This window comes from Amblyomma mixtum, chromosome 1 (genome assembly GCF_055824585.1).
Source record: "Amblyomma mixtum isolate Tamu chromosome 1, ASM5582458v1, whole genome shotgun sequence".
Classification (NCBI taxonomy): domain Eukaryota; kingdom Metazoa; phylum Arthropoda; class Arachnida; order Ixodida; family Ixodidae; genus Amblyomma; species Amblyomma mixtum.
The window spans coordinates 37,696,182-37,766,030 of NC_143012.1; the positions used below are offsets into that span (position 1 = coordinate 37,696,182).

General features: G+C 47.4%; 4 protein-coding genes across 8 annotated transcripts in view; 2 read left to right on the plus strand and 2 right to left on the minus strand.

The window, feature by feature from the left end:
- Positions 1-9,151: 9,151 nt before the first annotated feature.
- Positions 9,152-21,619, minus strand: LOC149366052 (uncharacterized). Its single transcript, XM_089547955.1, has 5 exons — positions 20,754-21,619; positions 20,401-20,653; positions 19,416-19,587; positions 14,561-14,672; positions 9,152-10,414 (listed from the first exon to the last, which is right to left on the minus strand). The coding sequence occupies exons 1-5, from the start codon at positions 20,794-20,796 to the stop codon at positions 9,597-9,599; spliced, it is 1,398 nt and encodes a 465-aa protein (XP_089404081.1). The 5' UTR covers positions 20,797-21,619; the 3' UTR covers positions 9,152-9,596.
- A 374-nt stretch (positions 21,620-21,993) lies between these two features.
- LOC149366053 (uncharacterized) lies at positions 21,994-32,988 on the plus strand. 5 transcript variants are annotated; one of them, XM_089547988.1, is made up of 4 exons: positions 21,994-22,260; positions 29,379-29,609; positions 29,661-29,951; positions 31,308-32,988. In XM_089547988.1, exons 2-4 carry the CDS (start codon positions 29,393-29,395, stop codon positions 32,021-32,023), a joined length of 1,224 nt encoding a protein of 407 aa, XP_089404114.1. In that variant the 5' UTR covers positions 21,994-22,260; positions 29,379-29,392; the 3' UTR covers positions 32,024-32,988. The 5 variants fall into 5 exon arrangements, with proteins under 5 accessions (XP_089404114.1, XP_089404106.1, XP_089404092.1 ...); XM_089547980.1 differs by having other exon boundaries at positions 21,996-22,260; positions 29,399-29,609; XM_089547995.1 differs by lacking the exon at positions 21,994-22,260 and adding an exon at positions 28,163-28,282 and having other exon boundaries at positions 29,399-29,609.
- A 4,472-nt stretch (positions 32,989-37,460) lies between these two features.
- LOC149366054 (serine/threonine-protein kinase PLK2-like) lies at positions 37,461-52,889 on the minus strand. Its single transcript, XM_089548004.1, has 10 exons — positions 52,553-52,889; positions 50,310-50,417; positions 49,005-49,121; positions 47,281-47,594; positions 45,243-45,640; positions 44,359-44,433; positions 44,073-44,223; positions 43,862-43,991; positions 41,670-41,783; positions 37,461-41,035 (listed from the first exon to the last, which is right to left on the minus strand). The coding sequence occupies exons 1-10, from the start codon at positions 52,682-52,684 to the stop codon at positions 40,811-40,813; spliced, it is 1,764 nt and encodes a 587-aa protein (XP_089404130.1). The 5' UTR covers positions 52,685-52,889; the 3' UTR covers positions 37,461-40,810.
- A 1,202-nt stretch (positions 52,890-54,091) lies between these two features.
- LOC149366055 (oxysterol-binding protein-related protein 11-like) overlaps positions 54,092-69,849 on the plus strand; it is a 22,213-nt gene continuing 6,455 nt past the window's right edge. The window contains exons 1-15 of the mRNA XM_089548018.1: positions 54,092-54,307; positions 54,709-54,740; positions 54,963-55,068; positions 55,142-55,189; positions 55,309-55,390; positions 55,457-55,536; positions 56,173-56,397; positions 57,356-57,397; positions 57,495-57,575; positions 59,426-59,499; positions 61,348-61,436; positions 65,278-65,417; positions 67,429-67,514; positions 68,562-68,643; positions 69,418-69,550. Of these exons, the coding sequence (XP_089404144.1) occupies positions 54,293-54,307; positions 54,709-54,740; positions 54,963-55,068; positions 55,142-55,189; positions 55,309-55,390; positions 55,457-55,536; positions 56,173-56,397; positions 57,356-57,397; positions 57,495-57,575; positions 59,426-59,499; positions 61,348-61,436; positions 65,278-65,417; positions 67,429-67,514; positions 68,562-68,643; positions 69,418-69,550 (1,315 nt within the window). The 5' untranslated portion in view covers positions 54,092-54,292. The remainder of the gene's footprint in view (positions 54,308-54,708; positions 54,741-54,962; positions 55,069-55,141; positions 55,190-55,308; positions 55,391-55,456; positions 55,537-56,172; positions 56,398-57,355; positions 57,398-57,494; positions 57,576-59,425; positions 59,500-61,347; positions 61,437-65,277; positions 65,418-67,428; positions 67,515-68,561; positions 68,644-69,417; positions 69,551-69,849) is intronic.

A 69,849-nucleotide genomic window follows, 5' to 3' on the forward strand; every position in this document is an offset into this window, starting at 1 on the left:
CAAGAAAAAAGATTGAAGCTTCAGTATCCATGCAGGCGCCTTGATCACAATGAAATGAAGGACAGGGCGGTGCATCATATCGGGACGATTGTTTGAAAATTGGGCATCATGAATTAAGACACAGATTTTAGTCAGAACTCTTTGATGGTATGTGTTTTGCACCAAAAGCACGATGGGTGGGAGAGAAAAGTATTTGTTTGCAATAGACCTCTCCCTGATGTAAACAGTGTGACATCAAAAAGGTGTGCCCCGATGGGCAAAATCGTCGACTTTCGGTTCTGAACCGGTTTTTCTGGTGCTGAGCGCTTTCTTCTCACAGTGTGAGCCTTCTTGGTATGGCGCATGTCTTGCCCATCGGACCTGAAACATGTGCACTGATGACATAGGCCGGGAGAGGTCTATTGCCTCTGATTTGCTCACAGGAGATTCACCGTTGCCTCAGAATGGTTGATACTGACATATCCCAACAATAATGTAATAGAGCTCATGCTTCAGGGGATAAAAATTGGGGGACAAAATCAGGGGCTTGAGATTTTCGTCACATTTTCAAACAGAAAAAAACACTGTTTCATAGAGAGTTTGTGACGGAACAGCGCAAAACACCGAGACAAGAGACAAGCGCTGCTTATCTCTTGTCCCGGTGTGTTGCGCTGTTCCGTCGCAAATGAATAACCAACATGCCCAAGCTAGTGTCCTGGTTCGTATAGACAAAGTGGCAGTTGTGATCACAAGCTCCATATGAAATCACTCGCTGCCATTTTGGCTTCCGGAGCAGGCTACTGCAAGAGTTGGAGCAAATTAGTGACAAAGCAACAATTATATTGAAGTCTTCGTGTGCTTAACATGATCTCATACCTACCTGTAGCTTCACAACCACCATTCAGCTACTGAAACCGAAACTATTTGGGGAACAAATTTAATTATAAATTACTGACTGAGTGCAGAAGAATTCAGCATATGGCAACCCATGTTTACTACTGTCTTAAGCATCTTTCCAAAGCAAAAACACATTACATGTCGAAGCTGCAAATGGACAATAATAAACGCCATAGTGGAAGGCTGCGGATTATAATTTCGACCACCCTATATTACACGCCTTTGCATTTTTCCTCCAGTAAAATGCTTCTGCCACAGCCCGGATTTGATCCCCCGACCTTCATCATGCAGTCAAATGTCATACAGCCACTCAAATGGGTCTACAAACAAAGAAGGTGCACATCTACCAGTCCAGACCTGATACTTCATGTACAAGCCTAGTCTGTCTGACGACAAATTGTTGAAGTGTCATGATAAAACCTCATGTGAGCTTATAGATTCATTTTATGGTTTGGTTTAGGGGGTTTTAACGTCCCAAAGCGACTGAGGCTATGAGAGACGCCGTAGTAGAGGGCTCCGGAAATTTCGACCACCTGGGGTTCTTTAACATGCACTGACATCGCACAGTACATGGGCCTCTAGAATTTCTCCTCCAAAGAAATTCTAGCCGCCGCGGCTGGGATCGAACCCGCATCTTTTGGGTCAGCAGCCGAGCACCATAACTGACGAGCCACCGCAGTGGCTGAGATTTATTTTATATCAAGAGAGAAAAAGAGCATATCTAGAACATGTTAACGGCCTTGAGTGTGAGCGATGCATGTTTCACAGCCATGATCATTTGATCTGTTCATCTACCACAGTCTGTGGATGAGTAGAATGCAATACATAATACCTTCCGCTTTGTTGAAAGCTAGCACCCATCAGGTGTTCTCTCTCAGCATGTCTTTGGTTCATGCCGTTCTTTTCCATGTACTTCAAAACTGCACATGAAATTAATCTTTGACTGAACAACTGGGACCCTGGCCTTCAATTGAATTCATTGCAAAGTGTTGGGGTCAGCCCAATGTCGTCATATACAGTCATCACGATATTTTAAAAATATAAATACTTCAAAACCGCTTTATACGCTTTCACATCTGTTCAAGGACTTACTGAGTAGTTGCTAACATAGTGCTGACTTCGCAGGTTTGGTGCGAAAATAAAGTTGACTACAATACTCGATTACATGCTGATCTAAGCATTATGCCATCAAGCATTACCACCATTTGAAAGCAGCAGCGCCATCGTACGTCATTTAAGTCACAACAAGGTACATGCTTACAGCAGCAAACTGCTTTTAGCTGAGCCGGCGCTTAGTTGCCTCACTCCATGATTCACTCCATGGTTCAAACAGAAGAGAATCTTTACTAAATTGCCCTACTGTCAATATCCAAAGCCAGTATGAATGTCTGCATGAAAATTGTGAATGACTGCCAAAACAACAGGCAACCAGGTACAGTCGTGAAAAATATGAGAAGGAACACACTTCACGCAGAAAATTGCAAATTTCTTGGTTATTTCTCTATTAAATTGGACAACGACATTGGGATATTGTAGGCGAAGAGGAAAACTAGTTAAAGACAAAAAAAAATTGCGCTTGTCACAAATAATAATGGAGTAATCAATAAATTAATGCTCCAACTGTGTTCCCCATTCATATTTTTCACGACTGTACATGTTTCATTGACCTTACTGGACACTATACCACAAATGCACTTTAAGATTAAGGTGGGCATTATGCCTTGGGAATGTTTGGCAGCTGTGACCAAGAGGAATGTTTCAACAAAATGAATTTTATTATGACACATATATATGAGAACTGAACCCAAGCTGCAAACAGTTTCAACGAACATTGGATAAATAAAACATTTATCCAATAATTCATTTAACCAGAAGCACAGTTCACTGTCCACAGTGTCGCAGAGTAAAAGCTTAAGTGTATAGTCAATGCAAGACTACTGAGAGGAGTCATGACAAAACCAACAAGCTCTGCGCACAGCCATTTTTCGTGATGCTATCGGACACCACCCATACCAGTCAAGTCACAACACAACATGACACACTTTCAAAGTATAAAAAAATGCCGCCTTCATGTATAAGCAGCTACAAAATATATTACACTAGAGCATGACAGGCATTGAGAAAGTGTTCTTTATCACAGATTGTTTTCTCACTGTGCTTTTTTCTGGGCACATTTCATGTGTTTTATCACATGCTAATCAAACCTCCATTTTAGTTGCCACAATAAGGTTCAGGTACGTGCAACCATATAAAAAAGTAAACAAAATCTGGCTGTCTCTTTCGTATTTACTAAAGGCATGCATTTAGAATGCCAAAACACCTCTGGGAGATGCAACTATAACCAAAACTGTGCACTAGAAGGCACAAGTAGTAATTGACACCTTGCTCTGTCAGATGCAGAACACACTCTACACTGCAGGCGTGGGTGGCCTTGCATTTAGCAGATATTAAGCAAATACAAGAAACCATGACCCCATAGCCTTGATCATATAATACTTCAGCGCCAGCTGCAGCTCCGGTGGTGCCGAGCAACTAAGAAGAGTTTCTTGACTCAGCTTAGCAGCAAATCACATAACAATCATTAATACACCCAGGTGAAAATCTTTCCCAGCTCAACTGGTTTATGGAACAATTTCCAGCTGGTTCCAGTTGGAACCAACTGGAACCCAGTTGGTTACAACTGGAACCATCTGGAAATTGTTCCATAAACCGTTTGAAATGTAGACATAGCAGCAGTTGCTTATCTAATCAAACATCATAAAACGCATTCATCCAGGAACAGTGCCAGGATATTCGTAGTGAGGTGGCACAGAAGGGGAGGGTGAAGCAGAATATCTGTAACACATTTTGAGGACGACAAAAAAAGGCTTAAAAAAAATTGTTACAAATACCAACTAGCCCAAACAAAAGTATTAACTGCACATAGTATTTGGCTTACGCGACACCTCGTAGCACTGCTCCTTATAAAGATTGGAATGAAGAAGATGATACAGCACCGCCACCAACGACGACGAAGCGCTAGCGCCGCCCGTAGGAGGCTCGTGCTGGAGAACTGCCGCTTGTGTGCCGGTCCCTCGCCTCACTCGTTCTTAGACTTCTTGCGCCAGAGTCTTCGTCGCCGGCGCTTGAAGGTGCCAATAAACCGCTCTACATTTGGTGGAGGTTGCTGCGGTCACCTTTTCCCATCACCGTGGACCTTCGCAGTCGCACCATCCCGATGTCTAAGGCCGGTCAGCAGCCCCCCAGTCAACAGCCAGCCCCCCCGCCGGAGCCAGTCATCTGTTCCGGTGCCGTCCGGCAGCGAGACCCCGCTGTTTTCAGCGGCCACAGCGATCAAGATGTGGAAGATTGGCTGGAGTCGTATGAACGGGTGAGCCGCCATAACAACTGGGACGACCGCGTCAAGCTCACAAATGTGATATTCTACCTGAGCGACGTCGCTAACCTGTGGTTCCGAAACCACGAGGCCGACATTCCCACCTGGGCCGTTCTAAAGACCACCCTTGCGGAGGTTTTCGGTCGTCCCGCCGTGCGGAAGCTGCGCGCTGAGCAAAGCCTGCGTGTCCGAGCTCAGCACACCAATGAGACTTTCACGAGCTACATTGAGGATGTAGTAGACCTTTGCAAGCGTGTTGACCCGGCTATGACCGAGGCTGAGAAGATCAAGCACATCCTGAAAGGCATCGACGACGACGCCTTTCAGATGTTGTTGGCGAAGAGCCCCACCACCGTTGCCTCGGTGTACACCCTGTGCCAAGGTTTCGATGAGTTGCGCAAACAACGCCTTTGCGCTCGTCGCTCTCCCCCACCTGCCGACTCCATCTCCGGCCTGGGCATCAACAATGAATTACTCGCTACCATCAAAGACTTCGTGCGGGACGAGGTAGCCAGGCAACTCTCGCTCCTATCGCATCAACACCCGTCACCGCCCGTCATCAGTCCTGAGATCCGGCACGCCATCACGCGGGAGGTCGCCGATGCACTTCCTAGTCTTCGGCAACCGGCACCCTTGGCTCCCCAGGCCGGTCTTTTCCCAATCCAGCCCACTCCTGTTGCCGCCCCGTTGAGCTACGATCCTGCAGTAACAGTGCCGCCTGCGCCCGCACCCGTGCCTCTCACATATGCCGACGTTGTCAGAAGACCACCGCCGCCGCAGGCCTATGCATACGTTCCTCCTGCGGTGTCTGCGCCTGCTGCTCCCCGGCACCGTTTCGCGCCCGTTGCCTACAATCCTTGGCGCACACCTCACAACAAACCTATCTGCTACGCCTGCGGTCGTCCCGGCCACGTCGCGCGCCTCTGTCGACGTACTCTGCCTGCACCCCTACACCCCATGCCGGATTACCCCGCTACGGATCGCACCTTTCGCCCATCTTTCGAACCACCCCATCGGGGCACCTCACCTGACCGCGCTCATGGTCGTCAGCCCAACGTTTCCCACCGATCGCCGTCCCCTCGCCGCCGCTCCTTGTCGCCCATGAGGCGTCGCACCGTCACCGCCGATTTGGAAAACTAGCAGCCGCAGTTCCTGGGGCACGAACTGCGCTATCATCGCCCTGTTCAAGTCCTCGCCTTTCACCGCCAAATCTTCTTGACGTGTTTGTGGACGGCGTACCGACACTTGCGCTTGTGGACACTGGGGCCACCGTTTCTGTGATTAACGACAACTTCTGCCGTTCGCTTCGAAAAGTTACGACCCCATCTTCTGGACTCTCCCTCCGTACAGCTAGCGCCGAGCCCGTTCATCCTTCTGCCGCTTGCACAGCCCGCGTCGTCATCGCCGATGTTTTATACGTTGTCGAATTTTTAGTCCTCCGTGCAAGCTCCCATGACGTAATCCTTGGCTGGGACTTTCTATCCCGCCATAGCGCCGTCATTGACTGTGCCCGTGCGCATGTCGTCTTTTCTCCGCTCTGTGATACACTTTTCGACGCACCTCCGATTCGCTGTGATGATAAGCTTGTTGTTGCCGAGGGCACCGATATTCCCCCTGAGAGTGCTGTGTTCGTCCCTGTGTGCGCCGCCTCTGTTTCTGACGCCACCGTTCTCTTCAAGCCTTCCACCCTCCTTGCCTCTCGCCGACATCTCTCTCTTCCCTTCGCCGTCATCGACATTCACCACGGTGCTGCCGCAATCCTAGTCTCCAACACCTCATTCTCTGCGTTTCCCCTGCTTCGTGGCGAGTGCCTTGGTCATTTTGAAACCGCTGACTTCATCTCTTCCTTGGACACCGATGCGCCCTCCTCCAGTCTCGACCTCGCTGCCCTCACCCCACGTGGCGCTCCTCCCGATCACCCACTGCCTTCGGACATTTTCGACCGCTCTATTGATCCCGCCCTCGACACAGCTCAACACGCGCAGCTTCTTGTCCTGCTCAATCAGTTTCGCTCATCGTTTGACCACCACTCCTCTTCTTTGGGCCGTGCGACCACTGTCGAGCACCACATTGAAACTGGTACACATACTCCTCTCCGCCAGCGCCCCTACCGTGTGTCCCTTCCCGAGCGCCGCCTCATCGCTGAGCAAGTGGACGACATGCTACAACGCGGCATTATTCAGCCATCTGCCAGTCCTTGGTCATCCCCAGTTGTCCTGGTGAAAAAGAAGGATGGCTCGAAACGATTTTGCGTGGACTATCGCCGGCTCAACAAAATTACGCGCAAAGACGTCTACCCGCTACCCCGAATTGACGACGCCCTTGACTGCTTGCAAGGCGCCAAGTTCTTCTCCTCTCTGGACCTTCGTTCCGGCTATTGGCAAGTCCTGATGTCTGCGTCCGACCGTCCTAAAACGGAATTCGTTACCCCTGACGGCCTCTATGAATTCGCCGTAATGCCTTTCGGTCTGTGTAACGCTCCCGCCACGTTCGAACAAATGATGGACAACATCTTGCGCGGCCTCAAGTGGAACATTTGTCTTTGCTATTTAGATGACGTTGTTGTGTTTTCGCCCGATTTTCCGACGCATCTCCAGCGCTTGCGCCAGATATTGAGCTGCCTCACCCGTGCTGGCCTTCAACTTAACCTCAAGAAGTGTCACTTTGGCGCCCGGCAACTGACAATACTCGGCCACCTCGTATCCAAAGATGGCGTCCTACCTGATCCTGACAAACTCCGTGCTGTGGCTGACTTCCCAAAACCGACCTCTACGAAACAGCTGCGCCGATTTGTGGGCCTCTGCTCCTATTTTCGGCGCTTTGTCCCTAATTTCGCCTCTATCGTCGCGCCCCTTACGAAACTCCTCAATGGTCCCGCGGACCTGTCTACGTGGGACTCTGCCTGCGATGAAGCTTTTGCTACGCTCCGTCGCCTTCTTACTTCGCCCCCTATTCTTCGGCACTATGACCCCATTGCTCCTACTGAGGTGCACACCGACGCAAGCGGAATCGGCCTCGGTGCTGTCCTGGCCCAGCGCAAGCCCGAATTTTCTGAATACGTTGTTGCGTACGCCAGCCGTGCTCTCACCAAAGCAGAGTCGAACTACACCGTGACTGAAAAGGAGTGTCTGGCCGTAGTGTGGGCTCTCACGAAATTCCGCCCATACTTATATGGCCGCCCGTTCACCGTCGTTACTGATCACCACGCCTTGTGCTGGTTGGCCTCCCTCAAAGATCCCTCAGGACGCCTTGGCCGCTGGGCGCTCCGTCTTCAGGAATTCGATATTACCGTAGTCTACCGGTCGGGCCGCAAGCACTCCGACGCCGACGCCTTGTCACGCTCGCCACTGCCCTCTCCTGCGCCCTCTTCCCCATCACCTGATTCCCTACTCGCAGCGCTCACTACTATGGACATGCCCAATCAACAACGCCAGGATCCATGGATTTCGTCCCTGCTCGCTGTCCTTCGTGCCCACTCTACGTCCTCCTTCCCTCGAGCTCTTCGTCGCCAAGCTTCCCATTTTGCCATCCGCGACGATCTCCTGTACCGCCGCAACTATCGACCGGACGGCCGAAAGTGGCTCCTCGTGATTCCTCGACACCTTCGGTCCGAGATCTGTGCGCACTACCATGCCGACCCTCAGAGCGCTCACGCTGGATCACTAAAAACCTACGAGCGACTACGGCAGAGGTACTACTGGCGAGGCATGTACAACTTCGTTCGTCGCTACGTTCTCTCCTGCACAGCCTGTCAGCAGCGGAAGTCGCCACCTCGACCCTCGACTGCCCCGTTACAGCCATTACCGTGCCCGGCTCGCCCTTTCGATCGTGTGGGCATCGACCTATATGGGCCGCTCCCCTTCACGACCGCTGGGAATCGATGGATTATAGTTGCCTTGGACCACCTCACTCGGTATGCTGAGACCGCTGCCCTACCTGCGGCTACTGCTCGCGACGCCGCCCTCTTCCTTCTTCATCACTTCGTCCTGCGTCACGGCGCTCCGCCAGAACTTCTCAGTGACCGCGGCCGTGTTTTCTTGTCTGAAGTTGTTCACGAGCTTCTCGATGCGTGCCACTCAGTCCACTGTACCACTACTGCTTACCACCCTCAAACTAACGGCCTCACTGAACGATTCAACCGAACTCTTGGGGACATGATCGCCATGTACATTAGCTCCGACCGCACTAATTGGGATCAAGTCCTTCCGTTCGTGACCTATGCATATAACACCGCATCTCAGGCAACCACCGGCTTTTCCCCTTTCTTTCTTTTATTCGGGCGCGAGCCTTCCTGCCTCCTGGACACCATCCTTCCCTACAACCCCGACAGCTCAGAATATACTTCCCTTTCTGACATTACCCGCCATGCTGAGCAGTGCCGCCAGTTGGCTCGCTCTTTCACCGCCGAACGTCAAGGACTCCGCAAACATGAGTCCGATCAAGACACGCCCGCTGCACACTTCTCCACTGGATCATTGGTCTGGCTCTCTGTTCCGGCTGCGTCCAAATTTTCGGCCAAGCACATTGGTCCCTACCGTATCTTAGAGCGTACGTCACCTGTCAACTATATCATCGAACCGGTGACACCTTCTTTGGACCATCGCCGCCGTGGTCGCGACGTCGTTCATGTCAGTCGCTTGAAGCCTTATTACAGCCCTCTCGTCGTCTCCTCGCCCTGAGTCGCCAGGATGGCTCCCTCTTTCCGCCGGGGCAGTTGGAATGAAGAAGATGATACAGCACCGCCACCAACGACGACGAAGCGCTAGCGCCGCCCGTAGGAGGCTCGTGCTGGAGAACTGCCGCTTGTGTGCCGGTCCCTCGCCTCGCTCGTTCTTAGACTTCTTGCGCCAGTCTTCGTCGCCGGCGCTTGAAGGTGCCAATAAACCGCTCTACAAGATCAACAACTGATTTGCACATTCGCTTGCCCATCACAGTTAAGTGCAGCAACTATATGTCTAATGCATTTGTTGGTGAATAAAATCAGGGATTGAATGCAGCCCTACCTCCTTTGGCACGATCATGGAATTCACTCTTCACTGAGCTGAAAGAATTGAAATTGGAACCGAAAGGGCATACACAAAAGCAGCAGCCTGTACCATTAGTTTGGTGCCTGTATAGAGGCTATAGCTGATGCTGGACATATACACTACAAAGATGCCAAGAGTTTGTTCTTCAAATGCTAAGAATGCAAAAAGCTGTTCGCAATGGTTAACAGGACACACACATTCAGGTAGTACATGCACACAATCCGATTCATAACACACTGTCTTTCGTGCCACTGCAATGTGCCTGATACATGTCGTTCACTTCAGTTTCACACCAATGAATGGGTTATGCAATGAGTCTAAGCTGCCGACTGAATCATGTGAGGCAATACATAATGTTTAAAAAAAAATGTTGCCCTTTCGACTACATCATCAAAGTATGCTAGCGAAAATGTAACATTCACTGTCATATTTTCCGTGTCATCCACATAAGCAAACAAGTCAGTTGAGGTAAGGCCAGTGATCCCCATTTGAACTTGCGTCTGACAGAAGTATCGGCTATTTCGCTTCAAGTGAGCCGTGCCGTTGTAATGCCTTATCTCTGAATTCACAAACTTTTCCAAGCTTTTGGGACACTTGACCTCCAAAAGCCTCGGGGGACAGCAAGCACACGTGACAACAGCGTCGGGGCTCGCGCCAATAAAGGGCTTCCCCGGGAGAATGTAGAGGCCACATTCATGGAGTTGAAGGTCACGATGATGCATGTTCTGGCTTCGATAGGCTTCTTTTGCAACCGGCTCAAGGTCGATGCCCCTCTTCATTTCTTTGGAGGTCACCCTTTCTTCCCTCATGAGCAACTTAAGCAGGGCCCGCATGTCATGAGGTCCCACTACCGTGCGAACTGTCTGAACGCGTGTGAAAACACTGTAGGCCACGGACGCCGTAATCATACCAATACGGTGCTCCCGCCACAGCTCGCTGCAGCTCTGTCCTCTTGTAGCACGTTCAACGTCCTTGACATCGTCATGGCAGTGCTGCTCACAAAGGTTTTTGAACACGTCCTCCACAGATAACCCTTTTTCGCAATGTCCCTTTGAGTCCAGGATCACATGGACAGCAGCTTTCAACGTTTTTGCTGAACCTACCGGCGAACATTTTTGCTTGGGATCTTGTAAACCTGCACAGCAAGAAAAATAGGAGATGCAACCCGACGAACTCTGGAACATGCACCAAAAAAGGTAAGCCCTTTCGCGCAGACCTCAATCGGCATCATCACATTCAACTATGCACTGGGATATGTGCTTGCAGCTAGGGTGCAATGCCTGTAAAGCTACGGTGTTTCATTTGTCTCTAACCTGCAAAACCATTAAAGGTGCACTGAAGAGGATTCTGAACATGTCTTTTTGCCGCGGGAACTCGATCCACACGTTCCTAGCATTCTTAGAAACAGTGACTTAGGGTATTGCCCTGTGTGGCCGATTTCCCCAATTAAAACGAATTAACGTCCAGCTCCCGCCTTTTTTTTTAAATTCTGCCTCGTACGGTGGGCGGAGTCGACCAACGTGTGGAGCGCCTTTCACCCGGTCCGTGGAGGCTTTGCTTTCGCTTTATTTTGTTTTTTAGGTTTCCATGAATAAATAGTTTCATTCGCAGATAATATAGCCGCAAAATAAGCCCGAAGAAATAAAAATACACGCGGACTATTTGCTACTACGGACTACTACGTATTACTCCGCCGATGGCAGCGCGGCAAGCCGCCACACGGGACTGGGTGAAAGGCGCCCCACGCGTTGGTCGACTCCGCCCATCGTACGAGGCAGAATTAAAGAAAAAAGGCGGGAGCCGGACGTTAATTCGATTTAATTGGGGAAATCGGCCACACAGGGCAGTAAATCGCAGTTTCTAAGAAAGCTCGGAACGTGTAGATCGAGTTCCCGCGGCAAAAAGACAAGTTCAGATTCCTCTTCAGTGCACCTTTAAGTAACTACACATTTATGCAAGCGCACTGCTGCATATGTTTAGGCTTTGAGTGGTTCGTGTTTAAAAATAATAGGCATCTGGTCACTTAATGCATCTGCTTTGAGAAATGCACACTGTATTTACTTGAATGTAATCAGAAATTTTTTAGCTGAAAATAGAAGTGAGAACTGACACTTCGCATTATAGTCGAATATTTGCACTAGAATTGAATATTAAGCAGAGACAAAAGCAGACTGTGCTGACAAAAAACAAAGTGTGAATGCTGCATTGATCAGCCAACCGAAGCTCCGAGCTGCCAATACCGATGAACACATATCAGAGCAGTGGCCCAGCAGTTTGAAACTGCTCACCAGAAACTGCGCACTTGTTTATCAACTGCGGATTCGATGCATCGTTTCAGTCTCCGAAAGTTCAGCAGACTCTGTATATGTTCACAGCACTGTCGATGCAGTATATTAATGGCAGCAATCTGCTTCGGGTGCAAAGAAAGCTTGGTGTTGCTATTACAGACGAAAAAGTTTGGTTTGGTTTATTGGGGTTTAACGTCCCAAAGCAACTCAGGCTATGAGGGACGCCGCAGTGAAGGGCTCCGGAAATTTCGACCACCTGGGGTTCTTTAACGTGCACTGACATCGCACAGTACACGGGCCTCTAGAATTTCTCCTCCAAAGAAATTCAGCCGCCGCGGCCGGGATCGAACCCGCGTCTTTCGGGTCAACAGCCGAGCACCATAACCACTGAGCCACCGCGGTGGCCATTTGCATTAGAATTGAGTATTAAGCAGAGACAAAAGCAGACTGTGCTGACAAAAAAAAAAAAAAGTGTGAATGTGCATTGATCAGGCAACCGAAGCTCCAAGCTGCCAATACCGATGAACACATATCAGAGCAGCGGCCCAGCTGTTTGAAACTGCTCACCAGAAACTACGCACTTGCTTATCAACTGCGGATTCGATGCATCGTTTCATTCTCCGAAAGTTCAGCAGACTCTGTATATGTTCACAGAACTGTTGATGCAGTATATTAATGGCAGCAATCTGCTTCGGGTGCAAAGAAAGCTTGGTGTTGCTATTACAGACGAAAAAATGTTCGCACTACTATTCTTCGGTATAGCTATCTAATGCACTTCTCGGCAACGTCGAACTCAAGCAAATTTCGGACAGCTCCATGCAAGACGGGGACTCGGTTAAGTGTTGCCAAGCATGGCCATCAACATTCAGGAAGCATGACTCATTGCTCGGTTGAGCAACTCAGAGAAGTTTCGGTTTTATGATGAAGCATCTAAAGCGCACGGTCGACGCGATGCCGGCGAGGTGGGCCTCCACATTTATCTTCGCATCAGTCTTATGTGATTATCTTTTGTGCTCTTGAAACAGTAACAGCACGTGAAAGCCATTCGTAGAGGTACTTATGTTCACAAACTTCTACTCATCTTTCGGTATACTGTGGCATCATTCCTCATGTTACATTCCTATTTTTTCGTTTTTTTTCCTTTATGCGCCCACAAAGTTGACCCTCGCATTCCTATCGTGAGTGTGTTTTTTGGCCCCATTTCATGGCCACAAAGTCAACCCTCGTGTTGCAATTGTCGTGATGTTATATTCAAGTAAATACTGTAAAATGCAGTTCAGACCATGCAGAAATTTGGAAATAATAACAGAATTGCAAAAAAGCTTACTGCACTCATCTTGCAGACAGGCAACAAGTAACATGGACTACTTTAATGAAATATACAATATAATTTCATGTTTCTGTACACGATCTACCCACTATGTCTTGTTAGTGTATATGATAATCATATCCTTTTTCTCTGAAAGGCAACACACACCCACCATGTCTCCCAGAAACACATACAGTGAGTGCATTTCAATTAGTACCAGCTGAGTGATACCCCATGCTCAATTACCTGAATGATAAATTAAGATGCAATTAAGTCCATTGATAAAACTCAACTGAAAGGACAGTAGAAGGTGAGTGACATATGTGCTAAGAGATTTCCTCAACCTAGGACCACGTAAATTTGGCAACGTTCCACTCATGGTACTGCACCCACCACCATCAGTCCCAGTGACCTTTTGTCCAGACTGCATCAATGCTTTTTGAGCAGCATGAACTCCAGCACGGCACCACTATAGCTAGGCCTGTAAAAGGGGCACGAGGACAACTTCATCCAATTATTATCCCCAGTAAAAATAATTTATTCTCTGGCTTTTTATGGCTACGGTGATGTTTGTATGGCAAGAAAAGATGCATTTATCCAAGAAAACTGGTTTTAAGAACCTTCCCGCCAGTCTGCACTGTAAACACAAATATGCCTGTAAGGGAGTAAAAAGGGAGTAAACTCCAGTGCACTCCTTTTTATAAAAGAGTGCACTAAAGAACAGCTAATTACTCCCCTTTTAGTCCTTTTTGCTAGGGTGTGTTTAAAGTCGTGGCACTCCTACTAAAAAGGACATGTTGCCACTGTTTTGAAGTCAGTGGCGGTGAAGCATAGCATCTGGGATCGGCAACAAAAAACAGCATCGACAAATACATTTTATTAGCAAAGTGGGCCTGTGATGGCGGCACCTGCAATTTTTCATTTTGGTCTACCTTACAGAAAGCTCTGTTCTCGGTGAGAGTGGTCTGTTTGCGATTAGAACAGGGTGTGCTATTGGCACAGGCCAACATTATCCACGCTGTTCCTTTAAATTGGTCTTCTTTTGCTAAAGTTGCTATGGTCCTACCCTGGCATGTGCATTATCGGCTGGACAGCTCCAAAATATCTTCAAAATCCCTGGCTACCTCTCACAGACTGAGGCACATAGTGGTACCAGATCATAGCATGAATCATAGATGCTTCCCATGGGGACATCAGATATCAGAAAGTAGGTGGCTTGTCTCGTTGTCTCGTCCTCAAGCTTATTATCTTTGATCAAGTGTACCAAAATGGGGCAGGAGGACTGGGCAGCTGAACAGCACTGATAACCCAAATGGAATCTGCCCCATCTCACTTCTGCCCATCTGCACACTGAAGTGACAATCTTAATGCAAACGTGTTCTTTTGATGTTGTCACTCCATTCATTATAACAGATGGAGAAACTGTAGATACTCTTTGCGAGGCTAACGCTGCCTGTTGTTAGCAATGCACTTCCTCCCCTGCCGTGACTGCAGTCATCAATTGCCCTTCAATGGCTCCCAGGCCATTAGTAAGAACTGACGAAAAGAGTTCTTAGAGAGATATACAGCATCAAATCTACAATTGGGCACTCCTCAGAGATCACTCATGATTTCACAACATGCGCATAATAACTGTTGCAGGTGTAATGACCTTTGCCTTACACACCTGCCAAGCTCCACTTACGTTCAACTGCACAAGTAGAGGGAGCAGGCACAGCAGGCTTCTGCAAATGGTCTGGGGAGGTTCTTGCAGAGAGGTGATCCCCAATTTGCGGTGGTTCCTCCTTTATTGTCAGCTGCACAAAAATAGGCTTCATGAGCTAACAGCGAAAAGTTAGTAATGTTAGTTATGAGCCAACTTTAGGTTTTCAATATATCCTAGGGCAAGGGTCTGTCTTTCAGAATAGTTTTTTTTGCACAGTTAGCTTTTGAAACTGATTTGCAGATATTTGAAATATTCGAATACTGAACCAAACATCCTTTTAGGATTCGCTGAACGAGTCACACAGTGCATGTTGAAAATGATTAGCAACAAATCCAACCCATTCTCAAGTATTCAAATAACTGGCCCCAAGTTTGAGTAGGGCACACCATAGTTTTCTTCGTCAACTATTTCAATAACAGGGCCCACTGCAGCAACACACAGCACGCTGCCACAATCTGTCTGTGCGGGAACGAGGGTTTAGCACCGCGGTTAACATTGATCAATTCGTGTGACGGCGTTCATACTGCTCATGTGTTCAAAATTGGGAAATGCAACAGAATTCATTCAGGTATAGCAAATCCTGCCTTTATGCACCAATATCAGAGGCCATGGCTAAAACTCCCGTCTCTCTGATCAAATGATATTCCGTGCTCTGCTTGTTCACGGTTATCATCAGTATAGCAAAAGATAATAATTGCACAATGAATATGATATGACGGGCATAGAGTTAATATAACGACTCCTTATTGCATGTCCACAAGAGGAAATAAAAGTTCCGCCTTTCACCAGATACAGCTTGAATTCCATGACTGAGAATAACACCACCGCTAGCACCTGTTTAGCATCGATATTCCTTTTGTACAAATACTGACACAAGTATAGTCGATAATCACACAAATATTTAATTCTTTCACTATTCGATTCGGCAGCAACGCTACTCTATTCAGATCCAATTCAGTCTCAAAAAAGTACTATTTTTTGCACACCCCTGATTAGCTGAGAGTTCATTGCAGGCATTCCTCTTAGTCTAGCATTACAGCCAATGCTTTGCCCACTAGGAAAAACAAAAATTTGAATGTGCAAGTCATCAGAATTTGGGAAAAGCAGTCTACAGTGGGTTCCGCCCTAGCCCAAATGCCTACAGTACAGTGATGCTTGTTCGCTTTTCTCATTGTGTAGAACATAAAGCAGGATCTGCATGCACCAAAAACACTAGGTGACGGGTAGTACGCATGCAGGGTTAAGGTACTGAGACAGAAAGGCAGGCTAGTAGGCCACTAGGGCTCACAGACATTATCAGTGCATCAAAAAATGCAAGCCTTTCTGGCGGGATCACCCCAGTAGGAAGCCAACCGAAACTTCAAATGGCAGAAATCCTGCACTGCTGTGATGAGCTACACTGACCGCAAAAGCTGCACTTGCAGCCCGGTGACTCCAAAGGGCCCAATCATATACTAGTTTCATAGTTTCCTGAAAATGGCTATAGCCACTGGCTCCTCATCCAGAAGAAAAAAAAAAAAAAGCCCCTGCCAGAATTGTCAGAATGATGAAGAGATGCGACCAAGCAATAGGGCTAACAACCCAGGGAGACTAATTTATTTCTATAGGCGATACAACTTATAAGTCTGCAGTTAAGCTCCACCCACATTCGATTGCTGCACAGAATTCCTTCACGACAAAAAAGTAGCCATTGTTAAAACATTTCTTGCTACCTAAACAAGAAGCTAATCATCATCATCATCACAATCATCATCGTCATCAGCCTGACTACACCCACTGCAGGGCAAAGGCCTCTCCCATGTCTCTCCAATTAACCCTGTCCTTTGTCAGTTGCCGCCACTGTATCCCCGCAAACTTCTTAATCTCATCCGCCCACCTAACTTTCTGCGGTCCCCTGCTACATTTGCTTTCTCTTGGAATCCACTCTGTTACCCTTAAGGACCAGCGGTTATCATGCCTTTGCATTACATGCCCTGCCCAAGCCCATTTCTTCCTCTTGATTTCAACTAAGATGTCATTAACCCGCGTTTGTTCCCTCACCCACTCCGCCCTCTTCCGATCTCTTAATGTTACACCTATCATTTTCCTTTCCATAGCTCGCTGCGTTGTTCTCAACTTAAGCTGAACCCTCTTTGTTAGCCTCCACGTTTCTACCCCATAGGTGAGTACCGGTAGGATACAGCTGTTGTATACTTTTCTCTTCAGGGATATTGGTAAGCTACCATTCATGATCTGAGAGAACCTGCCATATGAGCTCCACCCCATTCTTATTCTTCTAGTTATTTCCCTCTCATGATCCGGATCTGCGGTCACTACCTGCCCTAAGTAGACATATTCTCTTACTACTTTGCCATATGCGCTCCACCCCATTCTTATTCTTCTAGTTATTTCCCTCTCATGATCCGGATCTGCGGTCACTACCTGCCCTAAGTAGACATATTCTCTTACTCCTTCCAGCACCTCGCTACCAATTGCGAACTGCTGTTCCCTTGCTAGGCTGTCGAACATTACTTTGATTTTTTGCATATTAATTCTTAGCCCCAGCGTTCTGCTCTGCCTGTCTAACTGATTGATCATGCTTTGCAGTTCTTGTCCTGAGTGGCTTAGCAAGGCAATGTCATCAGCGAATCGCAAATTACTCAGGTATTCTCCATTAACTCTTATCCCCAACTTTTCCCATTCCAGTCCCCGGAATACCTCCTGTAAGCAGGCAGTGAAGAGCATTGGCGAGATCATGTCTCCCTGCCTGACACCTTTCCGTATTGGAATTTTATTGCTGACTTTGTGGAGAACTATAGTAGCTGTGCAATCGTTATAAATATCTTCCAATATTTCCACATAACACTCTTCTACACCCTGATTCCGCAATGCCTGCATGACAGCTGAGAATTCTGATACCCGGCTCGTAAAGTCAAGCATCAAAAAGCTGGTTTTGTTTACTGCTGTGATTGGCTAGCGGAGTAATGTGGGACACCGTGGACTGTAGCCCAGTGCTATCAACTGCTGTTTTTTTTTCAGCTGTATCCTACAACAGAACATCACAGCGATGACCCCTGCCTCAAGCCTTGTGCCTCATGCGCCACCTTCCTGGTCGTTCCAGTGCACGGCCACAACAAGGTGCTGCCACAAGTCCCAGTTCTCCTATAGTAGCCAATTACACCATACAGAAACTCTCTCTATTGGGCGCATACAACAAATGCAGCCAACCAACCATGAAGTTGAGCACTACTTCTCAGAGCATGCAGGCCTAAATGCACAAGAGACATGCATGTGACGGATGGCATTAAGTGCAAGTTCCAGAATCCACTTCTGTATATTGGATGAGACAGTGACTACACAGAGTTCCAAGGTCACAACCTTCCATAAAGAGTCATCAATTATGACAAAGCGGTCTGGTGCCCGGCAACTGACACATGGTCAATGCAAACTCACGCAGAGTAATTGAATGTTTTGCAATGGCTCCACTGTAAATGCTGACATAGTTTGGATAGTTGCTTCAGCTGCAGTGAAGATGTGTAGGCTCAAAAGGGCTGATTTAGTTTGAAGCGGTTTTGCTAATGTTTTTCTCAGCGAAGATGTGCCAATATTCGGAATTCTTGAATAGTGAATTGCTGAACGAGGAGTCACATAGTGCATGCTGAAAATGGTTTGTGACAAATCAAATCCATTCTCAAGTTTTCAAATAACTGGAAAGAAGTCTGAAAGCTGCTAGATCATTTACTCCCTCTGGCACAATGGAACACTCCCCCTTTGGAACCCGAGGAGTCAAACCTGTGGTTCAATAATTCTCCTCTAATAAAGTCAGTCACGAATCCAATAACGTCTGTAGATGGAGCCTTTCCCTAATTGGCAATCAACAAGGCAGTGGTGAGGCAGGTAGCGGCAACTTGGCAATGAAGGTGAAGGCTCTTGGCAACTTTTGGCACACCCTACACTACTTAATGGTTCAAGGACCTGAATAAGCCATACGTGGATGGGAAGAGGTTTATCCAACCCTAGGTCACAGTGGATGCAAGTCGCACACCCAACACACATAAAGCTCCGAGCTTGGTTCCTGCTTTACAAGGTTGACATCATTGCTATGGTATGGTATATGGGGTTTAACATCTCAAAGCTACATGTGGACTATAAAAGTCCCTGTAGTGAAAGCGACTGGGAGTAATTCCAGCAACCCAAAATTCTTTCATGTGCACTGACACCGAAACGTGGCCGTCATGGCTGAGACTAGATCCTGAAACTCAGTAGCCGAATACCATAGCCATGTATAGAGACATTGACGGAGGTACTTACAATACAGTTAGCTTCTTATCACCTCGGGTTAAATATGGCACACTTTTCATACTTTTCAACACACACATTTCATACAGTACAGCACTGAGGAGGTACTAGATATACGTTTCATTTGGCAATAAATAAAAAATAAGCAGAACCCATACTGGTGGCCCAGTGGTCCAGTGGCACTGCTGGCTCTGTTGCTTTCCATTCTTTCTGTCTGTGCAGTAGTCTTTCTACCATATAGAAATATAAGTGAAGCGATGCAGTGTTGTGTGCCATCCAGTTTTTTTCCTTGGCTAGAGACCATACACCCAAGCCTTCACTTTTGCAACATAATCCACATGGCAATTATCCTGGGGCTTGCCATATTTCCCTGATGATGGGGCATTTTCGTTATTTATGGATCACACAAATTATACACCTGCTACAGTGCCACAGCTAAATGTTGTACAGATAAACCTAACACCTTCTGTGCGACTAAGGTGCAAATGTCAAAGAAATTTATCACGCCTACCTCCCAATAGCAGTGAGGCGCCGGAAAAAAAAAAAAAATTCTCACCTTCTCTATGCAGGGGAGATCTAAAGCTTCTTTTTGTTCATGCGGCTTATTTGGCTTTTCTCTGTCCACTGTTATTCTTCGTTGTGGGGTGTCTGTTGCCTGTGGTCCAATTACTGATTTTTCCGCATGCATGTGCAGTAAAACAGCCACAACATGCTCGCACTTGTAGTTGCTGCAAAATAATGAAAGATCACAGTGATGCACACAGCGGCAAAGTTCTAATTCAAATTCCAAGTAACCACAAGATGTAACATGCTGACTGCAGTAATTAAAAGTTTATGCTCTAAGCCAATGATATGAAAACGACAAACAGGCACACATATTTTCGTTATACTGAATATGTTACATTGCATTTTTTTTATCTTCATATTGATTCACTTTTTCAACAAAAAATACCCTACCTTATCAAGGTTATTGATACCTTTTAAACTTTACTAACAGCTGAAGATTGAAAGTCATCAGCAGTAAAGAGCAGCTGTACGCTGCAAAGAGTTGTCCCGAGCAATACACTATTCTTGACACTGACAGAAGAAGAAAAAAATCGTCAGCCGAAGGTTAGGTGCCATGGGCAGTCAGGAAGTACCTTGTTCAATCCTGATAAGACAAATGTATTCGGAAATCGACTGGATGGTGCAGGGTAATCGTTTCAATCAATGTTAAATTTAAATTTGTTGATTTCCATTAAAAAAATTCAATTCGTTTTATGCAATCTTCAAACAAATAACAAAAACAAACTACGATTGGGGGAGGTGTGGGGGGGACAGATGGATGGATGAATGAAAGATAGGAGCGTCCCGTTTGAAACGGGGCGGTGGCAACTGCCACCATGCTCGGCTTTTTTCCCCCTTTAATTTTGTGTAACCGTGTTGTCAATTGTCATTAAAATTCGCCATTCGGCAACCAACACAAGCGCCACTTGACGGAATCACCCAGCATTAATTGCGCCACCAAAAGACAATTCGAAAACCCAAAAGCAACGTCTCACCCTGCTTTGCAGGTACAACTGGCCTCCACAACTTCATTTTTCTCGACCTTCGCCGTAACCTTGTGCGGTGGGTCGGTGCTACCGCTGTTTCGGAGCACTAGGGCAGATACGCTGTACCGCTGTCCGCAAACTCTTTGCACGGCACACTCGATCACGTTTCCGGCGTCGTACGCAGCCTCGCCGTCTTTCAGGCAGCGCGATCTTTCGCATGATCGGTTCACATACTTGCAGATGCTTGAAACGGGCAGGCAGACTGAAAATTCAAGCAAAGAAGCACAATTCAGCATCTCATTAGCAGCGTAAACAGGGTTTAGCTCGTCTCGCATGCGCTGTATACTTTCGCTTTTGCTTACCCGCGATGCCACCGCCGGCTTCCGGGCTGCAGCCTGCGTCCATCACCACTTGCTGCTTGCGCCGTTATCGCACGTTTTCACAGAAAATAACACAACCAACAGGCTGCTACTTTATGATGTAAAGTTCACTGACCGTTGTCATGTACCGCCCGTGCGGACCATGGCGCGCGCTGTGAACTTGATCTCTAGTGAGTCACCGGAAACAAAAGGTTTGTTTCGCCATTGGTTTGCACGCTTTCGCAGCTGACGTTGCGCTCTAGCCTGTAGAGGTCGCCAGCGAAGCCCTCGCTAGGGCGGTCGTCAAGAGAAAACAGATAGGAGCATGATAGGAGTGTGTCAGAGAAGGGCCGGATCGGGCCAATTTAACGCAAAGCTCGGAAAGCGTTGCGCAACACTGGCTTAGGTCGTGTATAGAGTGGAGCCCAGGCGTAATTCCTGTTTGGTTCGGTGCTTGGCGGGTAAAGCGTTCACACTATTCTGATGACCCTTTAAATTGCCTGAATCCCGTAAACAGACCCTATGTGGCAGTTTCATTTTCATCCTTTTTTAACCAACTTTCTCAAGCTTTCACGACGATCGTTCTTGCATCCTGTCATGATTCTTGCGCTGCACAAGGCCCGAGATCCGTGCGCGACCTATTTTTGTTTGATACTCGGCGGTAGTGAAAAAGGATATTCTTCCTTCTTTTTCTTTACATATTTCTGTTCGCGTGGCTCTGCGCTACTCAACTTCAGGCACTTATGTTGCGTACAGTACAAGCTAATTAGCGTTCTGATTGGCAAAAGATACAGTGGAGAAACACCATTCAACTTCAATGATGAGGCCACTGCTAAAGTAGGCGTTACTTAGGTAAACCGATGTTTGCAGCAATCGGGGCGTCGGCCAAGAACGAAAAACCACCACCCAAAGGTTGTGGCGCCATCTATATACCCCGCCGAGCGGCTTTATCTCCTTTTATGCACAATCGATCGTTAACAGCGATGCCTTAATTCGCATTAAAGTCTGTGATTTTTTGTAGGCCTATATAATAAATTATCTGAATTTCTGTTTGCAAACAACGATAAGCTGAAACTGTTTAGCGGGAATACAATAATAATCGCGCTCGCCGCGCCAACGTGCTACATTCTACGCAAGCACAAGTTTTGCATGAAGCGCTGCGAGCGCGAACGCCTCTCAAAGAGCGCACCAGGTTGCGCCAGCGACGCCTTTTCGCCCGGCTGTTTCCCGTCAACTTCCCTCCGGCATAGATTTTCGGCGAGAGTCGGCGCGTAGTCGGCGGCGCCGGCGGAGCGGCTCGGAAGGGCGTGACGTCACACGCGGCGGCGTTTCTGACCGATCCCAGCATGCCAAGCACACTGAATGTCCGCCATACTGTGCCAGTGGCTGATAGACGGTCACGGAGTTGGCCTGCTGGGTCGCTGCGAAGTTTTTGTTGTACGGCCTGATGCAGTGCTCGCCCTACGAAATTAAGGATAAGTTGTTGAAAGCATTAGACGAGGACAACAATGTAAGCCTCGCACGTTTCATCCCTTTTTCGCGTCGGGAAGCCGCGGGTATGTGTAGCGTCGTCCTGGCAGAGCCCTGGAAAGCCTGGCCAAAACGCAAGCGTAACCTGCGGGCAGCCTAAACACGGCAGCCCTTTACACGAGCGTTAGGCTTAGACTCGATTCCGTGCCGTCACCGCCGCGGTAGCGGTCGGCGCGCCGGCTGCGGTGCACCGTGCGTCGTCCCGTTTGGCGTTGTCCCCGCCGTGGCCGAGCGGCGCATCGCAGCTCGGCATCGCCGACGCGCCGGCACTCCGCCGATGCCGTTCTCGTCGGACCCTTGGAAACGTCACAAGTCATGCGCCGTAGGTGCAGTCCGTGGCGGGTTTTACAACTAAACGCTCTCCTCCTGGGTGCACGGTGGGTCTAAGCCTAACGTCGTTCATTCCGACCGCCGATCGGCTCGTGGACGCTTTGTTGGCAGTGAAGCTGCCGGGGCTCTGCGCGTTGCGGCCGTTTTGACGGCGCGCCGGCAGGCCATTCTTTGCGCACGTTGGAGTCGTGGTCGGTTTGCACCTGACGGTCCGGCGGCGCGTTTCAATATGCATGCGTCTGTCACGTTCGTTCGGCTTCTTTTGGGCCATGCTTGTGGCGAATTTCCTCATAGCACATGGTCGGACAGTGTCAGGCCTGGGACGCGCCCGCCCGATGACCGCCTCACTGCACTGGCGATGTTGCTTCCTGTACTGTGATTAGCATGGTCCCCGTAACAGATTGCCGCGTTGCGTCGACTGCCGGCATTCGTTAGCCGTGAGCGTCGCCGCTTGCTAGATTCCTGGTACTACGAGCGCAGTGTTCTACGAAAGTGCGTCGCTGAGATTGCTGCTAATGCGTACGCGTGGTAGTCTTGCGAATGAATCCGTGCGTGTGCGGAATTTTCCACCTTGCCGTGCGTACTTCTGTAACGTGTTATTCCTTTAACGTGGAGGCCAGTCGTTAACTGTGACGCTTTCTCATGCGTACAGTGTGTGGCCGTGAAAGTTGGCCATACTCTTCTCATATTTCAAGCTTTCTCCATGTCGTGTCAGAGCGCGAGTTCTAGAAAGGACCGTGAGGTTCTCTTATTTCGAGTCATGCTTTGCGCACGCACGCTTCTCGCGTAGTGTTTGTTACGTCACGTGGAGAGGTATTGTAGTTTTACATGACAAATTGCATGTGAGGTAATGAAACGAAAACGTGTACAAGGCACGAGGCCACATTATTGGCCTCTCTTTGTTGCTGACCAGCCTCACTGCAGTCAGGTGTTAAGGTTGTCAGCAACACGGCTGCAGATCTTTCCATAACTGTGTGCGCTCGTGGAACGTTCCTACATGCCGCAGTTGTCTCCTCGTTTGTGGTAAAGGTCATCGCTTGCATTTTTAAAAAGGGTTTCTCATCTGGAATTCCTGTCAAGTTTTTTTCTTGATCAAGCTCCACTCGTAGAGGTCAAAATGTGTCGGACCAAGGTAGTCCGTTGTCGATAGCCTTTCACGAGAGCCTACTCTTTTGGGTCACTTTTGTATGCCTTGGTAACTTTAATGCATGCAGAATCTGGTTATATGTTCTAGAGGAGCTGTACTGGAAAGTGTTTGGTTTGGTTTGGTTTTATGGGGTTTAACGTCCCAAAGCGACTAAGGCTATGAGAGACGCCGTAGTGGAGGGCTCCGGAAATTTCGACCACCTGGGGTTCTTTAACGTGCACTGACATCGCACAGTACACGGTACTGGAAAGTGTGGTCATACGGAGAGGTGAAGCAGGTTTTCTGGCTCTCCACAGCCATACACGCTTAATGCTATAGTAAGAATCTGTGGATTTTGGAGCTTATAAAATTCGGTGCCTAATAACTGTCCGGAGGTAGGTTTCATGTTAACCATTCGGTATTCCGAAGGGTTCCTTTGTGAGGACACCTTTGTGCCTTGGCCGCTCTGCCTACCCTTCACTTGCACGTGAGATGCATTATTCCAGCATGGCGTTTGCTTGGGAGGATGTTGGCGTAAAGTGTGGCAGGTTCAAGTCCACGAAAAGCTTATTGGGCATGCTTTCCCCAGCCAGCTTACTCTGTTCTTAGATTTGGTGTGCGTTCCGGTGCCTTCAAGTGGTTCAGCAGGGCATGTCTTTCAACGAAATAGTTTTTAGAACTAGCCTTCCAATAAAACGTTGTGGCTAGCTTGGGAAGCACTCATTTACCAGAGTTGAAAACATTATTTGAGTCAAGGTCTGGCTGCGTTGCATTCTTGAAAGAATTGTTAAAAACTCATAACATGGCCGCAGGTGCTGCTTGGTTGCATACTGGGTTGATTGATGCATATGTTGTCGGCATCCTTGTAAACATCTCTTACATAGCACCTCTTTGTATTGTCTGTATTACACATGCTGCCAATGTAGCACAGTTTAGTGTAACAAATTCATGGATCAACACTGATGTGCTTTTGTTTGTGCAGTGCGATTAGGCAGCACTAGGAGAGCGAACATTCCTTAGTGACCTTTCATGTAGTGTTGTAGGCACTGAATGGGGCAGAGCAAATTGGTGATCAAAGGGATTCTCAGGTTACATCTAGGTGAGAAAGGCACCGAAATTGTGAGGACTAGGTGATCCATTCAGGTACACTTAATTTCCTTCACCATTTAAAGGCATTGAATGCAGTGATCATGAATCTGTGCTGTTGATTTATGTTGTGATCACAGTGAAATCTAACTGCCATTTTTCTCTTCTTACGGTTGGGATCAAATTATACGAGAACTGTACAGAATTAATGTGGCACAGTTGGGAGGCATTGGAAAGTGCAAAATTAAAAGAGTAGCATCTGCCCCTCAGTAGGAAAACCCTGGAGATCTGTTCTGCATGGCAGCATTTTCATCAGTTTCAGCACAATGCACGGCATTTCCGCAGCCATGCTCACAAAAATGCAGGTTTTTTTTTGGTGTTATTCACTAGTGCTAAAACAAGCAAGCTCTCAAGATTGGCCGCCGCGGTGGCTCAGTGGTTACGGCGCTCGGCTGCTGGCCGAAAAGACACGGGTTCGATCCCGGCCGCGGCGGCTGGAATTTCTTTGGAGGAGAAATTCTAGAGGTCCGTGTGCTGTGCGATGTCAGTGCACGTTAAAGAACCCCAGGTGGTCGAAATTTCCGGAGCCCTTCACTACAGCGTCTCTCATAGCCTTAGTCGCTTTGGGACGTTAAACCCCACAAAACCAAAACCAAACTATTGAAGCACCGAGGGCAGTGCTCCTTTGCTTTGAGACACACCGCTGACAGGCTCCTCAGCCTTTCCTTTTAGTTGCAAGGACAGTGCTTCTCCAAAGCTGTTGGCTTTGCATTCCACAGAAACTTGACTTTGAATTTCATTGCAAGCATTACAATCACCTCTGGAAAGTACAGAAACAGACACACTTGGGTTAGGGTTTGACACTCGGGCAGTTGAGTGGTTAAAAGCTCTAGGCCCGTTAGCCTTGTTGACCTGTTTGGCATACAAGTAAGACACGTTTCATGTGTCAACTGTTGGCAAGTGGGTGTATAAATGGGCAGTGTCCGAGTGGCTGCTGAATGGTTGTAGGATGGGTTGTTTGGCGAACAAAATAGCCAGGTAGGAGGTTGAGGCGGTTTTACACGAATGAGGCAGTGCCTGTGATATGCTGAATGTCACCGCCTTCATCGTGATAACATGTGCTCTCTTAATGGTGAACAGCTGTTGTCTGTAATTTTGCGAGTTAGTTGCAATTGCGAAGCGTTGGACACGGACCCTTTTGAAGCATGCATGAATTGGTACGGGGGTGTTGGGTGCCAGAGAACTTGATGCCTGGTAGCAGTTAACTTGTTTTGCAGGCTTCTGGTCTGTGCTTGTACTCTTCTGAGCTGCCAGTGACTTACAGTTTGGTTTGGTTTATGGGGGTTTTAACATCCCAAAGTGACTCAAGACTATGAGAGGTGCCATAGTGGAGGGCTCCAGAAATTTCGACCACCTGGGGTTCTTTAACGTGCACTAACATCGCACAGTACACGGGCCTCTAGAATTTCGCCTCCATCGAAATTCGCCCGGTTTAGTAGGCTGTTCGCTGGCTGCATCAAAGGCACTCGGCTTTGCGATTAGATCTGCAAGAGAGGCTGTTACTCGCGTGCAGTGTTAAAAATGTTGTGCAAATGGAAGTGGTTTTATGAAATGATGACCGCACCCAAGTACAATTCAAACAAGCAGCAGGAACCAGAGCAAGTGATAGGTTGGCTGCAACTGCTAGCGGTTGAAAGGGGGCGGCAGACACATTCTGAGGCGTTTTGTTTTCGCTCACTTTTCTGCAAGAGCCGCCGCGGTGGCTCAGTGGTTATGTTCCTCGGCTGCTGACCCGAAAGACGCTGGTTCGATCCCGGCCGCGGCGGTTGAATTTCTTTGGAGGAGAAATTCTAGAGGCCCGTGTACTGTGCGATGTCAGGGCACGTTAAAGAACCCCAGGTGGTCGAAATTTCCGGAGCCCTCCACTACGGCGTCTCTCATAGCCTTAGTCGCTTTGGGACGTTAAACCCCATAAACCAAACCAAACCTTTTCTGTAAGACAGATTGGAATGCCACAAGTTTCATGTTTTGGCCTTGCCTGTGTAGCTGCTACTGCAGCCAGTATTAGCCCAAATGCCCCAGCAAGAAATACTTTTACCAAGAGACCCATCAGAGTGCATCCCAAATAGAGTACCATTTTTCTCACTGCTCCAAATGCCACTCCTGGTTCTTCCGTGGAGCATGTATGCTTGGTTCTTTTTCTTTTTTTTTTCCCCATCATTGCTGCTTTACGTTGGCTTTTACTTTTTCTGCGGCATTCCAGTCCATACATTTTCTTTTGTGTTGCTTCACACTCTTGCCCTTGCAACTTCTCTATGTGCTGTCAGTTGTTGCTTGTGGCAGTCTTTTGAGCATCTTGATACTGCCGCCAGGTTCCACACTCAGCTGCTTGCCCGTATATTTCATTCTCTTGATGAGCATCATTCTCCTCTCGTCGAATTTCAACTAATGCCTTGGGTCTGTGGTGTAGGTTTCCTGAATCTCTGAGTAAAGGTCAGCGTTGCCATTTCATTTACATAGCACGAGAGATGCTCCCAAGCGACCATGCCGTCTTACCACTCAACTTCATATTGCTACAGCTGGGCTTGGGCATGTTCGCGACGTGCTCTTTGCACATTTCTCCCCCTGGGTTCTCTTCGTTTCTATTTTTTCTCTCCTTGATAGTTCCTGGTTGCTTTTTTAAAAGTTTCAGCATCAAAGACAACGCGTGCTGACTTGGAACTGCATGCATTAAAGGTGCACTGAAGAGGATTCTGAACTTGTCTTTTTGCCGCGGGAACTCGATCTACACGTTTCTAGCATTCTTAGAAACTGCAACTTATTGCCCTGTATGGCCGATTTCCCTAATTAAATCGAATTAACGTCCGGCTCCCGCCCTTTTTTTTTAATTCTGCCTCGTACGATGGGCGGAGTCGACCAACGCGTGAAGTTCCTTTCAGCCAGCTCCGTGGAGGCTTTACTTTGGCTTTATTTTGTTTTTTAGGTTTCCATGAATAAATAGTTTCATTCGCAGATAATATAGCCGCAAAATAAGCCCGCAGAAATAAAAATGAGCGCGGACTATTTGCTACTACGGACTACTACGTATTACTCCCCCGATGGCAGAGCGGCAAGCCGCCACGGGACTGGGTGAAAGGCACTCCACGCGTTGGTCGACTCCGCCCACCGTACGAGGCAGAATTAAAAAAAAAGGGCGGGAGCCGGCCGTTAATTTGATTTAATTTGGGAAATCGGCCATACAGGGCAATAAGTCGTAGTTTCTAAGAATGCTGGGAACGTGTAGATTGAGTTCCCGCGGCAAAAAGACAAGTTCAGATTCCTCTTCAGTGCACCTTTAAGGCTCTCGCCTCTAATAGACTCAAGCTGGAAAGGCATGGTGGCGACAGTCATCTGAAAGAAGTTGTTGAAAAAGAAGTGAGGGGTTGTAATCACCTAATGCTGCTAGTATGTGCTGGTGAAGGTCTGTTTTATTGCATTCTTATCTTAGTTCCTAGCAGTTCTTATCGTTGTTTTTGCATGCTGTGCTCTGCATCTTGTATGGTGTGAGATGTTTGGGTCTCTTTGGTTTCTGCTTCACAAAGGTTACAAAACCTGCTCCAAGTCTACTTTTTCCTTCCTGTAACGCTCGCTGCAAAATGCTTGCAGCCATCTCCACCGTTGTTCAAGGTACCACAAAACAGCACGGGATCTGTTGATAGGGTTACTTTTACTTGTCTTGTGCTCGTGTTATAACAGATCTCTAACCATGCCCGTATGTTGTGGACGGGATAGGGAGGTAGTGCGTATAAAAGCTCTACACATTTGCTCGCTATAAAGAACTATTAAATATTTGTCCTTTGTAATTGTGCTGCAAGCATCAGTCATCATGTATGCTCGTAGTCCCTTGCATGCTGTGTCTGGGCAGCTGTGCTGGCTCCAATCCAGACCATGGAACAGTTAATGAACAGTTAGGCTGTGTTAGTGACTGACCTAGTCTGCTTGAGGTTCCGAGCCGCGCACAAGGAGTGGCAGACATGCGCTTGAAGCTGCTACTTCCGCCATTCAGCAGCGCAGATTGGGCATGCGTGCTGTATGCTAGCAGTTTGCTTTGTCACGGGAGATGACAGAGGAGGAGAGATAGCATGCATAGTCACACATGCTAGTAGTCACAGCACTGCGTGATCCGTTTCGAAAACAGCGCAGGAACAGGGACAAGAGAAAAGACGACAGGACAGCGCCTGTCCCATCGTCTTCTTTTCTCTTGTCCCTGTTCCTGCGCTGTTTTCCTCAAGAATGTACCAACTCGCCGTTTCACAGTTTTGAAGTGAGACAGTGCAGCCTGGCCTCTGATATCGGTAAAAAAAAAAACTGGCATGACATACTGCACTTTGGTTATGAAAACGCTCCATTTTTGCTAGATGTTGCCACTTTGTAGTTGGAGCGCTGCAAGTCATCTAGTATACAGGGCCACTTCAGTTGATCTTTAGTGTCCCTAAAGCAAGCACACAGTTGGTTCTCGACTTGTTCACTGATGGTTACTTTCTCTTTTTTTCTTTGTCCTTGTGCTGTCTGACCAGAGGATGGTTCGTTGATGCAGGTGGTCGACATGGCTGCTGTCATCGAGGTCATCAGCTTGCTGGAGCGCACACCCATCACCAAGGACACACTGGAGCGCACCCGCCTGGGCAAGTACATCAACGAGTTGCGCAAACGCACCACCAACGAGCCCCTGGCCCGGCGGGCCAAGGAGTTGGTGAAGAGCTGGCGACGCCTGCTGCCCTGCGACCAGACCCCCAACGGGGGTGGGCCTCCCGTCGTCGGCCCGGGCCCCGGTCCAGGCATTGGGCCGGGGCCCGGGCCGGGCCTCCCGCGCCTCTCCCCCAGCTGCTCCAGTGTGTCCAACAGTCCCGTGCCACCGTCGCTCCTGGCCGCAGCCGCGGCCGTGACCACGGCGGGTGCCGGCCCCGGCCTGGGTCCCCGACGCAATGGCGGCTTCAAGCCCGTCAGCCCTGCGTGCTGCCCCTCGGCGCCCTGTTCGCCGGGCTCACCTTTGGCCCACCCGCACCCTCGCAGCCCCCCGCCTTTAGAACCTGTCGCCAAGAACAACGTGGCCAACAAGCGACTCAGGAAATCCGTCGCCGATGCACCAGGTGAGAGCAGCGTTTGCTGTGCTCTGGTTTGCCAGTGGTTCCAGAGGTTTCGGTGTTCTCGATGTATTGTCTGCGGGGAGTGCGTTTGGGTGAAGCCTGAACACCCAGCGAGTGTGGCAGTGAGGTTCTTGGTAGCACCGCATGGATTGTGCAAGCAGCATTTGTCAGCGAAGCTCCGCATTTCCCGATGTCAGTATTTGCCTCAGTTGTACTTGAATTGTCCGAGCTCACCAAACCTAGCAATCCAGCGCTCGCATAGCAAGACATGTTGACACTCCGCCATGGGTGCATTGAAGGCCCCCCTGGCATGGCTGCCAACACCTTTCACGTGTCAGCGTGCTTTGCACTTGTGCCGTGGACTTGGATACAGCAGAAGAGCTGCAACATTGTTCGCCTGGTTGTCAGTTCCTCTGCAAGCTGCACAATTCAGGCCGCCCTGGCATCCCATTTTGTGTGGTGTCAGTACCGGTGTGGACTGTTGACCTCAAGTCTCGGCATTGCCAGCGCGTGAAGATGATGCACTGCACCAGGTCACCCTTCAGACCATCCTGCGGCCTGACCTTCAGTTTGGGCCCATGGAATTTTTCATCCCGCCTGTTGAATCCAACTGACTTCTGTAAAAACAGGAGTATAGGACAGACCTGAATGTGGGTCAACCTCTGGCTTAAGACTTCTTAAAAAAAAAAAATAATTAAATGCCAAATATACCGAAAGACACCCGTACCTTGAATCAGGTACAACTCAACCAGCTTTGCAGTGATCATACTGTTTATTTTCATTTGTATTTAAATGCTGCTCATATGTACAGTGCATGCCACAAGGGCTTTCGAGTGTGCAAGTATTACTCGGAGTCATTGGAACTCAAGTAGGATGTCGAGTGCTTCACTCTGCCCGTGTCCTGCAGAGCGTTGTCCTCTGTTCCGTCTAGTACGCTACTCATGCTGCATTTTCTAACCGACTTTGCACCATCTCTTTGGGCAATTTCTGGCAGATGGAAGTGCACCGCCGTAGAGCAAAGCGCTTTCACTTCAAAAATTGACTCACCTTTGATGGTGACCCTTTGAATCAAGAGGCACGCGCTATTGCAACAGCTTTCATGCGGATGCCCTCTGAAGACACGGGCAGCGATCTTGCATGCAGCTCGTGAACAGTTCGTCTCGGAGCTGTGGCTTAGGTGTTGGGATACTGAAAGTGCCGGTTAAAATCGCTTGACAATGATTGTGCTATCTGGAGGTGCTATCGTAATGGCTGCCATCACGATGAGCCATCTTGTGGGGAGAGTGTGCATGAGAGTGTATGCCGTTGTTTTTCGGTCTGTTGTCGGTTTGTAACTCTTCGGCATTTGCGCTGTTCCAGCAGACAGCGCGAAGAAGGCGGCCTGGTCACCCCCCAATGGCGTGCACCCCTGGGACCCGATCCCGAGCGGCAACTCGGCCTTTGAGAGCGTGCGCAACAGGGTGGTCACCATCAGCCAAGCGACGACCTCCCCGCGGCTGCCCAAGGTCAAGACGACCCAGCAGCTCATAGCCGAGCTGAAAGCCAAGAGCGGCCTCAGCTTGGACGGTACCGCGGCAGCGGCGGCGGCGGCGGCAGCAGCAGCAGCAGCGGCTGCCGCGGCTGCAGCAACACCTCCACCCAGCTCTTCCTCACGGCCAAAGCGCGCCGGAAACTACAGCCTTCTGGGCACAGACGACGAGACCAGTCGCACCAAGTCGGAGCTGATGGACCGCTTTCTCCAGTCCTCGTCGTCAGTACCCAACGGACCCGCCGTGCCTGCTTCCTCCTCCGCCGCTCCTACCACCACAGGTGGCGCACCGGGCGAAGTGGCAGCCATCTTGAGTGCTCTGCCCGAGATTGGGCCGGAGGTGGACTTGGAAGAGGAGGAAACGCCCACAGTGCCGCTAGAAGTGACCCCCGAGGTGGAAGAACGCTTTGCCACCCAGCAGTGGGAGTTTGTCAACGGAGTGTACGACCACGAGGGCCAGTGGAAAGGTTGGCATGAAGTGACCACGGGGCGCTCGTACGCGGGGGACATCCTTCACATGTTGCCTTATGTAAATATAGACTGGTGACCCGAGGGGGGGTCGAATCGAGGGGAGGGTAGGGGGAGGCGCTTCTTTGGCCTGTGATCTACATGGTGGGGTGCGTGCATCATGCACGCCTCTCCCCCCTTTTTTTTAGTCATGAACTGTGCGTGTATGGACAAGTGCTCCACCGTTTATCGTTGGGGTTGTGGGTGGGTGGGAGGGGTGGGGAATAAATCTGCTTTTCCCTAGTTTCTTTTTTTTTTTTTCGTGGTGCCCTCTTCGGGGGATAGACTAAGTTACTGTTGTTGAATGTAAAGAAAAAAAAGTTATTCAATGTCACAATTCCATAATATATTGGGTGTAAACTGCCAGCAGAGGTCATGCTGGCGCATGCCTTTACTATAATTTTTTTTTTCTCTCTCCCTGCAGTGTTTTGAGTCGTGCTAGCAGGTGACCCATCATCACGCTTTGAAAAATTTTAGTGCCCGCTTTTGGTTCCCTTGCAGAGTGTGTTTTTTTGGTGTGGGAAAAAAGTGCACACAGGTTGTCAGTGGTTGTCAAGTGCCATTAGCAAGCAGTGCCATGGGGGGTTCTGTGGCCCCTGCGGCCTCTTCTGGTCTCAGGCGGGGAAAGGCGAGAGAACGTGTGCGTCAAAAAGGGCTGCCATTGTGTGGACATTGGGTGGGGGCGTCACCGGTTGCCTGTTGGGAAGCCGCCCCAGGGCCCGACGACCGCCAATCAAGAGCCACGTGCCAGCAGCATTCATCCAACAACGCCAGGGGAACAAGTGCCTCACATTGTCTGGTGGCTCTTGACCTTGCCGGCATGTGTGCTTGGTAGCAAGGTGCAAAGGGAGTCTGTGCAAACACATCAGAACTGCTCTTGCGTGGCAGCGTTTTGTAGTTATTCCTGTCAAGAAAAAAAAAAAAGTGTGAGAAGCTTGGGAGCTGAACCAGGCTGAGAGTTTTTCCTAGGAAATAAACTGCCATGTGCTCATGGTCACGTTTGTAGTGGCTCGGAAAGTCGTCCCTGCACCGTGGCAGGCACGGCCCTCGTGGAGGTGGTACTGGGGTACCGCCAGGCTGTGCACCGCACGTTGTCTTCCTCGTACTTTGTGCAGGCGTAGGGTTTGCAAGACACTGGCAGCTTAAGGGGGGACCCTGGTCTTGAAAAAAAAATTTTTTTTAATGAAGTCACAGTTATGAAATTTTCAGGCCACATGTATTTTTGTGCGCTGATTCTAGATATGTCATTTAATTTCATGTAAAACAATTCCTTGAGCACTTGTGCAATTTTTGTGCAAGTATTTTGCGGAAAGTTTTGCAGAAAATTCGCTGCAGGAAACTCGCTGAAATGCATGCCATTAGGTTCTCTTGACACCAAGGAATGCAATAAGGGTAAAATTATCATCCTGGCTATCATAGAACCTGAGTTATAGGGTTTTGAAGTTGTCGCTCCAGAAATGAGAAGAAAAGTGTGTATTCCTGTTTCTGAATTGGCAGCTTCAGTACCCTATAACTCAAGTTCTATGATAGCCAGGATGATAATTTTACCCTTATTGCATTCCTTGGTATCAAGAGAACCCAGTGGCATGCATTTCAGCAAGTTTCCTGCAGCAAATTTTCTTCAAAACTTTCCGCAAAATACTTGCATAAAAATTGCACAAGTGCTCAAGGAGTTGTTCTACATGAAATTAAATGGCATACCTAAAATCAGCGCACAAAAATACATGTGGCCTGAAAATTTCATAACTATAACTAGATTAATAATATTTTCTTTTCAAGACCAGGATCCCCCCTTAAATTAGTGAACTGTTAATCTTGTGCAGCACCAGTACATAACGGTATGTAACATGCATAGCCGCTGAGCAACATGGGAGGCCAAGCAAAAGCGAGCTGTAAGACCATAGAATGAACAAAAACAACTGCACACCATGAGATTGCAAATGTTCTGAGAGGTTAGGTATGGGGTACTGTACGCTGCTTAGTCAGTGGCGTTTGTGTGCGGCTTCCGTGCTTAATGGCAGAAGAGAAGTAACATTGGAGCGTACTTCAGGGTTTTGTTGCAGCATCTAAGCTCTGCTGTCCTTTTCAGAAGCAGGCTGTGGTTAGATTGGTCATGGTAACTGTATCGCTCGTGTCTTGGAAATTTTAATGAACAGGGGGTGCTTTAGCAGCTTTCTTGGCAGGCTACCTTTTAGGTGTGAAAGTGAGTCTACCTCACAGTGCACCAAGCAAGCACTTTTTTTAATGTGCACTGAGCTGGCAGGTTGGTTTGAGGCTTGACCCTGAGCATTCCCCAGTGAGCAAGGTATAGGATTTTCAACGACATGATACAAGTGATCTTGCATATGCAATCTTTTCACTATGCAAGCGGGGTTGGTTATTGTGACCTTGTGCGTGTCTCAACACTTGCCATAACTGTTTAACACCGCTGTTCAATATACGTGCAAAAACTTCCCTACACAAATGGTGTTCTTAACGTACAGGCATTTTAGGCAGCCCGAGGGTATCTGGATACGTTTGACCCACGGCTGCTGGAAAACAAGTGTGGGGTTATTTTTAATTGCTTGAGGAGGTAAACCTTGTACAGTCATGTCCCGTTAATAAGGATGTTTCGAAGTGTGGACAATTTTTGTGAGGACCAAACTTGTTCAATGTATTTGCACCTCATTAATATGGAAACTCGTTCTCTGGATAGTGGACAGGGTGAAAATGCACAGAGCCATTGGGACCAATGTAGTCTTGTCCCGTTACGATGGACAGCGATGAGAGCAAAATTCCGACTGCCTCTGCCAGACGATCGATCCGCCCTTTGTTTTGAGTGCAGAACACTAGCAAGAAGCAGTGCCAAAGTGCTGATGCCATGGTAATGGCCTTTTTTGTGTCTGTGTGGTTTCATGCTTTACAGCGACTAAGTGCCTGGTCGACATGCCTTACCATTTTCCACATTTCATGAATGGCTGCAGGAAAAAAAATTCTGTGCACTGTGTGGGAAACCACATTCGGCAGCGTCTAGCCGAGTTGGTGCAGAGTTCTTTGGATGTGAACAGTCGTAGTAGTAGTAGATACTTGATCACACCAAGAGGCGCTGTTTACGCATCACGTGGACCACTTGGCACTTCAAACATGCTGAAACCTTCACAGCAGGATTCTGAAGATAATGGTGACCCAAATAATGCACCTAGAGTTTCCAGGATTGACCGATTTTCACTGCATTGCCTGCCACTATGCACAGAAGCAGTCGTAAGCATAAACCGTAACCATAACTCTATGGATATAGAGCATGGAAACCGAACTGTCCATATTAACGAGGCATGACTATTTCCATTTTCAAGGCCATCAGCGTCCATTGTTGTCTGTAGCCTAATAGTGTAGAACTGGAAAGTATAGGATTCAAATCCATTCTTGCGGGAACCCACTAATCTTTTAGGCTTTTTTTCACAGTGATTCCTAGTTACTCCTGTCATACTTCCAGCTGTGTGTGCATTACTGAATGATGGTTACCAGTTGCTGGACCAATATAATACAAGTTCTAGGGGTATGCGAATATTGAAATGTTAAAATGCAAGAGAAAAAAAAGACAGAATATTAAGTAAGACCTGTTCAGTACGAGAAATTCAGAAAAAGCTGAATAGGCATAATAGTCCATGGCCTTTGCAACCTAAATTAAGCACAACTAAACTGACTCGGCAATGTGCAAAAAAAAAAAACGAGATGCATAGAAATGTGTACTACGCAGCAACCTAGGGTGCCTAAATGCAGCATCCTTGCAGGTACGGTATTTCGCCGCCGGTGAGGCTTGTGGGACCCAGGCTGCCATTCTCGACCAGTCAATAACTGCCACCGGCCATGACGGGCTGTTTGCTCGCAATCCAATGAGCAGGGTGTGATGACATCTCAAGGTCATGGACCTAGGTAGCATGTGGGCCACTTGCTTTTTTCAACACGCCGGGGTTGCCGGAATTATCCGAAAGTTGAGCTAACAGATGGGTGTACAAGAAAATAAAATGCTGCAAATACGACGATGCAGTAAAAGCTTGTGAAGTTGCTTCAGCAAACAGCCCATGGCAATCGCGCAGTTTCAGCACGCTGGAAGAAAAACGCGGACATATGCGAGTATTATTGACGCCGGAATGGCGAGGCTGCTTCTGAACAGATATGACCAACAACGCGCCAGTTGGTGTTCGAAAGCGGCGCGTAGCTCGATTTGCTCAGGTGTCGCACGTATCCGTGCGATAGCCGCTGTAGCTATCCGTCGCCACGGGCTGGCAGCGAAGCTCGGACACAAACTACGCGGCCAGACCCAGCAACAGGCAGCGTTACTAGGTGATCCACTAACGTTGGCTACAGGGGCCTTCATATCGTCGTCACGCCTGCCGTTACAATCACGTCAGAGGTGCACGGGCTATTTTTACACTATAGCTAGTGATGCTGGAGACTCCTTGATTTGGTCCCACTTGGAGCGCCCTGCGAAATTGAAAAAATTGGTTTTGGGGAAAGGAAATGGCGCAGTTACTGTTGCATATCTCGGCGGACACCCAAACCGCGCCTGCTTATCATGGTTGACCAAAACAAGTAGGCGGTGCTCACGCCGGAAGAGTCGCGAAAGGACGAGTGCTAGTAGGTGTGAATGTTACGTATGAAACAAATGATAGAAGAATCAAACAAAAAATGTGCTTTCGCGTTGAGATTAGTGCTAATTATTTGCAGCAAGTGGTCGGCCATCTTGTTTTGAGCGTGTGGTATGCGGGAAACTTGAGAAAGCCCGCTTGCCGAACTTAGCACGAGGTTCCCTCGCAACGTCCGAATGCGACTGATGCAAGCGATAAACGACGGAGAAGGAATCAAAAAAGACTCCTTTGTACCGTTTTCGCAACACTTTCAATTAGATTTTCGAATGATTTGTCGATATTTTTTGGTTTTGCCATGGTCGGATTTAAAGCAGTTGATATACATTTGTTGGGACCAAATATATTAACTGATCAAGAAACATGCGATTCATAATAAAAATTTAGAATATTCGCACACCCCTAAATATAACTATTTCATTCCATTTTTTCACCGCTCATCTTTTGCCATTGGTGAAAGGGACACCATAAATCAATTTGTCAAAAGGTGGGAAATGTAGAAATGGAATGAAATTGTTTTATAATTACGACATTATCCCAGCCCCAATGTTGCTTAAGGTTGCTAAGGCAAGCATTGAATCTGCAGAAAAAGAGTCTACTGTTCCCTGGACCTATTATTAGAACAAATGATATGAGCATGTGTAACCAGAACGACTACACTGTCTTGTTGCTGCTAAAAATGTGCTAAATGTGGAGATTGAACTTCCCCAGATGTTCTATCGCCTCACGGTGCTGCTCGGTATGTCTGGAGATCAAATCCTTATGGGTGACAAAACAATTACTAGACTTATTTCATGCAGTCATATATTTAGCTCAGCCGTAAGCATCAATGCATAGGAAACACACCACACCTGTGCGAAAATAGAGTGGTTTTATTGTATGTAAAACAGAAACACAGAAAGAAGAGTATGGAGTCTACAGACGTGCACAAGCAAAACAATGTCATGCTCATAATACAAAAAGTTTTCAATGGAGCACAAGCATCCAGAAAAAAGTGGAAGACCTCCTGCAGTTGTACACACAAAGAACCGGCGCCCTGCTGGCCGGGGTTGCATGTCCATATTATCCTAGGAGTCCGTCAGGAATAGCTCCTGCAAAAGTAGCAGGGATCTGTGAGGACTACAGAGTATTCACACAAAAACAAATGTGGCAAGGGAGTAGTACGCAGCACACAAAAGAAAAACAAAATGGTTGCCAACTGAAAGTTGAACAAAATGGCAGCACATGGCATACAACCAGGGCGGAACAGAAAGAGTAAAAAAAAAATGGCAGTGCCTCCAAAACAACTTTAGCTGTTTAGCAGCATCATAAAAAAAAAAATGGACACCAACGTAGATGCAAACACCTTGGTTGGAATCGGACAAGCTTGCAACAAAACACGCATGCCAGTTGCACACAAAGTTGAGACTGTGCTGGGTTATAATGCCCTTCCTTGACCACAGCAGACAACTGTCACACAGAAGTCAGAGAGAAGCGTGAACAAGCAAACGGGCGCGTGCTGTGCGACAACTTGGACAGCCACCGTGGACTTCTCTGCGCCGGAACACTTGGACTGGATTGGCAACACTGTGCACTGCAAGTGTTACCACGAGACACTCTAGCGGACAATTTGGACTACTTGTAGCAATCCGTGCCCGATGTCCGTTTAATGCTGGCAGCTCACTGCAACACACACCGGGTAGGAAAATTTGGCTGCCCAGGATTATACATGAAAAAAAGGATGGGCCCACTGAAGCACCCAATTCCATGGCAAACATGCACGGGCTCTTTGGACAATGTCCTTTGGGTCAGCTCTCTTGCCTTCCAGTTCTAAATGGAAGAAGAAACAAATTAGGAACAATGCCCTGGTCCTTTGGATATTTAACGAAAGAGAAAACCACTGGCGTACATGCAAGTCCACAAATACAAACACCAAAAAAGGGCTTCTTTGGCAACACATCAGCTAGGCATGCCCCCAACGCGACTAGGCCGGAATGGCCGCACTGATGACGGCCTTCCGAGACATGTTGCACCTCTCCCTGGGTAGAGCGGGGAGGCAGCAATGAACCAGTCTTTGGCTCTGCCTCCCCACAAGCAATGAAGCCGCGCGCCACTGCACTTTTGGGACCCACTGCGATGCTTGCATGAAATTCGAACCATGCCAGTGCACACTAGCCTTGGGCAATGCACACGTACCGGCACTCTGGAATACACATTCCGTGTTCGCATTCCATCAGTCAAACTGAGACGCAATGTTCTACCATAAGACATCAATGCCAGCACCATTATAGGATGAGCAATGTGCGCAGAACACTTTTAAAAGTTAACCTGGAAGAACTGAGCGGAAAAAATAAGTCAAGTCAGGGCCGCTAGTTGACGATACGTAAGCATGTTAATAAAATCCTTACAAAAGTAAAATATGAGTAGGAAGTGTTGTAGCCAAGAGCAACAAGGGCATGAAACTTGCAAAACCGCACAAGAGTTCTCGGCGCTTTCGGAAACTTGTGGAAGCGTAGGCTCGGTGAGCATAAAACTTTAAATGAGCTTCGTGAGCATTTGTTTACAGTCCTGAGAAACGCAGACCCAACAGAGGCTTGGCTTGGCTGAATTCCTTCCTAGTGGGATCACTACAAAGCTCACTCTTTGTGGATAAATGCGTGCAGAGCTTCAAACAGCTCTGAAGTACAAGGTCAGAAAGACTGGTTTCTGCTCTGCTCTAGAACCCATTAAATAGAATTCATTACTCTTGACAATGGTAATTGAACAGGCTTCAAATTCTCTGACCACTGAAGTACTTGTGGGAGAATAAAAAATGTCATTCACTCCAGGTACCATTCTTGCCACCAGATGGCATTATAGACCAAGCAAGTCCTTGAAACATTCAATGCATGAATGTCAAACTTTCATTAAAAAAAAACATTGCACCGGAATGATTACGTCAGCTAATTCTTCATGCTAATTCACAACATGAAAATTGGCACTCTGCATCCTGTACTGATCTTGACATGGAATACCTATACAAAGAGGAAGTATCAAGACACACAACAGGCCAGTGACCTCAGTTCCCAAAAGTAGAAACTTCACAACAACACATCTAATGCCTTCCTTCTTTGGCATCTACTTTTTTTTTCTCCCTTTTAGCTGCCCTTGAAGGACAACCAACTCACCAACAGCAGAATGAATGCAGGTTCAACAAGTCACAAGGAATGGCCAGAGAACTGGCTGCATCTGTTCTCATCAAGATGGCGAGAAATCAGCAGCGCAACTATAGCACTGAAGCACCATTACTGATAGTAGATCTGCAGAGTGATGTACACATGTACACTTCAATTCGCAAACATTTTCACAGTCGCAGAAAGCGTGACAAACAACTGCTGTAACTGGAAAAAGGCCACTGCAAATGAGATCTCAATATAAGGGCCCCTGTAGAAGTTCATTACGAAAGTTGAGACAGCCTTGGGTCCCTCTTTAAAAAAAGTAAAAAGAGGGGGGGGGGGGCTTGTAGGCATATACACTGCCTTAAGTTTTCCACTGTAGGGCCACACGTCGAGTATCCCAGAAAGGTTCAGCCCGATTCAGCACCGCAGATCAGTAGAATGAGAAATTTGACCCCAGGCACTGAACCCGAGGCAGGTAGACCGTGCGAGTCTGCCAGTGCACATTTGTGCCATGAGCACTGATGATACAAAGAAGTGGTGTTCCACACAGGAAAGGAGGAAGCTGGCAAATCCCGAACCTCCCTCGTCTCGGCTAAGCCTTGCAATTGTGTGCTCAGTAATGCAATCCGAGGAAGCCACTCCAACAGAAGCAGACTCAAAATTTAGCACCAGAAAGAGGACTGGTCACCGGAGTAACAGGGTCATGCAAGAACTCTTCGAACCTTTCCCGCTGTTAATCACATCGCGCAACCATGAAACAACAAGCAGCCGCCTAGTCTTACGATGACAAGGTATGGTAGCAAAAGTACACAACCGTGCCACTCAACAACTACTAGCATGTTCCCTTACACTTGTTGGAATCGATGTCTATTAAAAAGCAGCGTGGCTCAAGAGAAGAGGTCAGCATAACATTGAGGTCGCTTTTTGGTGCTAGGCCTAGCAACTGTGCACATTCTCTCAGATGCCCCAGTCACGCTCATCAACATGCAGCACTGACAAGTTCCCCATCAACACTGGAACGTCAGCGAGAAACCGAATGTCCTTCCTAATGCGGAGCACTGCAGATCAAGCGGTCCTGCGCAGATCACGCTGCTCCAGCTCTGCAAACTCCTGCAGAGCACCCAGTGCAAAGCGTAGCCTCTCTTGGAGGGCCTCGTCGCAGCCGAAGCGGGCGATTGCAGCAAGGGTGTAGGCAGCCGTGCGGCGCTGTTCGTCAACGTACAGCACCAGGGGGCGCTCCGGGCGCTCGGCACTTAGCACCAGTTTCGTGTGGTCTCCGAAGAAGTTGACCTGCGCGTCACACACAGAGCAGAACATGCAGAGTTCTTGTATTACTGTGCCGACGAATAGGTGGGGTTTTGCTTTGGTACACGATGCAGGTACTCCTTCATTTATCCAGGTTTTATAATTTGCACACAACTGTGGAGCAATGCCACTGGCACTCCACAGGACAGGTGTGGTAATAGGCTCCCAAGCTGGCAACCACGGGAGAATAAAGACATTACAAGCGGAACATAATTGTCGTGGTCATCAACTAGGCCTAACGCTGTAGCGCAAGAAGAAAAGGGCCACAGTTCATTAAGCTTGCATTGTCAAGAGCTTGAAAAGTCAGCTTCTCCCCTTATGATTCTTGAGCTGGACAGGAAAATGGCAGCAAACGAGCTGCAAGACCAGACACTTCACTTGAGCAAGTTGCGCTGAGAACTTCAGAGCGCGCACATGCAGGTTGACTAGTACACAGATTGCTTTCTAGCGCAGCTGGAAAATAAAGAGCCGATCTACCTTGCAAACCAATGTGCTAAGTTAGTAAAGTTCACTGTTTTACGGCCCGCACTTGTCATGATTAAGCACCTCTAATGAAGTGGGCCCACAAATTTTCTTTTTCTTCATAGAAATTTCTGTCTAGTGGATGGACTGCACTCACCTGAAGCATCGAGCAGCTCAGCTGCATGATGACGGCCCGATCTGTGCGCATCCAGCGCTGGAGGTGCACCAAGGGCTTCTTCTTGCGTGCGGGACCTTTTGGAACATCGCCACCCTGCAGTGGAGAACCTCTTTATACCCTTACTGGAATGGTCGACACACACATCCAAGCACATACAAGGGCCGAAGCAAACGTCAGCAGTGTGCTATTTCTCTATTTTTTTTGTTTTGTTTTGTACAGCGAAAGCTGTTAAAGGCTCGTTCCCTGGGTTTAGCACTGTCGTCGTAATAATAGTAGTGCAGTTGACGACAGATTTTTCGGACTCTCTAGGGACTGTGAAAATGTCCGAAAAACCAAAATTCACAAAAAAAAAATCACTAATTTATTGCCAATATGCCGGAGGAAGAGATCAGTTGTTTTGTGCACGTTCTGAAGCTTCTCGTGACTAAATCTCGCCACATCATGTACACAGACAATGGCCAGAAGTAGCCTTCACGAGCTCGGCCTCGATGCATGTGCTGCCCTCTACATGTCGCCGAAGAACGCACGAACTGGGAAAATGTCTAGACACGAAAGCAAACCAGTAGCTGCACGAACTGTGCTCTGCCCACAATACAAAGGGATCGGAACGAGCAGGCAAAGATGGCGTACCAATAAGGACCGACAAACGCCCGAAGCAAGCACTCAGCTGGCGTTAGCCTTCGTAATTAAGCCTAGAGACTAGAGCAAAAATTCGCATCATATCCCGCGATGTGCAATCTAAGGTGCCTCGTGTATAATGCAAGGCACCTTGCCTGTCATTAAAACGCCAGTTGTTGACAGTTTTGAGACACAAAAGTCGGTGTTGAGGTGCGTTCTGCCGTGGGTATGCTGACCTCGCTTTGAAATGCACCACCATTTTCTTCCGTGCTTGCCATCGCTGCAAAACCGTATGCCTCTCACGCGCTTCGCTGCTACCTCTTCCCGTATTTGGGATGAAAGACTCTACACAGATCAGTTTCACAAACCGACGACATTTTGTGTGGCAGTCGACGTTCAAGAACTGTACGAATTCGAAACCACGCGGGCACAATGTGCTGGCTCGTGCAGAATTTCAGCCTCGCAATTTGAAAGGCCCCATTTAAGCTAGAATTTAGTTTTGCTTGATCAAGTTTTCGGTCTCCCCTGCAGTTTGCATCAGTGAGGTTCCACTGTACACAATGTATGGTGGCTTGGGTATTAGCGGCGAGTGCGAACGGCCTGAAAAACCGAGCAGCCAGTTGCGGTGTGTCCGAAATTCCAGGTGCTCTTGTACATTGGTTCTATGGGCTACGTTGTGGTGTCGTGAAAAAGTCAGAATAATCAAGCATGTCCTAAAAATCAGGGGTCCGAATTCCGTTCGTCGACTGTAGTAGTCGAGTGTAACAGGAGGGTGGCAACCACATGGAAGGAGGGGGACAGTTACTCTGGGAGAGTATGGTGAGAAGAAATGCGTAACTGGAAGGTGGCTGCCATGGAAACTATCCGGAGGGAGGCTACCAAGGAAAGAGGTGGGTATGGCAAGAGTGAGGGAATGTTAGGAGGGTGGCTAATACAGAACGAGGGGGAGGCAAGAGTAAAGGAATGCACAATCAGAGGGTGGCTACCATGGGAGCCGCCCAGGGAGCCACTCAGAAGGTGGTTACCAAGGAAAGAACCCAAAGGGCAGTTACCACGTAAAGGAGGGAGAGTATAGCGAGAGGGGGAATGTGGCATGCTCCATTTGTGGCAGCTGCTGTGAAACACGCCGTAGTAGTAGTAGTAGTAGTAGTAGTAGTAGTAGTAGTACGTGGTTACTTAATAAACAAAAAGGAAGGAAAAGAATTTTGCCGGCAGCGGCATCTGCTAACGGATACTAGAGCACCTGAGCTGTGGCCAGTGGAAATAAAGAGACAGCGAGTACACAGAAATGAAATAAAAGAAGGAAGTGATAGGAACAAAGGACAGGGTTAGGGACATAGTAAATGGCACTAATACCAATAAAGCCTCGTATTCTTTACCTCAATAAACCGTAAAATAAAATACCACAGCAGCTGTCGCTGAATCTCTTGTTACAGAGTGGTAACCATTATACTACTAGTTCTTTTCTTCAAAACCAAGTGCTGCGAAAACAGCAGAAAAAGTAATTAAACAAACACAAATATATGAAGCAAACACAGCACTGGCGAAATTACCTCGGTGAGGTTCTCCTCCATGTAATGAGCGAAATACTTGAGCAGGCCATACTTCTCCTGCAGGCTGGCTGGCATGTTAGATGGGGCATGGGCTTCCATGGAGCCATGGTTGTCTCGATACTCGAGACGCCTGCACGCCAGAACCATGCGAAGTCATTAGAACCAACATCTCCAACAGGCTAAAGAAGCTGCGAGAGTGCGGGTGACTCACAGGCGATCCGGGGAAAAGCTCAGGTGCGTAGCATCGTTGAACAGCACACCAACCGTCCGGTCCGACAGCTGAAAGCCAAAGCCAAACTTGTTGGAGTAGTCGATCCACTTTGTCACTAGCAAAGCAGACCCTGCCCATGGAGGTGGCACACCTGCATTGTGCAAAAGGCAAATGGTTTACAGACACATGACCGACTTACACTGCCTCAACAAAGGAGCAGTGCCAGTTCCAAGTTTCAATGGGCGGGCTTGGGCAGTTTGCCTGTATACACTCTGTACGCACTCACCGGATGGGGGAATTTCGTCCAGGCAGGCTTGCAACAGCCGCTGGAGGAGTTGAGTCGTGCCCAGTTTGGAGCTACCTGCAAGAGTTGCAACACACAGGACGCTGATGCAACAGTAAGCAGTGTAATGATGCACAGTAACTAGGGCCCCTAGTTTACCCGCCACTCTGCAAGAGATCGCAGATTTGAGCATTTCTCACAGAAGTACAGGTCAGCAGCCACATGCTGGCAGCCACGATGGGAACGTGATTCATTCGATCATATGAATTCTCTTGAAAGCCAGAACCTGATAACAAACTACGTCCTGTTGATGCCTTGACATGCCATCCATTCGAACAAGCAAGAGCGTCAAGCATAGTGACTCTGGCGACAATGCCTTCGATGGGAAGAGTCACGGTAGTGGAGTGAACAGAAAAGAAATATTAACAGTAGTGACAAAAGACATTTGTAGTTTCCAGTAGTGCTCGGCATCCATTCTAGAGGCTCTTATTTGTTTCTTGTTGTGGTACTGGGCTGCCCAGGAACAAAAGCGAGTGGCAAGCAGGTGCCACGCTTTCATACGACTGTGTTGTACTCGCGGAAGCAGTCAGCAAAACATGTACAGGATTGTGCACCAAGGCATCATCAGAGAGATCATTCAGTCACTGTGGAGGCTATGTCAAATAAGCATTGATATTCGAATGAAGCGAGTAACTTGACTCTGATGCCAATAAAACAGACGCAGCTGCATTAAGTAAGCAGGCTACACCAACCCAATGAGCACTGAAACTCCCTCGGATTGGACGTCCTGTGGACGTTTAGGACATCTGTGGGATGTCCACGGGAGGTTCAGTGCCCATTGGGAAGCACTGCATGAGCATCACTGAATACGCCAGAAAAGGGCTCACGTTTGTCGAGACACAGCACCCGGCCCAGTGTTCCGAACAGGCCGCAGTCTCCAAGAGGCACATGCGAGTCCCGTGCCGCCCCCTGCATGCCAGACGTCCGCAGCGTGGACGGGTGGCCCACATTGGTGCCGGCCTGCTGCTGGTCAATCCGCAGCCGGGAAAGCAGCCCCGTCAGCTGCGACCCGGACTGTTCCCGGGGCGGCCGCAGGAATGGGTGCTCCAGCACCTCCGACAGGCTGGGTCGGTCCTGGGGCTCCGGCTGGAGCAGGGCCACAAGGAGGCTGCGTGCCGAGTCCGACAGGCCGGAGGGCAGTGTGTAGGCACCACGCAGGATCCTCTGGTAAGTCTCCGCCAGCGTCGACGTCTCAAAGGGTGGCCGACCCACCAGGAGTGCATACCTGCACACACAGCAACCGTCCTGCTTAGACCAGGAAAGGCTCAAGGTCAGAGACTGGCAGAACAGGAGCATGTGCCAAGTGCCTCAGCAGTAACGTTCAAATGCTGCCAGTGCAACTTCAATAGTTAAGTCTTGCATAGACCAGGAACATATCAGAGCAGAAATTGACAGCAGACCAGTAGACATACGTTAGACTGGGCAATAAAAAAAAAGAAAATAATGAGGCCAGTCCGCACTGTCAGAAACCAGTGGACATTGGTTAGATTGGGGCAAGACAAAAAAATTAAAACAACAGTGTCCTGCCTGCATCACAGACCACAGACCAAGTGAAAGAAACAAGAAAAATGTGTCCAAGGACACGTCACAAGAGCCTCAAACATTGCCATTCAGAAAGCTCGCAGCGCAACGTCAGTACCAAGTTCGTTTATTTAATGTGCCTGGAGGACTCTACGAGAAAATTATTTGGCAAGTCAAAAACAGAAATAACACCAAAAACAATGCCATAAATACCTAATGGCATCCAAACAGCTGAAAAATACCTCAAACTTTCAGAAAAAGTAACACAAAGTGGTTAGCCGGGGGCTAACCACGAATCATTGTATGCTAGCACGGTTAGTCCTGGGTTTGCACGGTTTGTCTCGATTTTCTATGGTTTTTCTTCATTTGAAGTGGCTTATCTTGGCTGATTTAACATGTTATGTAAGTTTGCGTGATATTGCAACATTTTAGACTTTTACTGCAATAGAACTGGTCATTCTCTACATTCATAGATCCCTGGGAGTCTTCGTACCCCTCCTGGCTCAGTGGTGCAGCGGTTAAGCGATGCGTCACTGCCCTGCGATGGCAGGTGCTGCCATAGGTGCCTCTCCCTGGGGAACCTCTCACAAACAAACATGAATCGAACTGTCACCTGCCAAGGTGGGCAGTTTGCTCACAATCAAATGGGCCAGTTTCCACCTGCAACGCGCCCAGACCGGGGGCTGCACAAACTGACAAGACAACGGCTTTTCAGCTGAGCGCACGAAAAGATACACCTTGACGGCAAAAACACAACACATCGGACAGAGCAATTAATGAATCAGCAGCAGTGTTGCTAACCAATCCGTACTGACCCTGCCACCTGCCAGCCGTTCTAATTAGCTCTACTGATGTACCAACCTCCCTAGTCTGACAGTGGCTCAGGGGTTCTGATGTATGTCCCAGTAAAAATTTTTCTCCAGAAAAAAGAATCTTAAGGAAAGTTACTCTGTTTTTTGCAGCCACATAGATGTAATTGGGTGAATGTTGGTTCTCGTCAATACTCCACTGTCTTGAAAATGATGTCATCTATAGAGGTTCACCAACCGAAAGCCCTCAGAGGGACAGGAGAGTAGAGAACCGTCTGAGTCAAAGGAATTTTATCTGGTGGTCCAGAACACCAGCAAAAAAAGCACTAATTCAGGTGTACCTCACCGAACACTGCCACACACAAGAAAAGCTGGAGACGTGGGAACAAGAACACAAGAGCTAACTCAGAAAATCACGTGTTGCATGAATAAAAAGTGCACTTTCAAAATAATGAGCCGCACTTCATATAGAAAATTCTCGAGTAGTGTGTGCGTGGCTAAAAAAAAAAAAAAAAATGAGGTGCCAAGCACTCACATGATGCAGCCCATGGCCCACACGTCGGCTGCAAAGCCGTGCCCTTCCATGCGAAGGACCTCCGGTGCCAAGTAGTTTGGTGTGCCGCAGACAGCCTGCCGCGGCGGCTCGTCCGCAACGCGTGCAGCCAGGCCAAAGTCTGCAATCTTGAGCTCCATGTGCTCGTCGAGGAGCATGTTGCCCAGCTTGAGGTCGCGGTGAACGACACCCTGGGTGTGGGTGTAGCGGACGCCCTCTGCCAGCTGACGCATCAGCAGCGCCACTTCCGTCTCGGGCAGCTGTCCGCCACGCTGCTTTAGCAGGTGCACCAGCGACTGCAAGGCCACGTCACAGCAGGTCAAGTCTCAGTGTCTCAAAGCACCTAATATAAAAATTGGAGGACACTTAAGCTTCGCCTTTGAGAGTGGAACGCGACAGCATGTTGCAGTGCTGCCAGGGAATCCACGGAACATGATCGCCTGTTCAGTGCAACGCCTTGCCCATTGGACAAACCGAAAATCGTTTTTTTGAGGAAAAGAAATAAAGCAGTAACAGTCTCACTGGTCTTGGTGGACACCCGAACCGCGCATGATACAATTTTTCCACACAGCCCCCGGTTATGGTTATAGATCCCCGGTTCGAATCTATGCCACGACCTAGGCTCTAACTTAACTAGTAAGTTAATGAACATTCTTCGGCAAGCTGTTAGCATGATAAGATTGTTTTTACGCAGCCCCCAATTATTTCCAACACACTGTGCCGACTACTACTACTAAGCCGACAGCTTTTCGACGAAACGAGCTGTATACGCTATCGCTTAAAAGTGAGAAAAGCTTCAGTCCACGGACAGGGGCACCTGTTTTCATCTGGGCTCCTCACTCCAAGGAGGAGGGACCAGGGTGGATTATGGTACACAACAAAGTCCACACACCACAGTGATGACCACAGTCACTCAAGACAAATACGACTCCCCTTCATCATTCATCAACAGACTAAAGGGTCCAAACAATTGTTCAAAGTTTGCACTTTGAAACATCCAGAATATGTTTTTACAGGTGCTAACACAGGGTGTGCGATATGCCTTAAAGGGTCCCTGAAAAGGCTGTTTGAGGTTGGCTATAATATGCTTGCATTATGCAGAGAATAGGCCTCCAAGCATTCATGGTGTGCACAAGACCTCAAAAGCAATCCGATCATTTACAATACATTTTTTAAAGTTTGCACTTGTATGCCTCGGGGCAACCAGCGATGCCTGGCTTTCACCCGAACTCGTGCACAATGCGTCATGCTGTGCTCGTTGCATCAGCAGTGGAGGGCTACCATTGGTCCTAACATCCTAGGCATACCGCAACATTACTGAGAGCCCCTGTCAGAGGCCCTTTAAGAAAGAGCCCAAAAGATGTCCCAAAAATAAAACAGTACAGAAGACAAGGGCAAAGCAAATAGACAAAGAAAGTTCTTCTTGCAGCTTAAACATGCAGCGCAGAATTGAACTGTATACCCTGCCTTTAATAAGCAACTGACGCAGAGCACCTTAGAATTTTATGGGCTATGCCAGGCCCGCAAGAAAAAGTTTTTATTCAAGGGTCCAGTGCTTACTTTATGCATGAAGCAGACTGCCTTGTACGACTCATTTCTGCAAGCTAAAAGATGTCGCATAGCCAGCACCAATGCAGTGAACTAGTTCAGAAGTACACACCAGAATAGTTCAGATGTCTCGAGCTGCCAGTGCTGGCAAAACCCACCTTTCGAGAGCAGTACTCCAGGATGATGTAGATGTTCTCTTTGTCACCAAAAAAGTCATGCAGCCGCACCACATGCTTGTTCACCAGTGGTCGGTGGAGGTCGATCTCCCGCAGAATCTGCATAAGTACAGAACTAGCTAGACACAGCACGGCGATGCAAAAAGGCTCTCAGGACTTGTGGTTCTGAGTCTGAGCAAAACTTCACACACTGGGGGCTATGCAGGGGCTATCCCTGCATAGCCCCCAATGTGTGAAGTTTTGCCTAGAGACTCAGAACCACAAGTTTTGCTTCACACATTGGGGGCTATGCAGGGGCTATCCCTGCATAGCCCCCAGTGTGTAATAATCTGTATATCCTGTGCTGCCACAATGGAATGACATAGTGGGGTGGCTACACATATGCATTATATCATGTGTCAACCAATACTACAAATATAAAAACATACAAAATGCACAAAAAAAAGAGCATACACAAAAATTACGAGTGGACAGAACGCGTGTTCACAAGGTGAGCTGTGGCATACGAGGCATACAGCCAGTTCGCCTACCTCACAATGGCGACAACGCAATGTTAGAAGACTGCCCAAACACCTCTGCAAAAGGTGCTGCCAAATTAATTCATCATGCAGAGGCTGCCCACCAACCTGCTACGAAACAAATCAGACTCAGCAGTGTGTTAGATCGGGCTAACTGGTTCTTATCCATTAATACCAATGACATGAGGAACGCGGAGAGCATTTATCTTCTCGTGCCTCTACACTCTGTTCGCATTAGATGGTTGTTAAAAAGGAAACCGTACGGGTTCTGAAACCTCTCGACTTTTACCTTAACATGGTCACTGACCTTTAAATTGAATAGTCGAACCCTTGATTATTCAACTTGTCTTCCGTGTCAGCTTATATAAGATGTTATCTGGATGCGCTCATGGCAAACAGGAGTTTCCCATTCCTGGATATAATATGCTTCTAAAACAGGATTTCGCTTGTTTACAGTCGAGCATCTTTCTTTGAATTCTTCAGCCCTGCAGGTTGAGGCTGTGCCCATATCGGTAGAACTCCATTCATGTTCGTCACATGATGAAAATCTCTCTTTACTTCATTCTAGAACTCCTCTGTAAAGGTCGTTTCTTTGCAAATGTGCACTTAGTAAGTCGAAACTAGTTGTTCAAGCTATCTTTACGACAGCAGTAATAAACTAATCGAAGCACTGGGACTGTTTGTTTCGAGAAAATAAATACAAAAAACTGCCCAGACCCTGGTCCAAGGCATCGGAGCCACACCCTGCATCCTGATTCCCTGCACCCACCTTTTCCTTCTGGCCAGGCCGGCTGACCTGGCTCCTAGGGATGATCTTCCCCGCATACACCTGCTGCGTCCTGACATCAGTGAGCTCGTGCACGCGTGCAAAACCACCCTGCAGGCAAAGAAGATGAAAAAAAAAAAAACGAGTTTAATTAAATTGGCGTGCCCAGCATTATGGGCATGTGGCATAGCGAGGTACAGCACCAACGCCCCACATCTACACACAACACAAGCGAGTTGAAATAACTTTTGAAAACAAGACTAGCTATATAACATTAAAATTTTTTAGGTTTTTACTGCAAGTTATCTAAAATTGCAACAGCAGAAAAGATGAAAAGGAGCTCTGAAGTGGTGCAAATAATAAAAAAGATGCCAGAAAGCCCCAATTTCTTCCCTTTATCCCGGGCCTATCTGTGCTAAAAAAAAAATGTTAGTTTTTGAAATCATAGCTTTCCTAAACTGAAACACTCATTAGCTTACTGTGATATGAATACTGTTTATTAGAGGGAACACGTACTGGAATTTTGCTATGTTTTAAAAGCATGAGGAAACATCATCGCTGAAAGTTTCAACAAGATCGACGCAGTGGGTCAGAAATTTGTTTCAGCCCCATTTTAATAATCATCTTCATCAAAAAAATAATATCATGCCCACTGTAAGACAAAGGCCTTTCCCATATCCCTCCAATCAACCCCGTCATATGCCAGCAACGACCACGTTAACCCCTAGAGGATGTCTGAGGGATATCTAAATATTACAGGCAGCTAAATAAATAAGGTAAAATAATGCATGGCCAACTAGGTGCTGGTTTTGTACACTTGAGATCTTCAAGAAGCCACTTAAGTGACCACTACAAGCCTTAGCTTCGTGCAGGAAAATGTGCATCATGGCACGACTTTTTCTTGAATATCCCATCTATTAAATACTTGAATATGCACAGCTCTAGCATATAGCTCAGGATGGAGAACAACACAAACTAGTTCTGTTTAGCTTCTTGTCTGACTGCAGCACTGTTAAAGATGCACACAAGCAGAGCTTTGCTAATCTCCATTGTACTTTTATCACCTCCAGTTGCTTTTTGCATGCCATGCATGACAAAGACCCGCACTCAACTTGTTAACAAGCGAGATGTTTGAGGTGATTCCTTCATGTAATAACATGGCACATGCTTATAGCTGGCACATTGAGACAAAACACCGAGTTACAAAACAAATTTTTTTTACTTTCACACTTCAAATGAAATTGCATAAATGAGGCACTCGGAAAAAAACTTTCACATAACACATACCAAGTGCTTATTAACGTGGCTGCCTCTTCTGTCCATCAATTGGTTTAATTACTTCTGTTAGGCACAAAAAAAAAAATTACTAAACTGCTCTAAACTTCACTCGCATGAGCCCATCATGGGTCACAAGCTAAGCAGTACAGTGCTCAGTATGCGGACCTTGAAGGTGCAACTTGAAACATTGTGCTTTTTCTGCACAAGAACTTGTAAAAGACTGGAGCTGCTGCCCTGAAGATAATCTTTTCTTTTGAAGCCACGTTTTACCAGCGCTGTTTGATAGCACCCATGAAGGGGCACTACCCCTCCTCATACAGATAGTGTATATGAGTGTACACTATATATATTTGCCATTACGCAAGACTACGAACATATATATCTGTGAATTGGATTTTGAAAAGTAATTTAAGATATAAGACGGCACAAAATAACAGAAGTAAGAAATGGCAATATCTCCTCTACTGCACGCGGCGGATGAGACCGGGTGATAAACGCTGTTATCAGCTGTAGGAAACAAGAGCGTGCCAGCATCCAGCAGATCGTGGCCATGGAGGGGCTGCTCGTAAGAACGACCGCGCATTCACTTGAACATTGAACTTGGCAACGGACCCGGAAAAACATAGGGCGAGATAAGTAAATGTTTGTCTCAGCGACCAGCTGATGTTTACATTGATCGACTCGGGCGTCCACTACGCCTTCCCTTTGTCGAGCACGGAGAAACTGGTCGACGAATGCGATAATAAAGGCACGCGGCACCAAGAAGCACAGCAGAGTAGGCAGGTGCCCCGTTGAACTTTTCCGCCAGCACAACAGGCATCGCCCCAGAAGGAACAAGTAAAAAGGGGGGCGCAGGTGGGAGACAGTCACGCGCGGCGGCTTCACGTTCGCGTCTCCGATGCGGGCAAGCGCGGAGCGTCGGGCTGCTTGGCTCTCCGTCGCCGCAGTCGAGCAGCTCTACGGCTCACCTTTCCGAGTAACTTTCCCTTGCGGTACGTGACGCGGGTCTCGGGATCCACGATGTAGCACTCGTTGTCGACGACGTGGGCGCATTGGGCCCGGAGGCGAGCCGGGGGGCTCGCATCCACCACTGCGCTCATGGTCGTCGCTACCGGCGGTTGACGGCTAGCGCATGTTTCCTCTGGCGTCGCCGCAGCCTGCGCCGCTGCGGCTGCAGAAGCAACAGTGGCAACAGCCGCCGTCGACGCTCTCACGCGCACGCATGCCTCTGCGTGTAAACAATGCGAAGAGCCTTTGCGCCTTTGTGCGAGGCCACTTCGATTTGCCGGAGAGGCGCCAGAGGGAGGGATTTTTTTTTTTTCAACTTGCCCGGCTGGCTCCGCCCACCACCAAGGAGGGCAATTTGGGCGAGGAGGAGCGGGGGGCCCCCGTTCGCTTTCGCCGCTGCTTTTCACCGGCTGAACTACATCGGAAGCGCCCATGCCCGAAATGTGTAGCGCATCTGCGGGCCGGATTTATCGGCGTTGTTGCGCGCTGCACATGGGACTCTTTTCGCTCAAGCTCGGGACGCGTTCGTACTGCACAGTTCATTGCACCCGCGCGCGAGCTGCGCTGTAGCGTGGGCGGCCCGGATTCAGAGCAGCTGGTTGACCCTCTGAGATTAGAAGCTCATGAATGTGGGAACCTTCACCAGTGGTCGCAACTTGACAACCCAGGGGATCCGCGTAGTGCCGTAATGGCATGTCGCATAAAAAAAAAAAATTATAGAAAGCAAAGCTAGCAGACGTCGCAGGCGCATCGGCGCCGGAGAAACGGAAAAGGCGTTCCTCATGGGCGCATTCTTTCTCTATGGTCGGGCGTTCGGCCGCATATGAGTCAATTTTCTGTTCAAGGCCATCGCGTTAGTCGACGACACTCATCATGCATTTCCTTTCTTGAAGAGAAGAAAAACCCAGTGGCATTAAGCTCACGTACACTCGCGGTATCTGCATAGGCAATTTGTTCTACACAATTTTATCGAAATATCTTTGATACGCAGAGTTCTTGTTTGGAGAACTCATGCGAAGAAAGAAAATGAAGCAAATAGAGTAAAGAGAAGCAAATTTGTGAAGCCGCCGAGTGAAATGATCGTCACCCGCGCTTATAAAACAAGTCTAAAGTGGTCCATCAGATGTGTTTGAAACAAGGTCTTGGTTTGAAATACGGTGATCTGGAAAAAGGAGCAACAGAGTCATGCTAGTTACACAACCGTCGTTCGGCCGCGCAAATAATCGGTTGCTGCTTTTCCACTGTGCTTTAATTGCCACAGTCGCAAGCTGACTCTTTCTTAAAGTAAAAATTACTTCTGAACCGAACTGGTACACATTTCTTTGCAGCTCTGCTGTACTACCGGTAGTACTAACCTGCAGCGAGTGCCAAGTTAAACCATGGAAACAACCAACTACTGCAACGCTGTAACCAAAAAACTAAGGGCTTTTTACAAAAAATACGTTCGACGCGGCACCTTTCGGGGATCTTTTCAGTAAAATTAAGCTTACTTTTGATCAGCATCCAACTTGTAGTTTCTTTCGTGGGAGGGCGCTAACGTCATATTCTTTTTTTCATTAAAAGACTGGCATGTCGTATCAAAATGCCGGTGTCGGTTTGTTTTCCGCGGAAAGGAAGCGATTGGACGACGACTTTCGTGTGCCCTAGTAGGAGCACCGGGAGTTTTTCTGCCATGTTTATGATCGAGTCGATCAAGTGCAATGGCGGACGACGAGGTAGGTGGTTTACATCTCTCGTAAACATTTGATGATGTTTTACATGTGGATAAAGAAGAGGAAGTTCGGCGTATTGGGGCAGTCATGATTTTGTTCAAGGTAAATACATTTGGCAGAAATGGACGACCAAGCTACGGAATTTCGAGCTTGCAGCTGCAGGACATCAAACATGTCACCGCCCTGTGCGGCCTACCCCGTGATCGTTTCGGGCTTGTCTCGATAAACTCAAAAGCTGCGGTTGCTAACGGTGTCCTCGGCTAACATTTTCATAGCACAAGGTTCATGGTCGCTACTGACTGCCTCATGTCAGCTATGCATCGCTGGACTATTTGTCGCGAGGCGTCCAATCTAACCTACTTCCAGACCCGAGTTCACCGTCTCTTCGTGTTTGTTGTGCGCAGGAACTGGATGCTGAAGAAGAGAACAAGATGAGGTAAGTGCCTCAGCTATCTTGTTAACGTCTGACTCATATACGACCTATATTATGCTCTATTTTTCACGTTACAATAATGTGTCGGCGCCGCGAATTTTGCCAGCTAGAGGTTTCATTTTGGCCTTGCTGTCCACGCTTGAGTGGTTACGGACAGGCAGAAATTGATTTTCTTTTTCCGCGCTGAATGCTTCACAACTTTCTGTGCTTTATTCCGGTTCTCAGGCAACCCTTAGAAGGTCAGCTGTACAAGTACACAAACGTCGTCAAAGGCTGGCAGTACCGATGGTTTGTGCTGAATCCGGACATTGGAATGTTGGAATACTACATGGTAAGCTCTCTATCGGGGCGATCAGTTGCTGTTGCGTGCTCATCACGAATTCCTCTTCCTTCCGGCTTTTCAGTTGGATGAAGTCAAGAAGGGCAAGCCTCGGGGAGCAGTTCATCTTGCGGCAAGTTATATTTATTTGTTCATCTGTATATATAGCTCATGCTCTGACACATCCTCACCTTGCACATCAAATTCGTAATGTGAGTTTAACTTCACTCAATTTTTACTCCATTTGAACAGGGCGCCGTGATTTCACCTAGTGATGAAGATGGACAGATGTTTACTGTCAGTGCTGCCTGCGGGGAAGTGTACAAATTGAGAGGTAAGTGCTTATTTTCTCTCTAGCGGTATATGAATATGGCCATTCACCATTGCTGTTGTTCTTCAGGTCAGGATGCAAAGGAGAGGCAATTCTGGATTAATAGGCTACGCAAGGTCGCGGAAGACCACACAAAGACCATAGCCCAGGTGTGTATTGCCAATGGAACAATAGTCACATCTGAGCCCAAATCAGTTGTGGACATCGGTTTCTGTGTTGCACGAGAGGCCATGTTATAGGTCGGGCCGTGTGTTGTCAAGCACTTGAACACTCTGCGAGTTGCAGACTTGCTGTCAAAGTGTTAGGCTCCTATGTAAGAAAGGTGGTGTTGGCAAAAACTGCCGAGCTGTGGCTTTATATGGATGTAATCTGAGCAGCCTTTGGGACATTTTTTTCTTGCGAGCTTGACGCAAGCACAGGTGTGTTGTAGGTCGGTGATGCTGCATTGCTTACATTTCAACAGATAGATGCACTGAATTGCTGCTTTTGTTCAAGAGGAAAAGTGAGCTGCCTATTTAATGATCATCAGTACGCACATCTGTGTGCAAAAACAGTGTAACACTCTTTCAAATTCTATTCGCATTCATCGTGGTCAAATTCAGCAGACATAGTCTCTTGTGCGAGTGCTTCAATAGTGTCGTTGCTACAAAGACATTAAATCTCCCGATCTTCGCTAGTTATTACAGAAGTGATTTTAAGAAGTGCTGCATCCTGAAGGCGGAGGAGATAATACAGAGCAAAAAGTACGTGGAGGTTTCTCCGCATGCAATATGTTGCACTTGCAGAAAAACCCTCCGTTGCTGCCTCGTGAAATCCGTGGGCCCCACGAAGGTGTGGTGCCCCAGGACAAGGGAAGCGGTTCAACGCAGAGTTCGCAGACGGTGTGGTACACAACCGGGATGGGAGCACACAGCGAGCCGAGTGCGACACCCGCAGAGGCCTTCTCCTCGGTGCGGGATATCCTGGCGCGTGCTGGGAGACTGTACCACAGTCTAGCCCAGTCTATTGAGGTGCGTAACAGTGCTTAAAGGGAAACTATGTTCATTAGCGTGCATGGGGCTACAATGCATGCAAGGAACCGATTGAAAAAGCGCAGAGCTGTTGGTCATAGCTAGTAAGCCATTTTTGCTCGTTTTTGGAGCTAGCAAACGTTAACGCAGATACAGCATGCCAACAGAAGGAGTCGGACAGCTTGGCAGACAATAGTGGAGCATTTGTTTTTACTGCACAACCCACTTTCCCCTACAAAACGCATCGAGCCTCCCTTTCTAAATAAACAGTTCATTCATTCATTCATTCATTCATTCATTCATTCATCCATTCATTCATTCATTCATTCATTCATTCATTCATTCATATTTAATTCATTCATTTTCCGTTTTTATTGACTCTGGAACAGCATTAGGACAAGAGCTTGAGTTAGTTGCCTTGCCCTGGAGGTGTCGTTATTGGTTGCTGAGGCGCTGACCCACTCTGTCAGCTACTGCAGGTTTACGTTGCCTGATGCAGTGAGTCATTGAGCTGATAAAGCAAGATGGCGTTGACTCATATGTGTGCCATGATGTCTGCTGTGCTTGAAAGCTGAATGCGGTGAAAGCCAAGCCACACAGGCTTTGAAGATTATAAATCAGTCCAAATACTTTAGGCCTTATGGTGTCTCTTTGCAAGAGGTGATGAATTCTATACACGTTTTCTCCACTTTGTGCATTTGACATGCATGGAATTTGCATTGCCCTCAACGCTTTCTCTGAATTTTTTCTGCACCCATTTGTAGCTAGTGCCCTCAAATTTGAGAAGTGTTTCCACTTTAGTGTTTGATTCCTGCGCGAGTCTTTTTGGATAGTTCTGTCGCACTGTGGGCAATATGGGCGCTGTGCAAAGAATGCGCTTTTTATCACTCGTCTTGTATCCACGCCCTCCTGGAAGTGGTGTTCACTTTTCCCTCTTCTGTCTGTGCTTCCGTTGCAGGGACTTCCTAGCCATGGCTCCGGTTTTAAGTGTTATGACCGGGTGAGTGTTGTGCTGCGAATATTCACTTCTCAAAACTGACAACATTCAACGTGGCATCCAGGATGTGACGTATGTCGCACCGTTTTGTCTTTGCCAGGACATGCTGTTGCTGAAGGCTACGTCGTGTGCCACTGTCATGTGCCTTGAGCAGTGCCTCAACATTCTGCAAGAAAGCAAGGTGTGTTTCTCCAGCCTTGCAGTGTGGCCTGCAAAGTTTGGATGGTGGGGCACAGCCCCCTTTTTTGCCGCCCTCGACAAGAAGGCACAGATTCGATTCATACTCCAGTAAATGCCTGTGGGTTACATCGGGAATACAAAAAACTTCTCTTGCTTTGTCAACAGAGCGAGGCCTCCTGTACGCGCCCAGAAGAGCACATTCACCTGCAGGGTAGCCTTGTCGGCGTGTGCTAAGTGCAGTTACGGTTTAAGCCTAATGGCTTCTGACCCTTGACTTTGCTGCTGATGAATCTAAGGTATTGGCCGACCGCTTAAGACATGCCAGGCCTGCAGCTGAAGAATGAAAGCCTGAGAAATAGTTCTTGTTTTCTGTTTAATGCACCTTTTTTCTGTGTGTATGTGTCACAAAAGGCCGATGGACTAGTGCTGAGCTCTCGACTGAGATTTTATCATAGAGCGCGAAAATATATACATATATATGGGGTAAAAACGAAAATTCACCCTAGGTGGAAGGTGAAACACTTTAAATTGTTTTAATTTTTACGTAGTTGAGACAAGGGCAAACTCTGCATACACTGTTAATGAAAGAGGGAGTGTTCGGGCTGGTGTTTTGCAAGAATTGGTACGGACACCAGTGGCCATGATTAGTAACCAGCAGCTTGCAGAGGCTCCCTGTGCAGTTTGTCTGCTCTGCATTACTGTGCACTTGCGCCTAACCTAAAGACTCAAATGTTAGACTGAAAGCATCCAGCAGCACGTGTTTTCTACATATAGCAGCTTTCGTTATTCAAGCCAAGCACCTGGAGCAAACTGTGCAGGCTTGGTTATCCACTTCTTTTAGAACTTGCCAGTAAAATAACGGTGCCTCTATCGCAAGAAAACTGGTGCAAATAAACGCATTGCATAGCCGGTGACCTTAGTGGAGGTACAAGTGTAGCCCCACGTTGAATTACTACTGTTACTACTGTGGGACTGAATGCATATTGAGTGACAACTAATGCAGATCTCCTGTCTTAGAAGTACATGCAGCTTGTTGTTGGTTATTGTACACCAGCACAAAGTGTGTAATCTGCATTCCTGCACATTGCATTAACAATTCTCTGCCACAGTTAATTCACGTGGTCTCCAAAAGGATGGTTGGGGAAGGGAAGCATGGTTTTTAAAAAAAATTCGCCATAAATAGCGCCGTAAGTTTGCTGTGTTTTCACCATTTCTATTACGTTTGGAAATGCAGAGGGCAGTCGTAAAAGCTAGCAGCACTGCCTTCTCGCAGTGAGCCGTGATTTGTGAGGAAATCTGGCAGATGAGAGGAATATGTCGGAGATGGAAGCCCTCACTCTAAGCTCTAGTGTGCTGTGTGGAGTTTAAAAGCAGCCACATAATATACCGCTCAGTTTCATGAAACGGTATTGTGGATGTCTTAGTCCTGGGTCCGTCGCGCTTGGACAAAAATGGCATTAAAAAAAAAATCAGCATTGCTAAGCTTTAGCTGCTTCGCACATTACATAGCAAGAGCTCTTAAACTGCATGCCATACTGCCCATGTTGCCCCAATGGGTTGTTGATGGCCCATGTATTGCCAAGGCCACCTCTTCGCAGTGCTGCACCTGCACGGATGAACCTGTGTAGAATGCAGTGTGGGCTGTGCTCCACGTATGGAGCGCTAGTAACAAGCTTCACTGAAAAATTCACTGAAGCTGTAACAGGCTTCACTGACATTAACAGCTCTTGCTGTAAAAGTTGCTATTTACTGTGACCACATTTTTTTTGCTCTTCTGACAACGTTAGTGAATGCCATAAATATTATCCAAATGGCCAGTATGTATATATACTTTTTTTTTTCTGTCGACAGGCGCACTGTACTCCTGCCGGCCTGCCTGCCAACTCCACGGTTGAATGGCTGGAGCCATCACACTTTGGCGAAAAGTGAGTGTAGTAGACCTCTCCTTGCCTTCTGACTTCTTCTGAGTGTGTACTGGCTGTGCACGTTCTTCTGTGGTGGGGCACGGTTGAGGAATGCAGTATTCGTACAGCCTGCTGCTGTTGTGTGTGAGTTCCTTGCACGTGGTGCGGAGTGAATCCGCAAGATGAAATTTTAAGCACATAAAGGACCTGAAATGGTGGTGTACTTAGCCTCAGTGTTCCTCTGAATCATTTTCAAGCAGTCTTTTGGCATTGGAGCCAAAGAAAACCGAGTTACTGTCACGAAATTTCGGGGTGCATGAAGTAATTCTAATGCATCAGAACTCGTGACCATGCTTTTGCTGTGTGGTAGGGCTCATAATGGATTGTAATGTTTGCGTTATCATTTGTTTGGTTATATTATTGAGCTTTTTAGGGCAAATTTTATTTAGGAAATAGTATATCAAAGGCTTTAGCGAGGTGCATGTACACATGAAACGCTCCTAAATAAGCTTATTACAGTTCCTAGTTTAGGTTTTGTAGAACATTTTGCGGGTTTTTTTTTCCTCAAGGAAATCTCTATTCTCATTGTGTACCAATTGAACTATGTGATGAAGGACACACAAAAATGACAAAATTGTATATTTGTTTTGACATGCTCATTCTATAATTGCCTGCATGATACATTGCACTTCATTGCTGTGCATATTTCCACTGCTGGAAAGAGTTTCTAAATTTATTAGTTTCATGCCTTTCAGTACTAAGGCTATTGTTTTGACTTATTACATTGATATAGCGGCCCTTAAAGTTAACGAAGAATTTAGCTTAGTGAACAAGTTGCCAAGAAGCCAGTGTTGGTTGCTTTGTCTCAGTGAGCACACAAAAACATTTTCATGTTACTGTAAGTTCCTGCTAGTCCATATATCGCTTTAGTACGTTAAACCACACAATTTTCTTTTGGAGATTTAGAGGTACTAATAATAATGTGCTTCAGTATATTTTATCCATCTGACGTTGATGGTTCTCCTTGCATCTGCTGTCTGCATTTATTGCATTCGACTCTCTAATGCATTATATTGAAACACTGAATTGACGATTCGAGGCTGTCAAGTCAAGGCTGAAAAAAAATCTTCCTTTAAACTTGTTGAAAATAACTCACGTCATTTGGCGCATTGTTTAGGTTAGTTTAGTTTAGTTTACTGGGGTATAATGTCCCAAAGTGCGTTAGGCTACTACGAGGGACGCTGTAGTCAAGGGCTCTGGAAATTTCGACCACCTGGGGTTCTTCCAGTGTCATCGCTTAATACATGGGCCTTTAGAATTTTGCCTCCATCTAAATGCGACCGGGATTGAACCCACTTCTTTCGGGTCAGCAGTCGAGTGCCATAACCACGGAGCCACCACGGCGGCTACTTGGTGCATTGTGGCTTTAAACTATGCTTCAGTAACGGCGTATTTGCTGAACAGGAAAAAAGAAAAAATTCAAAGTTAGCGTCTTATTGCCAACACCTCTTCTTCTGTTCCTTGTCTGCCAATGTGGTATGGTTTTGGGAACAGTGAGCCAGTATGCTCAAGTTTATGAACTAGTTACATACCAAGTTGAAAGTTTAGAGAAGCTAATTAAAAGACTAGCGTATAAAACTAGTACACAGACATAGAAGAAGACAGGACGAGCGCTAAACATCAAGATGTTTAGCACTCGTCTTGTCTTCTTCTATGTCTGTGTACTAGTTTTATGTGCTAGTCTTTTAATTAATGATGACACACCAACTAGCCCAGCTTTCCGCATTGTTTACAGAAGCAATTTAGGTGGAAAACATTGTAATTTGAGACTGCGTCCCTCTATCCTGCTGCTTTTATTCTCTTTTGCAGCGTACTGGACGGTGGTGACGGTGAACTGGGACCCTCTTGTAAGCTGGGCCAAACAGCAGCCACTTCGAGCAGCGTTTTGTCTGGCCCAGGTAACGTCGGCGGTCCCGCGAGCTGACGAAAGTGCCGGCTACTGTGAGGGTTGCTGCGTCTCTCTTGCTCGTACAAATTGTGAAACTCACCGTCGCCACAGAGCGCCAACGAAACCGTTCCGTCTGCCAAATTCGGTGGCGCTAAACGGCACACTTTTGAGCTGAAGCACAGACTGGCATCCGTTGTTACGCTTGCCAGCGCACAAATGAAGGTTGAAAGGTGGGGTGGGGGTAGCACTACACATACGTAGATCTGCTGGCATCTTCTGTTGCTTGGAAAGTGTCAGGTGGGGTGAGGTTCTGCAGTCATCCGTCTGGATTTTGATTATTACGTCACTTTACAAATGTGCCTCGTTGAAGCAGTATTACTACTATACGTGTCCCTTTTCGCTCTGCCGCGCCTACTTTTTGCGGCAGTAGACAGTGCAGTTTTGGCACGGTTCGTTGTGATGGATGCACCGGTTAGCTCGGTCCAGCACTGTCCTCCGGCATAGCTCAGTATTTTTTTGTGTGACAAGCATTGACAGCAACTTGACACACGTCCACGCTGATTACACATTGCTCACAAATGCGGCGGTCTTGACGTGAGGGACATCGGTGGCATTTACCAGCCTGGCTAGGACCCTTAGTTACGTTAGTTGACATGAAGCTATTGCTCAGAACCAGAAAGAAGCATTCATGGTCTTGTGATCACTTTTAGTTTGTTTTTTGTTTTTACTCACAAGAAGCACCAAGCCAGTTGTATTTCCAATGCACTCGGCACGTCTGGCGGTATCGTCATTGACTTCATTGTAACACTGCTAACAGGGGAGGTTAGGGCAGTATTTGTTGTGGTAGCAGCTGTCTGTACGGGTTTGCTAATGGTAGGGACCTCTGGATAAGCCAACTTTCTCAAGCCAACGTGTGAAGTGGCACGCATTCTATTGTTACATCATTCGAGTAACTCGCGAGAGCACCAGGAGTTTTATTTATTTGAACCTTTTATAAGTAAATGAAGGCTTGGGTCTGTAGCTGAGTGGTCTAATGGCATCCTAGATATTCTGCTCTACAAAATAGTCATAATAACAATTTACTATAGTGCTTCTTTAAGGCTGATTTGATGATAGACAACCTAAATGTCGCCATCATCTTTTTCCTTCTTACTGGAATGTCAGTATGACTGTAGTCAGACATGCTTTCTGAAGCCTACCGACTTTTACGGTGTGGCTCATTTGGAGAACTAGGTCTGTAGGGTCTTATGTTGTCATTATGGAACGGTTATCTCGATGATGGTTGCTTAATTGAAGTCTAATGTCACGTTGGTTTACTATCGGTCACCGTTGCATATGAGCATAGCATAAAAGGAAGGGCAACCATTGGTGATGTTGCTACCGCTGCTTAGTATCCTCAAATGTGCTGTGCCACACTGATGCAACAAATCTTTTAAACTGCATTTCAACTCTTTTACACTTAGTAGAATATGTACTTGCCATGGGAAGTATGTGTAACACTTTAAACTGCACATCGTCTTGTGACATTTGTGCATGCTAGCATTGGTGTTAGTTATTCCTGGCATGCGCAGTATGTCGGGTAGCAAGACTTGTGACATATGACAAAGGATGAGCATTCTTTTCGTCCTACATTCAATTAGTAGTTCGGATTTATCTCTTCTCATCTTTTTAACATCGAACAACTAGGCATCTGATGCAGTCTCTTTTGAGGCAAGCTAGTAATACGAGCATAGATTAGATCGGTTAGTTGACAAACTCCTTTGGGGCTTATATCTCTCTCACAGCATGTGTTCAACGTCACTCGATGAATTTTGACGGGGCATGCTCACTTTTACGTGCCGATTAGATCAAAAGTGCTCAAACAGCTTCTTCTGAGCAGGATTTTGCTGGGCTGTCGAAGAGAAACACGGGCGCAGAACTAAACGGCCAGTGTGCAGAGAGGCTTGTTTTGCTCTGTCGACGAATCAAATCACTGTGACCAATAAAAGATGCTTTTTCCTTTTCACATTCGCCCGTGTCTTCTTGGCTTCGTGGTAGTCTTAGTGCAGGCCTTTGCATGTCAAAAGCAGTCGTCTGTAATACAGTAAGTAGCATGCATGTGCTGGATGCGCTTGCTTTGGATGACATGAATTGGACGGCAGTTTGTGAACGTTGACTCTGCCAATGGCGTTAGTCTTGCGCAGGTTAGGCGGGCAGGAGCATGGGAGAAAAGTGTTTTCTTCATTACGGATGATTTCATTGAGGCGGTTCATGACTGCACTAAGGGTGGGCGCGTCTAAAGTTGAGGACCGGTCTTGTTTCTAAGGTGAGCAGTGTGGAAACCAAGACGTGAGACAGATGAAACAAAAATGTCTTGCACGTGTTTCACGTGTGCCTCGTCTTTACTTGTGCTCGGTTAGCTTTGAATGTGGAATTAGCAGCCATAAGCCACCATTCTAGTTTTAAGTTTAGTGTTTAGTTAAACCAAAGTCTGAGCAACACCTTTTATGGTGTCTCATTAAAGGCTCTTTCTTGCATGCCATCATACGTCACCTTTAACCAGCAAAAGAAGGAGAAAGCTTAGATCTTCTGTGCTGTGCAAATTTACCTGCAGCCCTGTTGTGAGGACGAATGTATAGCAGTGCATTGTAGCGTAGTAGTTGCACGACACATAGTTTAGTCTAGACAGTGACTTGCTTCGTATCTAGTATTTGATCGGAAATGTGAATACTTCGCCTGTTCTCCGCTAAATTCAGATTGAAGCCCAAACTTCAGTGTTGACACTTGGGATGCTGAAGTTATTAATTTTGCTGCATCTCACAAGTGTGTGGGCTCTATGCTAGGAACAGTAAGTTTTGGTCTGTAGGTGCATGACGGCACAATGCATGCATAAGGTGCTTTGCGTTACCGAATGCCATTGTCTCCAGCTGTGAAATCTGCCGTTTGAGTGTGATGGAGGTACAACGGGTGGTGTAGCGTCTAACTGAGCTCTTGTGCCTGCCAGTTAATTCAGTGTCCTGGCAGTGACAGGGAAATTTTATTGGGGTGATGTCATGCAAATTGATTCTCTGAATTAGTTACTCAAGATTAGAGAAAGCATTTGAGGAGTTCTCTTTTTTTTTTTATGGCTACCACATGTCCTGCTTGAAGCCTAAATGAGATACGAGGACAGGCTGCAGTTTCGTAGCTGCAGTTGGGAAAAAAAATAAAGCTGACAGAATAAATAGTCAATGTGTAGCACACATTGTTTTGCATGGTTAGCATTACAGCACAGCTAGTTTGTACAGCTCTTCCTGACTGCGCTAGTATTGATGCTCCTTCCTGTGGCACACACAATGCAATGAGCAGAGGTTTAGTAAACTGTTAATCATGCTTTCATTATCTCCCTGGCTCCTCCGGATATCGATATTAGGCTGTCTTTTGGAAGAAGTCTTATGCAAATTTTGTGCCATTGTACTGACCATAGTCACAGCCTATGCAACTCCTAGGCATTGTGTTGGAGTCAAAAACACTGGTGTGTGTTCAGTGGTATCTTGTTGGTTACCCTATCTTAACTCTGTAGTAAATTTGCTTGTTCATTCCGAACAGCTGTCATGAGACATCTGGAATAGCGCTAGTACTCCATTGAACACTGCAGAAAGAAATATTGGTTTGAAATGAAGCCACTTTAATTTTGTGCGTACAGCATTCAGAACCTGGAAAAACATATTGAAACATACCCTTGGGCAAGCTTCCAGCTATGCTATTAAAGAGGGCTTTTTCGCCCGTGCACCTACAGAGGTTTTTTTTTTTTTTTTGCATGTTTTGGGGGTTGAGTGATGGCACGCAACATTGCAGGCGGGATGCCTATAGCATCGCTTCTTTCTCCACAGCGGTGAATGCCAACAATTCTGGCGAGGTGCCCGACGAAGACGAGAGTGACGACGAGGACACTGCAATTCCAACCGAGGAGAACAAGGACGCCATATTGCAGCTACTGTCCAAACTCAAGCTTGGCATGGACCTGACAAAGGCATGGACAGCGTTGCACCTTTGGCACTAGCACCTTGTGCACGTGTTAATCTCACTTACTGTCGATAGCTCACATATTTGCAGCTATTCAGTTAACTCTTTAACTGCCAAATTAATTCCCAAAAAGTGTCCCGCCACAATGGCTTAGTGGTTACAGCGCTCGGCTGCTGGCCCGAAAGACGCGGGTTCGATCCCGGTCGCGGCGGCTGAATTTCGATGGAGGCGAAATTCTAGAGGCTCGTGTACTGTGCGATGTCAGTGCATGTTAAAGAACCCCAGGTGGTCGAAATTTCCGGAGCCCTTCACTACGGCATTCCTCATAGTCTGAGTCGCTTTGGGACGTTAAACTCCCATAAATCAAATCAGTCAAATAAATCAAAACCAAAAAATGTGCCAAAGTTGTTTAGCGTTGCTTGGCGAAAATGACTGTTGTCAGGCTTAAAACGCGTTTCATGGACGACTACCACTCTCTTGATGAAAATTGCAACACACGCAATTGCCGACTGTAACTCGTCTTTGGCGAGGGAAGCAGTGCAACATCAGTCTGGAGGAATGTCATTCGTCATTGGCGATACTTGTGAGACTTGGCAAGACTTGAGGCCACAAAACAAAGAAAACGATGGCTTCTATGATAATAGTGAGTGCACTTTATATAGTTGCCGGGCTGAGGATGGCCGTCACTTTTGGCTGTGTTGTACTTAAAAATAACAAATTTCTATATAAGGTGCCTAAGTTGGGGGCGTGTGAATATTAGAAAATTTCTAATAGCAAATCGAATATCCTCCTATTCGATGCGCTGCACGAATCAGATAGCACATGTTCAAAATTCGAAACAAATCAGATATGCTGTCACGTTTTCGACTAATTGGAACAAAGTTCGAGTAAGGCACACTGGAGTTCTCTGCGATGACTGTCTCAAAAGGAGCATCCACTCCGACGTCGCACAGCATGCTGCCATCATCAGCTTTTACGGAATTAAGGGTTCGGTCGTGCGACGCGGTCCATTCATATGGTGGCATGGCACAATTCCCATGCGTAGCTTCCAATATTGGGCAACATGGCTATGCTCAAGCATGTTTTGTGAACCGTGCCTTGATGGGGCATCTCGGATGCCATGGCTCGTACGAAGCTTTGGACTCTATCATCTACTGAGGTAGGGCATTGTGTATTCGCTGCTGTCATCAGTTTCAGATGGTAATTTTACCATACATATTACGTTGTAGTCATAGATTTAATAGCGTAGCATGCCCCTAATAAGTCTTTTGGCAGCCATAGCTGTAACTCCATATGTTGTAGCACCGTACTGCAGTGCCGCCACTAGCATTTCGTTGTATCTGCGTGCATTAATCATATTCAGTTAGGCAGCAAAGCTACACTGTTTGTATTCAATTTGGTATTGAGAAAGTGCTATTTAAAAAAAAAAACGAACATCATAACCGTTAACACACTAGATCGCGGTTGTCCCAGAGTGACTTATAAAAGTGACAAGGTCGCGTTCTGGCACGAAAAGAAACATAATAGGGCTTTGTGTCATTACCTGCTGTTGGCTAGGTGCAGAAGAAAACAAATGACCAGCGTATTGAGGCTGCGCACGCGCATGCTTTTTATTCATCAGCAACTATCTGCATGATAGTAAGCAGTGGCATTGCATTCCTTGCCTTGCGTAACTGTGCCGTTACTTGTGTGGGCATTTTTCCGTTGTTGTGCCCCTTTTGTACTCCTAAAGCACATTTAACTTTAACTCTTATACGGGGATTAGCGTATGGCTTGATTGCCTCAGTTCCCTGCACACAGGTAGTAGTTTTTAGCTAACAATAAACTGTTTTAAAGGGCCTCTCACCCATCTTCACGTGGTCTCCATATGTTTGCTCTAGCGTTAACCATTTCCTGGCGGGCCTAGCATACTGACATGCTGAGTTTCAGATGCAACACTGTGGGAAGGGTAGGCCATGTCAACTGCACTCTGCGTAATGATCGCCGTGCTACCATTTTGCTCTTCTTTGGGCCCCTAGGTGGCGCTACCAGGCTATGTTCTGGAGCCCAGGTCTCTCCTCGAAGTGTACGCCGACTTCATGAGCTACCCTGATATGTTCCTCAGGTGAGTCAAAAATTCCTCTGTGGTTACCTACTACTGCTGCAGCCAGGGCCATTTAAAGGTGTGCACTGTTGGACAGTTTGGTTTGTGATGTTGAGAAGGTAAGGAACATGGGCAAGGGAAGAAAGGCTCAGTGGTTATGGCACTCGGCTGCTGAACCGAAAGACGCTGGTTCAATCCCGGCCACAGCGGTTGAATTTCAATGGAGGCATAATTCTAGAGGCCCATGTGCTGTGAGATGTCAGTGTGCGTTGAGGAACCCCAGGTGGTCGAAACTTCTGGAGCCTTCACTACGGCGTCCCTCATATCCTGCGTCGCTTTGGGACGTTAAACCCCCATAAACCACATGAAGGAAGGAAAAAAGTGCGCAACGCAAGTCTTGTTCCTGTACGTTTGTTTGGTTTGGTTTATGGGGTTTAACGTCCCAAAGCGACTGAGGCTATGAGAGACGCCGTAGTGAAGGGCTCCGGAAATTTCGACCACCTGGGGTTCTTTATCGTGCACTGACATCGCACAGTACACGGGCCTCTAGAATTTCTCCTCCAAAGAAATTCCAGCCGCCGCGGCCGGGATTGAACCTGCGTCTTTTGGGACAGCAGCCGAGCACCATAGCCACTGAGCCACCGCCCCTGAAGAACCCACAGGGCTCCTATGTGTTATGTGTTATGTTTGTGTTATGTGCCTACTGATGTTGGTTGATCAATTCACTTTCTTCAACATGAAAGACTCATCCAGAGGATATAAATGCTTGCCTGAAGTAGTGCGTGATGTTAATTCTTTCTCCTTTGCTTGTTGGTAGGCAGCAGTAGTGGGAACAGTGAGCAAAAGTTGCTTTAGAATTTGGGGTAGATCAAAGTCAGCAACTAATGATTATGACGTAATGGTAGCATGTTTTTACAGCATCCTACTAAGTATTGCTCATTTTTTTCATATCTCTGCTCGCTGTGCTGGTAGTGGTTGCAGAAATTTACTGTCCTTGAGGTCTTAATTTTCAATTTCTGCACCGGACTAGCCCAGCCTGAAGCTCATGGGTGCAACGTATGTGTGCAGGATAGCAGATGGTGAAACGCCAGAGGAGAGGCTGGCCATGGTCACGGAATGGCTACTCTGCTCACTTTATGCAACTCGTAAGGTAGGTTGTTGCTGGGCGCTCAAGCAGCCTGTTATGCCTGGTGGTCAAAAAATGATTAAGGTGACATCAAGAGAGGAAGAGAATAGAGTGAGGGAAGGAACAAACGTGAACTAATGATAACCTATCTGGAATCAAGAGGAATTTCGGGCATGGTCTTGGCACCTAGTGTGGAGAAGATAAGGTAGGTAGATAATGAGGTAAAGGTCACTGCGTAGGCAGAGAGTAAGTTGGGAAGGTGTGACTGGTAAATTTGTTCGCACAGGATGACCGCAGCTGTCACAAGACAAGGCTAATTCATAGTGCGTGGGAGAAGCCTCATGTTCAGCCGATCTAGATTAATGGAGCAGCTCTAAATGTTTATCAGCGGCGTTCAGCGACCCTTGCGAGCTGCATTCAGCATAATCTAGCTGCATCTGTGCATGTGCGAGGGAATTTGGATTATTGACATTAGCTTCATGTTTCTTTTCTTTTTGCCTCACACAGGAGTTGGGCAAGATGGGCTTGCTGTGCCATGTTATTAGAGTTTCATAATAAGCATTGATGCACATGAAAGGCCAGATGCTGGCTATATCAATTCTTTTTTTTTCTCGGCGGTTACCAACTGTGCTTGTCGGTTTTACCACTGCCAAGTTTTTTTGCTTCAGTGGGCATAACTTTCGGCCAATAAGCAACTTGTTGTTCAAGTTTGTTCCAGCCCTGGCTAATGTCACCAGCGTGAAATGTAGCATTGAGCCTAACCTGTTGGAGAAGTGATTGTGCCTCGATCTCCTGCAGAGCCGGTCAGCGAGAAAACCGTACAATCCCGTGCTTGGCGAGATGTTCCATTGCTCTTGGCAAGTAGGCGGCGCTGGCGAGGTCGGAACTCAGGTCACCTTTGTTGCGGAGCAGGTCTCCCATCATCCTCCAGGTGTGTGCTCCGTGCATTTGCGGCCACGCTTCACAGAGGTTGCACTTCGCTGAAAATCATCTAGTATAAGATATGTCTGGTCAAGATAAGATACTGCTATGAATAGGAAGCGTGGCTATTCTAGACTTCCGCTTTTTGGGCACTGTCCAGAAGTCTGCAAGAATGCAACTGGTCCCCAATGCTGCTTGGACACTGCAGAAGTCCGTGTCCTTACTTTTTGAGGCATTGCAGGCAGTGGCCCAAAATGGTTGAAGCATTGCCTGCCTCAGTCATTCTTGTGGGCTGCCTTATCACCTCAG

Bases quoted from the DNA above. Each gene is read 5' to 3' on its own strand.
- LOC149366052 (XM_089547955.1), bottom strand. From the start codon at position 20,796: ATGGACGCAGGCTGCAGCCCGGAAGCCGGCGGTGGCATCGCGG. The intron at 20,654-20,753 runs GTAAGCAAAAGC...TTGAATTTTCAG, and splicing joins AGCCGGCGGTGGCATCGCGG to TCTGCCTGCCCGTTTCAAGC. The intron at 19,588-20,400 runs GTGAGACGTTGC...ATTATTTTGCAG, and splicing joins AGTTGTACCTGCAAAGCAGG to CAACTACAAGTGCGAGCATG.
- LOC149366054 (XM_089548004.1), bottom strand. From the start codon at position 52,684: ATGAGCGCAGTGGTGGATGCGAGCCCCCCGGCTCGCCTCCGGGCCCAA. The intron at 50,418-52,552 runs GTGAGCCGTAGA...CTTTGCCTGCAG, and splicing joins AGGGAAAGTTACTCGGAAAG to GGTGGTTTTGCACGCGTGCA. The intron at 41,784-43,861 runs GTAATTTCGCCA...TCTCCACTGCAG, and splicing joins TGGAGGAGAACCTCACCGAG to GGTGGCGATGTTCCAAAAGG.
- LOC149366053 (XM_089547966.1), top strand. From the start codon at position 22,198: ATGCAGTGCTCGCCCTACGAAATTAAGGATAAGTTGTTGAAAGCATTA. The intron at 22,261-29,398 runs GTAAGCCTCGCA...TCGTTGATGCAG, and splicing joins CATTAGACGAGGACAACAAT to GTGGTCGACATGGCTGCTGT. The intron at 29,952-31,307 runs GTGAGAGCAGCG...GCGCTGTTCCAG, and splicing joins ATCCGTCGCCGATGCACCAG to CAGACAGCGCGAAGAAGGCG.